Below are 69,038 nucleotides of genomic sequence, written 5' to 3'. Positions count from 1 at the left end.
AGATTAAAGTACTGATCTCTGCTGTCCGCCTGCCCCGCACACATGTCCACACACGCTGCTCTTTTTATCCATGGAAGGGCTTTTGCTAGTGATCCCCTTTGGTGTGTGCATTTTGTAACTTTAACTTTCATCCCTTATTTTTAGGTTGGTTTTTTGTTGCCCTGTTCTCCCTGCCAGAAGGCAGCTCGTGGTGGGGGTGACATCTTCCCCAGACAGGAAGCAACAGCTGGAGCAGTTCTTGAGCTAAGGTGACTTCCTCTGAGGGCTGGGTATAGGAATCTGAGAAAAATCCCAATTCTTTGGGTGGAGTAGGTTTAATCCAGGAAGCAGCATGGGAGAGAAGCACCAGCAAGCTGGGCAGTGGGTGAGGTTCATTCTGATGACTGGACCCTGACCTCTGCTAGGGAGTGATGCTTTTGGTGTACCCCTTCCTCAGTGACAGCAGCACGGGAGCTCCCCAGGGCTCCATGTGTCTCTTTGCACAAAGCTGCTGGCTTAGGACAAGATGGGGCATGGTGGCAAAGAGGGGTGAGGATTAGACCTGCTTTAAGGGATAGCAGCATCGTGCCAGGACTCAGCCTTTTGCTGAGGTGACTCTCCTACTGGGAAATTTGACCCCCTCTCCAAATCCATGCCAACACTCTCTGCTTGTGAATATACTTCTGTTGCAGTGACGTTTCCTGCTTTGATCACATTTGGTTCCTCAGTAGGACCCTCCATTTGGATCCTGCCACTTTATTTTTTTGCATTTGATCTGCTTTCATAGCATGAGTATTGTTTTCATTGTCACTTCTGTGTAATTCCCCCAAGTACCATTGGACAAAAGGATTTTATATTCAAAAGAGGCGGCTGTTGTCGGGGTGCCCAAAATTAGAGGCCACTTCCAAAAATGAGGGCGAAAAGGACTGTTGTTACATCCAGGTCCTCTCATATTCCAGGGTTTTGCTTCAGTATTCCCAGCGTGAGTTGAGTTAATCTCATCCACGGGGCAACATCTAGATAGTCAAGTGCAGAGGAGGTTTATCTGAACGTAAAGTTTACGTAGCGTAGCCTGCAGGGCATGGGGAACCCAATCCGTGCTGTGTTAAGGAAAGCTGCAGGGTAATATTAAAGGAACTCTAATCACCCATGTAAAAACAAAGAGGAGTGAGCTAGTAAGAATTGAATCATTCCCCTCCCACAGAAAACCTCAGGAGAGGGGAAATGTTCCTTGTTCCCAACACATTGTTCCCTCCAGGGGAAGGTTTTACAGGCACATGGCTCTTTCAGGGCTGCTGGGATCCTTCCATCAAGCTGAATGAAGCAGCAGTAACTCCTGTGGGGTGTGTTGAAGAAATGCCACGTGCTTGCTAAGGACAGTACTGTGTTGGAGCACTGGCTCTGCTCCCCTCCCACCAGCTGATCAACCCCTAAACCTACCCAGTTCTAACATGTACTATTCACATGGAGGGACATCTGTGGGCTTGGAGAGAGTTGCTTCCCGCCTCTCTCAGAAAGCTTTGCCAAGGGCAGAGTGGAATTTCCTGTTGCAATTTTTAAAGGCTTTGCTTCCACTGGATCAAAATTATTTTACTGTACTGTGTGTAGCTCGGCGCCAGATTCTGATCTGCCTTTTAACCAGTGTAAACCTGGAGTAATGACCCTGAGATTGGTGAATTTACTACAGATTTACAACACCGTAACCGACGCAGAATCTTGCCCACGCAACAGGAATAATTTATAATCTGTGCTGTAGGCTGTGTCGTATGTTTCTCATCTCTTTCCGTCTCACTGCTCTTTACTACCAGGAGCTGTTGCTTATGGCTTTTGCTTAAAATAATTCAGTACAGTTTGGGAACATAAATAATGCAGCACATTCGAATGTGAAAATGCACAGGTGTGAAAATAGTTTGAGGGTGTTTTTTTAAAACAACACAAGACTGGCCAAAAATTGCGTGTGTTAAGGGTTTTACAAAACCTAGTAATAATAGGAATTCTCTCTTATTTACTTTCATAGCCCACTCCCATCAAGGTTCAAAGCAGTTGATTAGAGAACACAGACATTTGTTTGGATTTAAACGTTCTCTTTTAATATTTTCCAGGTTAGTTATCACAGCCTTGGGCTAGTGCCTGAGAACCAGAAAGGAAAACCTGCTGTAAATGAAAACGAAAGCTGTAAAAGTGCAAAACGTAACTAACCCACCCTAGTATGGTCCGTTTAAATGCTTAGATTTAGTGATTGAGGGAGCTGCTGCTAACACACGTAAGGAAATTTCTGATTGCTATTTGGGACCTGATAGTGCAGCCTTTACTCTCACAAGTAGTCCTTACTCATGCAGGTATCCCATGACTTTAGTAGGCCTACTTGTATGAGGAGGGACTACTTACAATCCTGCTTCTTTTGACTTTAGTGATGCAGGACTAGGCCACTTGTGAATATGGGTTGCAGAGTTCGCAAGGGCCCTGATCTAGCAAACACTTGTGCATGAGCATAACTTTTGAGGGGGGAAAATTGCACAAGATCACGCCTCTCTTGGGGGCCTTTGTGCACCTCCTTGGTCAGCCACAATGTACAAGGAAATGTCATGCTGATATGTAACTGCTGTGTGTCTCTCTTGTTCCTGCTTTGTAGTTGGAGGAGTGACAATGGCCCAGGAGACTAATCAAACACAGGTGCCTATGCTGTGTACCACAGGCTGTGGATTCTACGGCAGCCCCCGGACCAATGGGATGTGTTCAGTTTGCTATAAGGAGTATCTACAGAGGCAACAGAGCAGCGGCCGGATAAGCCCCCCAGGTAGAGGAAAGTCCATTGATTGGAAATCTGGGTGCGTGATATTTTATGAAGCCAGGACAGAATGGATGAAATGTAGAGCTGCCTCTCAGCCGATCTGAGAGATCTCTGCCTGAGCATATAAACCAGGCTCTCACAATCCCTGCACTACCTTAATTGTATGCACCCTGATCCAAATTGTTTGTTAGACATGGCTCCCATTCATCACACTCCAGTATGTTGCATGTCCTGACAGTGAGACTCCATGCTGTTCTGCTGCTCCCTCAGCTCCCCAGTTACCACCAGAGACATCAGGCCAGATTCATCCCTGGTGCAAACCCACTGAAGTCAGTGAAATGGCACCAGGGATTAAATTGGCCACTTGGGTTGTCTAGTTTTCTCATCTCAATAGTGCTGACAATCAGAGCAGTGAAATTAAGGATCTGATCCTTGCTACTGAACACATTAGACATGTGACTGAACAGAGAGGCAGCTGTGAAGACAAACTCTGTTCTTCCCATCATTAGCAGGATTCACTCCTGCTGTGGGTTTATGCAGACACTGAGTGTACAGGTACTTAGATAGCAACGTGAGAGATGCCTGATAAATCCCTTGTATAATTTTTATCCCCAGCATAGCAATGCTGTACTTGATTTCACTGTGGGGGATGGTACGCTAAGGAGGTTGTTATTCCTTAAGGAGGATTAGAGAATTCACTAAAGAGTTTGGTTTAGATCCTCAGCCGGTGTAAATCGGTGTGTTTCTGTTTGACAGCAGCTGGGAATCTGGTCCTTTGGCTTTAAGCAGTGGCAAAATAACATTTGGGTTCAAGATAACGTAGGCGCCTGCAGCGTCCCTTTAAGGGCCCTTTCAAAGGGCATGTCTGTCTCGAGGTGGAGAATGGGGCAGGTTGGTTTCTCAGTACCAAGAAACTGAGAGGGGAACTCTCAAAGAAGCCTGATCCTGCAGGGAGCTGAGCAGCCTTCCATTGAAGCCAATGGGAGTTGAGGGTAGGTTCCTTTGGGGGTAGGTTCTCCTCATCATCCATCAAAGCCTCAGGAGCAGCTGAAACCTCAGTGGATGATCCCTTTGGCTCTTGTGGCAAAAACAGCTTGAGTTGGTGAGAAGGGTTTTGTGATCCTGGGTCTGAAGGACACCAAGTGAATCAGGAATTCATTCCTGAGCCTTGCTTGCTGTCCCTTGGCTATTGGTTAACGTCTGTGGAGCTTGCTGATATTTCTGATTGTTCACTGAGAATGTGGGGTTTTGTCTTAGCAGCAAATGGTCCCAGCAACAGCCCTGTGGCTTCAGATTCCATCCCAGGGCAGGGCACAGAGGGAGACCTGACGCCTGAAGATGTGAAAACCAGGTAGGGGCAAGAAACTCTATGCGGATCTACCAGCAATAGCTGTGGGACCAGGAGAGAGGTTTTTATTCTCTCCCTTACAGCTGATTAGCTTTTCTAAAACAGTCTGGGTCTAAAGAGATCACTGACTGTTCACCTCCCAGACACCAGGGCCAGCATCCAAGCTTCTAATGCCCCAAAGGTGACTAGCTGACATATGGGGCCAGGTATGAAAGGCACCTGTGAGTATCCTTCCACCTCCATGCAGGTGCTGCTTGGAGCTTTGCTGAGGTTAACCCTGTCTGATCCTTTTCCTCTCCACCTGCTTCATTTCAGAGGAGCATCCTGTCTGTACAGACAAGCCACAGGGCCTGACTCTTTACACCAGCCTGAGAGGAGAATAATTCCATTGAAGTCAGTGGAACTATAGGTGTAAAAATGCTGTGAATGAGAGGAACACAATACTTCGGGAGGTCCACAATAGACCTCCCTATGTGTGGCTAATGTACCGGTGCAGCACCTGGATACAGGAGTGATGTGTGTTCTAGAAAACCCCTGGAGGGCTGGAATGAGACATAGGAGAATCAGACCTATTGTCTCCAGTTCATTACTGTAAAGTTCAGCAGAGTTCTGTCCTTAATTTGATTGAGGGAGCTGACTGCCTGGGTGTGTTCACTTCAGCGGCTGAATGCAGGGGAGGCCAGCCCAGCTCCTCATTTGGAAGGGGCTGTTGATGAAAGAGAGAAACCGGCCTTGCCTCTTTTCTAGAGGGAATGAAAAACCCACCAGATCAAATCCATCCCCACTGTAATTCCATTGATGGCTGTTAACCCAGGGTTGAATTCTGCTCATAGCTTTCAAGGGCTCCAGATAGTATTAAATTCAAAACCAATGATACAGATGTGTCTGAAACAGACTTTAATAAATGGAAGGAAAAACATCCAGGGCTTAGACTCTTCGAGGGAGAAGAATCAGGTGGATTTCTGACCCAGAATACTAAGTTGTAGTACATAGAAATACCATGCCCATTTCTACACACACGGCTCTGCCTGTGCACCCTAGGCAGAATCCCAAAACCCGCTGTATTCAAATCCCATTGGTCTGTCCCAGCTGCTTCATCTCTCACACCACCCCTGCTGTTCTCACTCAGCTTTGCCATAGCTGTACAATCCTCACCAGAAGCTGTTCCAGTCCTGGACCTCTCTCTGTGGACTGTGAATCCTGTCCATGGCCTTGGGATTAGGGGGGAGGAGGAAGGCTGAGATCATCACAAATTCATTCCATTTGAGTCCTAAGAGAAACTTGACCCAAAGTCTCCAGAGAAGAAAGGTTAAATGATTGACCTACCGTGCCGCTGCACTTTCTGTGAATGTAATGAAGTTAATTTTATGAGCTGAAGATGCCTCTCACATAACTGCTCATCAGAGGAAAATATTTCTGTTTGCCCTGTGGTTTGTTTGTTGTTGTGAATACTCCCAGCACTCAGACTCCTGTGACCCATCAGATGACGGCCATGAGCATATCCAGAGAGGAAACCAGCAGCGAGACGGTCGGATACATTAGCACAGAAGAAACCTCATCAGCATCTTCCTCATCAGGTAGTCAGCTGATTAAGACTTGGCACGAGTATAAATGACAATCCAATTTTAAGCAGCAAATAAAATAGTAGCCAGGAACACAGGGAGGAGTCATACGTGTACGATCTGTAGCTAAGATCTAGGGGAAACGGTTGGAAAGGCTTTTCCTCATTGCCTGAGGTCGAGGCCTAATAGATCACTCTGTGGGCTGAGAACTGACTAGCCACCAACCTTCAAATACCTGGCAGCCAGATAATCTTCCATGATTTCTGTCTTTTTAAATGTGAGAACACCTGGAAGCAACCCACTGCTGGGTGTGCCCCTCTCTGTGGTTGCATGCTGAGTTCTGTGCCATCTCTCTCGAGGAATGAGTGGCGATCGATCCAGTGCAGGTTAATGGCAGAGGACTAGGAAATAGGACTCCTGGGTTCTATTTCCGGCTATCCTGGTGACTCACTCTGTGACCACAGGCGAGTCACTGAGCAGTTGCGTTCCTCACTTAGCCATTTCACAGATCGGTAAGGTTCAAACCCACCTGCCTCACAGAGATGTTTGTAAAGTGGAGAAGTGCAAGAGTCAGTGCTAAGTAGGGAACGGCTTCTTTCTGGTCAGTTACAATTGGTTTGGAGCCCTAACAGCGCCACACACTGCCATGGAGACGCTCCCCTCCAGTCCGAAGCCACGGTTATTTAACCCACACCACCTGTTTGTTCCTGTGCAAACTTTTTTTAAAAAATGGAGTGTTGGTGGCCATTAAAGGAAGCAGATCCTGCTGCCGGATTCAACCATTGGCTCAATATAGTGACAGCTTTTCTTTTCTTTCGGGCACAGGGCAAGAACATGGGAAGAGTAGGTTAGGCTAGGGTGGGGGTGGGGGTGGTTTCTGGCAAGCGGTGCAAAGATGGAGGTAGCCTAGTCTGGTGGAAAAGGCAGTGGGCAGGGAGTTGGGAGACCTGGCTTCTCTTCCTGGCCACTGACTCATTGCGTGGTCATCACAGCAAGACATTGTTGGAGGTAGGTCTGCACTGCAGCGGGGGGGAGGGGTGTGTGGGATGCGCTGTGCCTCATTCATGCAGACGTACCTGCACTAACTGCGCTCTAGCTAGCTTGATAAAAACAGCCTTGAGGATGTGGCAGCATGGGCTGCACAAGTCCTCCTTACCCTCCGGGGTGTGTGCTCGCTTGTCCTGCCTGCACTGAAGCTCACTCCACTGCATCCTCCTGGCTGTTTTCAGTGAGCTAACAAGGTTACGGCTAGCATGGGTACATCTGCACGATCCACAGATCGCACCCCTGGCTACGGTGTAGATGTAGCCTTTGTCTTCAAGGGCTAGACTTTCTAAGGTGTTTAGTCACCTAAAGATGCAGATAGGTGCCTAGTGGGAGTTTCCAAAGTGCCTAGGCTGGTTAGGCGCCGAACTCCCATGGATCTCAACGGGAGACTGGTGCCAGCCTGCTTAGGTGCTTTTGGAAGTCCAACATGGCACCTAAATACCTTTGAAAACCTGGCCCTTAGAGCCTCAGGGTTCCCACAGGTAGAGTAGGGATAGTGGTGCTTACTTACCTGCATAAAGCATTTTATTTCACTAGGAGGGTGGTGAAGCACTGGAATGGGTTCTCTAGGGAGATGGTGGAATCTCCTTCCTTAGAGGCTTTTAAGCCCCATCTGGACAAAACCCTGGCTGGGATGATTTAGTTGGGGTTGGTCCTGCTTTGAGCAAGGGGTTGGATTAGATACCTCCTGAGGTCCCTTCCAACCCTGATATTCTATGAGTCTATGAGACCTACAGATGAAACATGCTGTGTAAGTGTGAACATTCATTATTTATTTAGCTAAGCTAAAGCCCTGAACTGGGACTTGGGAGATCTGGATCTCAGACAAGTCATGTGATCTCTTTACCTCGATTCTCCATCCGTAAAATGGAGATAATGTCTCTCACCTTTCTCTGTTGTCTAGATGATAAGCTCTTTGGGGCAGGTATTTTCTCTCGCTGTATGTATGTACAGCTCCTAGTCCCAATCTCCATTAGGGCCTCTAGGTGCTAGTGTAACAAAAACAATACATAGAAATGTTCCCTGGTGTGGAAGGGAGGTAAGGAAATTCTCCCCTCCTCTCTTTGTTCCAGAGACCCTCCTTGAAATATCCCAGAACTCTGCTGAGGGTGAGAAGACTTCAGAAAAACCCAAACCGAAAAAGAATCGCTGTTTCACTTGCCGGAAGAAGATCGGGCTAACTGGTAAGACGCAATGGGGAAAGTGGCCTCTGGCCAAGAACGGTACCTGCCTGCTTTAGGGAAAGCAGATTTTTGAATCCCTGAGGTGGTATCTATTTTCAGACATTATTGTAGAGTTTCATAAGCATACATCCATATCTCCTGGTTCTGTGATCCTCTCTGATTTCACAAGATAAGCAGAGTTGGGGTGAGTCAGTGTTTGGAGGTGAAATTTCCAAGGGATGTGTTGGCATCACAAGAAATGTGGGTGAATTGGTCGGTGGGATGCTGTCCTTTGAACAATACTGAACCCATAGCCTTAGCTTTCCCAAGCAGTGGCAGAGTGCAAGTGACACAATTCTCGTCTGTTTCCTTGCTGCTCTGAGCAGTCCAATAGCAAACTGAGCCGCGCCTCTCAGTTTCGCTCAGCTGCTGCTCGGCAAAGCCTCCTGCAGAAGAAAAGGCAAAGGAGCTGGCTGTCTGCAGAGTTCGGAAGACAGCTGGTGATTGTGGGTGCCTCAGTAGTTGGGTCCCCAATTTGAGACATCTTAAAAGGGTCTGGTCTTCAGAAAGTACCCACCCTCTGAAAATCAGGCCCTTTTAAGATCTCGCAAGTTGAAGGTACCTGAAATCTTAAGTCACTCTTGAAAATCTTGGTCTCTTTATTCACTGGAAAGCTAAAGTGATGCGCTAGACCCTGGCATACCAGAGAAGGAGGCGAGTACGTGTGTGGATTTTTTTAAGCCCTTTGTACTTTCTGCCTAATGCTGAGAGGCCACTGAGGAAATGTGAGCCTCTTGCAGATGTCACTACGGACAGATAAGGCCCGGGCACAAGCTGAGCTCAGTTAAGCCTGGGTAATCTAAGAATGTATCTACACATTCATTTTGCAGTAGGGATGTTTGGAATTCGTTCACTGGCAGTCCAGGTCTGGAACAGTCTTCCAAGGGGAATGATGGGGGCAAAAAAATCTTAACTGGCTTCAAGACTGAGCTTGCTAAGTCTCTGGAGGGGATAGTATGATGAGACTGCCTACAATGGCATGTAGCCGATCAGCAACTGCTAGCAGCAAATCTCTCCACTTGAAGGTTTAAACAAGGACGTCAGTAACTCACCTAGATGTGAGGACGTCAGTAAGTCACCCAGAGGTCAGGGGTCTATTACAGGAGTGGGTGGGTGAGGTTCCTGCAGCCTGCGATGTGCAGGAGATGATCATGATGGTCCTTCTGGCCGTAAAGTCTAGGAGTCTGAGGTCCAGTGAGAGACATTGTCAGAGGGGCAGGAGAAGGGAGGGCTTGCCCTGCTGGTACTGGTTCTTCACTCCCCAGGGCTGTCAATCCTGCACTGTTTCCTAGCACTCTGTTCACTTATATATATACAGCTGTTCCTTGGAAAGAGGGAACTTGACTTGCCAGCTGGCTGGGCCCTCTACCCTTCAGCCCAGGTATAGTCAGTCTTTTGTTGCAGACAAGGGTCCTATCTACCAGTGACTCCCGACATACCCCAGGGACTGTCTGCTACTCTGGGTTTCTATAGTGCTTAGTTCAATGGGGCTCCCTTTTTGGTTGGTCCTTAGCCACTACCATAATAACCATGATCAGCGTAACATGGGACCGGCGCTCTAGGCTGGGTTTTTCAAAAGCACTCGGTGTTGGCCTCGCTCTGTGGAAGTCAGCGGTCAAATCCCTACTGAGAGTAACAGGGGCAAAGTTAGGCCAGGAATGAGCACTTGAGAATTTGCCCCCCAAACCTCTGCCTGCCTCTGAAAATCAGTCGGACTCTGACTGTTCGATGAAAGCAAGATCAAGCTATTTGTTATGACCCCTTGGAGCTTAATGGTGAAAAAGTAACAGGGTTGTTCTAGGTAAGCAGCATTAATCAGGTCCTGTAAGATGTTACAGGCAAGAGAATGCACTAAGCAATTAACTTGGCTGAGTTTCCTTATCAAAAACAGTATTCCCCTCAAATTACTCCACCATTTAATCTTTCCCTGGAAAAAGTGAACCCCCGAGCTGCGGAGGTCACGCTGTTTGAGCAGAGCTCTCTCCTCTTTAACCTAGTTATAGATTGTGATTAGCAACATGAAATTTACACATGAGCCTTTGCTTTAACCGGCATTAAGGTCCCATGCGCGAGATAAGCCCGAGGTCTTTCTGCAGTGCCTGGCACAACGAAGCCCTCATCTCGATTTGCAGCCTTTGAGCGCTATCATATAAATCTTATTAGCATGTCCACTTCCGGGTACTCAGAGGAGGGGAAATATACTCTTTGTGCAGGCTCTCCAGAGTGGGATGCCCTCCTGGAAGGGAAGCTGCTTTCTTAACTAGTATGTTTAAAGGTCGAACCCCCCGCCCCACACACACACCCACACACCACCACCACCACCACCCCCGTCTTATGGGAATATTGGGTAGCTCACAGAATTCCTGTGAATCAGGAGAAGCCAGGTCAGTACCTGTGTCCTTGGATTCTCAGGTGGGGATAAATTCATACATCACACCGGCATCTTGGAAATTGTTCCATAGCATGTCGCTTCCAGAAAGGTGCTCCAGGCTGCAGCATTGTCCGGTGGTTAAAGTGCTGGCCTCAAGCTAGGAGACCGGGGTTTTGCTCGGCTGCTGAACTGGAGCAGATTACTTCCCTGCTCTGTGCCTGGACTCCCCAGTCTAGAACACTGGGATCATGGTACCGGTTAAAACACCTTTGAAAAACATTGTCTGAGAGCTAAACTAAATGATTAAATGACAGACTTCCGAGGCTTAGGTAGCTGAGTAGTTCATGTGTGTAGTTGATTCCATCCAAAGGCACCAGAGGTATTAGCCATAAAACCCAGTTCTCTGGAAAATTTCCCAGGGGACCAATGATCAGATTTGGACATGGTTGTAGCTAGCACGGTTCTGTGGATAAAGCAGACCTAAAATGTCCAAGGAGTAACCAGTCTGTTACCTAGTATCTAGCGAAATCCATCAAAATACAGCACAACCTCAATTATCTGAGCTTCAGCAAACTGGTGTCTGAAACAGGGTCATTTCCCCATAGTCCATTATCTTTGGTTATTCAAATGCTTTCAGTGCTGCTGCTGCCTTCGGCCTGCCCTTTGAATGGGTTGTGCTGTAAATCTAACGTGGCACACTGTACTTTGAGCCACTCCTCCTGCCATCAGGGCACAAAAGAGCTGACTCCTGGTCAGCAGAAATTTGAGAACAGGAAGCCTGATCTTTACTGGAAGCCTGTTGACGTGCTGTGACCTCCAACCTTGGCTTCTGATTGGTTCACTAGCCCTCCTCATCTCCAGAGAATGTGGGAGCGCAGGGGCAGTAGGCCCTGTTAAAAACCTTTTCCCACCGTTCAGGACAGCTGGCCCAGTCACAGGAAACCAAATGACGTGATGGCCGAGTCACTGCCCCGTGGCAGCATCTGAGCTGCCCTGGATAACCAGGGGGATCCACGGGGGACTCGCAGGCAGCTAGGTGCCTACTCTGACCTTTTTTTAGGCATAAATGGGGTGTCACTGTGTGCTAAGAGCCAACCCTCTCGCCCTATTTGTGTCACCTCCCTGCCCTGATGGTTAATGATTAGCTCTGCTTTGTCTCTCTGGAATTCACCTATCCAGGTTTTGACTGCCGCTGCGGGAACCTGTTCTGTGCCATCCACCGGTACTCTGACATGCACAGCTGCCCGTATGACTACAAAGCGGAGGCAGCTGAGAAGATCCGCAAGGAGAACCCCATTATTGTGGCAGAGAAGATCCAGAAGTTGTGAAGGAAGCTGAGCATTGAGTACTGGAGCCTTGTGGTGTGGCACTCCTCCCACCCCCGCTCCCTTCCCCCCAAGGTGTCTGGGATCCTGCCAGGAGGTGAGGAGACTCAGCAGCCCCCTGGGGCTCCTTTCCCCCCACTTCTTTTCCTCTAACCGTCGCTCAGTTGACCTGTTTTTAACCCGTCTTCAACAAGAAAAGGGATCTGCACATACCCCGCCTGCCCCCGATGTTAAGAGCTTTGGACTTGTCTTCCAGCAGGGCTGCGCACACAGCTCACTCAGCGTGGAGTTCAGCAGCCCTTCCGTTCTGTCCACAGCCCTGTGCTTTGCAAACGGGAGCCTGCTGTGAGTGTGGTGAGTCACTGCAGCACCTCACTCTCCACCCGGGTGACGCAAGGAAGCTCAGCAGCAGCAAACGTCATCTCCTCTCCCGCTGAGGCCTTTGGTCTCAGACACAGGGAAAGGATTCTGTCCCCATTACAGCTCTGAATTTTCTCCCTTCCTCTTAAGCAGCTGTTGGTGTCGCGGCAGAATATTAAGCAGTGACGGTTGGTACAGCATTATGAGCTCGCGGACGCTGCAGCCAAATGTGAGAGTCACACTCGTGAGCTAGGAACGTTAAGGAAAGACCCACAAATGCCTCTTTCCTTTCCCCAGGCTTTGTGGGATGCTGGGCTCAGCTGCGGGGGCTGCATTCAATGCTCCAGCTAGATGCACAGCACTAGCCTTGTGTTTCAGACTCGCCCATGCGCAGTTGTTGGCTGCTTACTGAGCAAGGCCAATTGTAGCCCCACTGAAGCCCACGCGCCAATTACCCCATTCACCCTTCCCACCCTTTACCTTCTGCCTTATTGTGTGATTCTCTCTTATCAGGGTTGTGCGCAAAACTCAGACCAGCAATCCTCCTTCTCCTCCCTTTGCTGCACGCATGCAAATCTCAGAGAGCTCTGTCCTCCCTCAAGGCCTCGCTGATATTCAGTGAGACTCTCTCTCGAGTGGGTGGATCTGGTGGGAAATCCCACTGAGCCGCCAACCTCTCCCAGCTCACTGCTTGTTTTCCAGGGTGCAGTGGTAGTGGCGGATCCTCGGCTGTTGTGAATCAGGGCCTCTCCATTGCCTTATAGCAGCTGAATATGCCTGCTTAGGAACTTCTACCGTTCTGAGCCATACGGGTCCTCCCAGGTGTGGTTCCAAAGGGGCTGAGTTTGGACACCTCTGCGTCCCAGATTGAGGTGCCAATCCTGGATTCGAGGAGGGAAAGGGAATGTTGGAAATTCACAGGATCTGGCCCTCGATTAGATTTGAAAAGAGGATTCGGGGGGGGGGGGGGGGGGGAGTTGTGAAATCCACTTCTGTGCGGCGCGCCACCCCCACACCTGTGCGCCACCGAAATCCCACTTCCTTTTCTGTGCTGAGCAGGACTTGGTATGTAGGCGCTGGGCTGGCTCCCTGCAGAGGAGTGAATTTCACCCGGGCCACGCAGCAGCTCTCACCCCAGGAATCAGTCTGCCACTGCTGCTTTGAGGGATCCCTTAGATGGGAGCATTAGGAGATGGCTCGTTTCTGGCCTGTCTACAGGACCCAACAAACTGAACGAGCCACGAATTCCAGAAGCAAAGGAAGTGAAATGAGCCCCCGGAGAACAAAGCAACTAAAATGCCTCTGCCCCACTTTTAAACTATCCCACATGATAAACTGTTTCCTTAAACATCGACTTTGTAGTAAAAGTGCAAAGAGCAGTTCAATTCCCTGGGCCAGACCTGAGCTGCTGTAAAGCAATACTGAAATCCACGCGGCCTGGCCCATTCACACCAGCGGGGGATAAAGATTTTTAATTTTTCTACCTGGATCCAGCCAAATCAGTCTCTCCCCTCCTCGTCCTAGCAGCATTCCCTGCAGAAGGTACCAAGGGGAAAGAATTCAAGGGCTAAATTCTGGGCTCAGTAACACTGGTGTAAATCCAGAGTAACTACAGTGGCGATAGAGAGCCTGATTCGCTAGTGCCACCCTCTCCAGTCTTACACTGGTGTGACTCCATTGATCTGCATGGAGCTAGTGCATAAAACTAGAGTAACGCATTGGTGAATCTGTTCCGCTCTATGCAAATCCGGAGTAGCTCCATTGACTTCAGTGCAGACACGCCAGTGTGAACTGGCTGTTTTGCCATGAAGTCAGCGGTGCTTCTTGGGATTGGTGCTCTAGGCAGGCCCAGCTGAGGATCCAGCCTGGAGCACCAATCCCAAGGAGCACCGCTGACTTCATGGCAAAGTCTTGTTTTGGTTTCAGCCGAGGCACTCTAGGTGTGTGCCAAGGTAACACAGCAGTTAATCAGGGCTAGGCTGTAAACACAGCACCTGTGTTGTCGTCGATGCAGAAAGCTGGAATATCTCCGCTGGAGTCATTCTGGATATACACGGATGCTTCTGAGACCAGCATCGGGTCTCCAGCAGTTTGGGGCCGTATAACCAGTGTTGGGGGTTGGTTTCCTTCTGCGCCATCCTTTTGTTAGCCTATGTGGGCTCGTTTGGTCTTGTGTTTAATTCAAGCCAGGAGCGTGAACACTAGTGGTTTCTTCCTCCCATCAGACACTTGCTGGCTCCCACTTGTCTTGAGCCAAGCAGAAACCCCACTTTCTTTATAGAGAGAGATTTTTATTGGTGAAAAGGGTCTGCTGCACCATGGCTGGCTTGGTCCCCTAACCTGGCCCCTTCCAGCATGGCCATGGGAGCCCTGGAACCATTCTCTGATCACACACTTTCAGTAGCGTTCACATTAAGCCTGGGAATTCTTTACCGGGGGGAAGGGTGGTTCATTGTGGACGGAAGCCCAAGCAGTGATAAACCAGCCCTCTGTTTCTCCACCACTTCCTCTATCTATGTCTTCTTCCTAGAAAGTATGATACCAGATATGTAAATATTAATATATTCTAGTTTGCTTGGATGGTGTCAACTGCTCTTTGTGTTGCTGTGGCTCGAGAGCTCTCTGGCCACCCGCCATTTGAGCTGATGTCTTGCGAGTGAACTACTGACTACCCCAGGAATAGCTGCGTGATAACGTGTTCGTTCCCTTTCCCCGTTCAAGTGCCACTGTATTGTTCATCTCCAGTCAGCGTTGGCAGAGCGCTTTGAGATCTCCAGATGACAAGCGCCGTAGAAGAGCCGGGTACTATGATGAGTGGCTGGGTGGGGTTTTCCCCAAAACACATTGCATCTGTTTCTTATCTCGCTCGCCCCAAGATAAATCAGGAGTAGCTCCGATGGAATCAGCGGGCCTGATTCTTTGCCTTCTTCCTTGGGTCATTTAGAGCTGTCTAAAGGGAATGTTAAAACGGTGGCGTTCTGAATTGCCTGTGAATTTCTGTCCATTCCCTTTGGGGCACCTGGCATTGGCCACAGTCAGAAGACCGGATACTGGGCTAGATGGACCTTTGATCTGACCCAGTATGGCCGTTCTTATGTGTTTTACACACCCACTGCACTGATGTAAATGAAGGTGCAAGGGGTTGGGGGGCCAGCGGCATTAGACTGATGTGAGTTAGTTCAGATCAGGCCCTATCACATTCCTGCTTTATTAATCTCTTTCAGATGATCTGCAGGTCTGACTTGTCACAGGCGGCGGCTGGGGTTGGCTGCACTAAAGCAGCGTCTCAAGTCAAAGGGGCTTTGCTGCTACCGAGTGGGGCGTGATGAGTCTTGCCTTGCTAGCTGGCTTTTAAAGTGCCTGAGTTGCTGTCCGTCCCTGGCACATGCGTCCGACAAAGTGGATTCACAGCTTCTGCTCCAATACGTCTGTCAGTCTATAAGGTGCCCCAGGACGCTTTGCCGCTTGTTCTGTCCCCATCGCTCCTGTCCTGCAGTGCAGTTCCTCTTGGGTTGAACGTTAGGCTGGGTATGTGCTGTAGTCGGAGGGGAGATTGCAGACTGTGTGTAGACACACCCATGCTAGTGTTCATCTAGCTAACGTGGGTGCTGGAGCAGTGAAGCCGCCATATCGTGGACTTCAGCCCAGGTGAGCTGTTGGAAGCCGTACCTAGGGTACCTGGTGGCCTTGTACAGGGCTCTGCTGGGGCTTTGCCGCTGTTTGTACCCGAGCTAGCTGGACTAAAGTGAGCTTGGGTGTGTCTGCCCATGCCGCGGTCACGCTCCGTGATTGCGATGCAGACACACCCTGAGAGTCAGCTGGAGCCCAGGAACACAAAGCTACAAGGGGTCAGTGAAACTCCCATGCCCACCCTCCCCGATTTGTCCTGCCCAACCCTAACCAAGGCCTTTCCAGACAAGTGCCAGGCTGTCACTCGCCTTGCCGCTTTTCGGGGATGGTGCTTGGAGGTGCCCATCCTTGGTACCTGATGGAAGCCATTGGAAGTATTGTGCATGACGACCCAAGGCAGCTGGTGCCCCTCTGCTGCCCCGGCACTGGGCAGGCTGGAGCTTCACAGCATGCTGCTGCCAGAGCCTGAGATCCATCTGCTGCTCCTCAGCTGTCAGCGAGGCTGCTATAACCTGTGACCCATAACTCCATGGGGGATGTGGAAGCAATGGCTGGGTCCCAGGGCAGGAAGGGGTTGGTGGCAATCACTTCACGTGGATGAAAAGGGCTGAAGGCCAAATCCTACCCTTGGACACAAGTGTTTGGCTCCTTTGGGAGCTTTGGCCCAGATCCTCAAAGGCATTTAGGCACCCAACTTCCATGGAAATCAGTGGGAGCTAGGAGCCACAGTACCTCTGGCAGGTTTCAGAGTAGCAGCCATGTTAGTCTGTATTCGCAAAAAGAAAAGGAGGACTTGTGGCACCTTAGAGACTAACCAATTTATTTGAGCATAAGCTTTCGTGAGCTACAGCTCACTTCATCAGACCTGGGCCTGTGTGTGTCTGGTCACCAACCCAGGTGCTTCTGGAGCTGGGTCTAGGCCCAAGGCTTCACTCATACCTGCAGCTGGGGAGATGTTCGCTGCTGGGGAGCATGCGGGGGGGAAGCAAAGAAAGGGGGAGTGTCCCGAGTGCTGCTGTGCCTAGAGCTGTTACCTGCAGCTGTCCAGACCAGCATTTCCCTGACACGACGAGATCCCTGGTTGAACCCTGACCAGGCTGCTCAATGGCTCCTGTGTCCTGTCACTAAAGCTGATAACCTGGCTCCAAACTCCCGGCATTAGTAAATCACGTGTAATAGAGGCAAATTACAATACAGCCTCTGTGAGCCCGCAGCTAAAAGACATCCCAGGGAGATGGCTTTGGTGGCCTTCGCTCCAGTGATCTCAGGATACCGGCCACATTTTATTTTTGTGCCTCAGCCTGCGAATGTGAATCTCTGCTTCTGGACATGCTGAAAACTAAGCAAGCTCCAGCTGGAGTGTTGGCAGGGGCTGGAAGGCCACATCCTTGGCTGGTGGAAGTCAGTGGAGTGACACCAATTCATGCCAGCTAAAGATCAGGCCCACGCGTTCTCAAACACACGCTCTGTCGCTGATGGCTTTCACAGGCAAAAGAAGGGGAATTTCCCAGTGGTGGAAGAGCTGGTCAGGTGAAAAGAAGATCTCCCAAGGGGTGTGCCCCCGTGGGGTATGGGCCAGCTTTTCAGAAAACCCAGCAACCAGGGTTTCAGTGCATGTGGTTGGGGGCGGGGGGCAATTCTCCATTGTTCTTGGCGCTCTGCTGGGTGCTGAGAAGTTTAGTAAACCTACCAGTTGCGTTTCGGGTGTGTGAACCCTGCATTCAAATTTGATTGCAGCACGTGTGAACATGCCCACTGGAGCTGTGATCTAGCTAGCTTTAGGACAGGCTCTATGGGCCCTCCCAGGACCCTAGGTAAGTACTCAGACAGCTGGCCCATGCTGCTATGACTTCACTACTACCGGTCCTTGAGCAAAGCTCACTCAGGTGTGTCTACACATGCTGCAGTTACACCAATTACCGTGCAGTTATCCTCTTAGGTGCCTATGGGTTTGTCTCGATCAGGAAAAGTCACGTTTAGGTTAGGGTTAGTCAGTGAGTGTGTAAGGTAAAGGAGAACTAACCTTGATGCCTTAGTATCATAGGGTTAGAAGGGACCACAAGGGTCATCTAGTCTAACCCCTGCCAAGATGCAGGATTCTCCTAGTCTCAGTAAACCGGAAGTATAGAATCATAGAATATCAGGGTTGGAAGGGACCCCAGAAGGTCATCTAGTCCAACCCCCTGCTCAAAGCAGGACCAATTCCCAGTTAAATCATCCCAGCCAGGGCTTTGTCAAGCCTGACCTTAAAAACCTCAAAGGAAGGAGATTCTACCACCTCCCTAGGTAACGCATTCCAGTGTTTCACCACCCTCTTAGTGAAAAAGTTTTTCCTAATATCCAATCTAAACCTCCCCCACTGCAACTTGAGACCATTACTCCTCGTTCTGTCATCTGCTACCATTGAGAACAGTCTAGATCCATCCTCTTTGGAACCCCCTTTCAGGTAGTTGAAAGCAGCTATCAAATCCCCCCTCATTCTTCTCTTCTGCAGGCTAAACAATCCCAGCTCCCTCAGCCTCTCCTCATAACTCATGTGTTCCAGTCCCCTAATAATTTTTGTTGCCCTTCGCTGGACTCTCTCCAATTTCTCCACATCCTTCTTGAAGTGTGGGGCCCAAAACTGGACACAGTACTCCAGATGAGGCCTCACCAATGTCGAATAGAGGGGAACGATCACGTCCCTCGATCTGCTCGCTATGCCCCTACTTATACATCCCAAAATGCCATTGGCCTTCTTGGCAACAAGGGCACACTGCTGACTCATATCCAGCTTCTCGTCCACTGTCACCCCTAGGTCCTTTTCTGCAGAACTGCTGCCTAGCCATTCGGTCCCTAGTCTGTAGCTGTGCATTGGGTTCTTCCGTCCTAAGTGCAGGACCCTGCACTTATCCTTATTGAACCTCATCAGATTTCTTTTGGCCCAATCCTCCAATTTGTCTAGGTCTTTCTGTATCCTATCCCTCCCCTCCAGCGTATCTACCACTCCTCCCAGTTTAGTATCATCCGCAAATTTGCTGAGAGTGCAATCCACACCATCCTCCAGATCATTTATGAAGATATTGAACAAAACCGGCCCCAGGACCGACACTTGGGGTACTCCACTTGATACCGGCTGCCAACTAGACATGGAGCCATTGATCACTACCCAAGTAGAACCAAGCGCTCTTGGAAATCTGGCCTATGAAGCTCATCTAGTGAAAGGGGAAAGGCAGCAGTTCCCCTGACTTGATTTTAGCTAGATGCAAATTCCAGGTGGCGAGTCTATGAGCAGCCACCTCCCCTAACCGGCACATGCTACAGCATCCCACTGATGCACAGATTCCTGCGGTTGCTGAGATTTCTCTCCTAATGGTTGGCCCTTTATTTCTAAATGTTCTTAGTTTAGTCTATATGCTGCCTGGACCCAGATAAGTTCACGTACCTTTACGGTGAGATGTGAGAGTTTCTTCATCTTGTGTATATTTCTCTTGCTTTCAATAAGTTGAAAACTATGATCAAAAGATCGTAATGAGACTTAATGAAAGATTGAACTATCACCTCAATGTTTTAATTTAACTCCCGAGAGACCACTTGTTTCTTCGTAAGGCTTTAAAGCAAGAGGGATGTCTTTATGCTCTACCGCCGCTCCTGGTTGTGGGTTTGATGCAGGAGTCTCGGGGCGAGGTTCTCTGGCCTGGCTGTGCGGGGTATCGGACTGGGGGGTCGTAAGGGTCCCTTCTAGCCTTAACATCTACGAATTAAGCAAATCTTAAGAGAGTCGCTTCATCTTATCCCCTAGTGAAAGTGGACGCCAGAGGTAACAGGATAGGGGCTCAATCCTGGGAAGTGCTGAACTCTTGGGAGCTCAGCACCTCATGGGATCAGGCCCAGTGTTTGTACTTTCTGGGTCCCCATTATATACTCTGGGACTGAGAGCCCTGGGGTCTGGGTTGCATCCCATGTCTGCCACTGACTCACTATGTGACCTATGGGCAAATCACTGAACCTTTCTGCCTTGGCCTCTCCAGCTGTAAAAAGGGGTTAGCTATGGAGTGGGGCAGAGTTAATTGATTGACAGTGAAGGGCCAGGAGCCAGGCATGGGATGAAAAGATCCAGCATGCCCCCACCTTCGCTAAAGCAAGGGGGATCCTCCCATGCTTAGGGGCAGTGAATTCCCATCAGCGACACTGCAGTTTAAAGGGGAGCGGATAAGAGGTCTGGATCGCGTGTTGTTCCGACCTCTGCCCTGCTCCAGACCATTGACTTCAGCCTGCCATTTGGCCAGGTGTCCTTCATGCAGGCCCTCACTCAGTGGAGCTGTCTGGGACAGGGATGGGGAAGGTCTCTGGGGTGGGCCGGATAGCATGTGATTTGGGAAGGCCAAACAGGAAACTGCCAAGAACCAATGGAAAGGCTGCATCACTAGCTAGCCCCAGAGCGCGGCTGGGGAAGAGCTAAAGCGGAGCAGAAACAGGAGGAGAGGAGCAGCTTTGGCATCTTCTCTGATCATCGGTTGCCTGCTATTTTCCAGGCTGAACGTTGGAGGAGTCCTCGCTTTGTAGTAGTGGCCCTTGTGCTAAGGCTGCCTAACATCTACCATTATACACATTTTTCCAACCGCTATTGGAAGCACTTTAGCACCAGCGTGATTGGCCGCAGGACTTTGAAATTCCTGGGTGGCGATGTGTGGTTCTTTCACCCCTGAGGGCTGCTCACCTCCTCCCCATACTGTGCTGCCCAATGCAGCAGTCTGGGAGCTGACCTGGTCTGTGAAGACGGAGGCAAAAAAAGCACTGAGTACTTCAGCTTTTTCCACATCATCTGTCACTAGGTTGCCTCCACCATTCAGTAAGGGGCCCACACTTTCCCTGACCTTCTTCTTGTTGCTAATATACCTGTAGAAATCCTTCTTGTTACCCTTCACATCCCTCTCTAGTTGCAACTCCAATTGTGCCTTGGTCTTCCTGATTACACCCCTGCATGCTCGAGCAATATTTTTATACTCCTCCCTAGTCATCTGTCCAGATTTCCACTTCTTGGACGCTTCCTTTTTGACATGCTCACAGCAAGTCATAGGTTCCCTGCTCTAACCACTACCTGACACTCCCAGTGGTGGAAATAGAACCCTGGAGTCCTGTCTGCCAGTGTCCCTGTCTCCATCGCTCTCCTCTATTTGTCCCCCGCACTCTGGTTTATTTCTACTCCTTACTAGACTCTAATCCCCTGTCAGAGTTAATTCTCATTCTGCCCTCCACTCGAGAGAAGCTCATTCTAAGTGGAAAGGACACAAAGGTGGGGTGGGGGTGGAGATTGTGAATCCTTCAAGAGGCTTACCCGGCACAGGTGCAGGAGGCCTGTGTCTCAGCTGGAGACGCAAGGTTAGAAGGGGGTTGGTTTTCTGCTCCTGGTTCATGAAAATGAATTTAGCTGGAGACAAGGGAAGGGGCGTGAGTCATAAACTGTAAGGCCAAAAGAGGCAGTGCAGTGGCCTGAGACCTTGATTCTATTCCTGGCTGTGCCAATGGCATGCTGGGTGACCTTGGGCAAGTCACTTGGCCGCTCTGTGCCTCAGTTTCCCCATCTGTAAAATGGGGATAATGACACTGCTCTGTGAAGGGCTTTGAGATTTATGGGTGAAAAGTGCCAGGTATTTCTAGTCTGACCTCCTACATGTGAATGTCATCCAGTTACCTCTGCCTTGAGCCCAATAACGTGTGTTTGGCCAAGTGTCTCTCCCAGCAAGGCAGCCGGTCGGGGACTTGAAGAGAGCAAGACATGGAGAATCTTGGGAGTTTGTTCCCGTGGTTACTCCCCTCATGGTGACAAACGGGGGCCTGATTTCTAATCTGAATGTGTCTGACTTCAGCATCCAGCCATCGGTCCTTGGTCTGCCTCTCTGCTAGATTCACGAGCCCTTTGGGGCACAGGATTGTCTCCTAAACCCTCACATTGTGTTGCTCCAGAGCAGCGGCAGGAGTGATCAGTTAAAAGGCCTCGGAGCCTGGTTTTCTTTTCCTGGCTGCAGAAATCTGGCTAATGAGCCCCCCCTCCTTGGACAGCCCCAGGGTGTAACTCATTTTTCTGGGCATGGCTAGATACCATCCACAAATGACAAACGTGTTTCAACCAGTGTGGCTGAAGGGGGCCGGCTAACCAGGCGCTGACGGATGTGAGGGAGGAATGATTTTAGGGTGTTCGGAGGACATATCATTAGAGGCAATGGGATGAAAGGAAAAGGTAGGTGACATAGCAGGAAAAACTTCCTCCTGGTGCAGATCGGAGGGGGTGGGGGGAGTTGTCTCCCAGAGGAAGTGGTGGGAGCCCCAGGGCTTGAGTCAAACTAGAGTAAAAAATGCCCAGGGTGATACGCTGCAGGGAATGATCCTGCACTGGCCTTGGGAGCTGGACTAACAGCTCAGACCCAGCTGCAGTTGCTGCACTATGCAAAACAGTGTAGCCTAGGGGATAAAGCACTGACCTGGGACAGAAGAAACTGGGTTTTATTCCTGGCTCTGCCAGGGTGACCGTAGGCAAATAATTTCCCCACTCTGTGCCTCGGTTTCCGCATCTGATACTGACCTCCTTGGTAAAATGCTTTGAGATCTATGGCTTAAAAGCCCTATATATCAGTTAGGCATGATTATTATTGTTGTTGTTATCGTGCTTATTCTTAGCCCAGGAAGTGCCTTGAGCTAGACTGGGCTCAACACAATCTCCAGGCCGATTCCTGAACATGCTTTGCGGCAGGTCCAGCCAGCCACCGCCCTGTGGGGATGGGATCAGAGCTGGGGCGGGGGAAGTCACCTTTCCCTTGAGCTCCAGCTGGAAGGGATCTCCTGCCATCTGTGGCGCTGGGAGATTGGCTGAGGGATTAGGATGGGGTCATCTGACTCAGGCTGTGTGTCGCGTCTTCATGGCAGAGCCCAGGGCCAGGTTCCCAAGGGCTCAGCACCCACCTTTGGGGCCAGGTTTTTGAGCGAGCCGTGCACCCGGCAGCTCCTGTGGGCGTCACTTAGGGCCTCCTCTTTGAAGAGCCTGGCCCAGATAAATAGCTTAGGTCAGAGATGCCCAATAACCGCAAATAATAGCACTTGGACGTGTCAGCTCTTCCTTTGGCGCCCAAAGGCTGAGGGGGCCCTGCAGCCTCGGCTGTGTGCGTTCGGGTACCGCAGAGCGGGCGGTTGTGGGGCTCGTACAGGACGGGGGCATCAGCAGGGCTTCAAGGGCACCGGGTCACAAGGACCCCGGGAAATAACGTTTCTACAATTGGAGCTGGGTCACTGAGGGGTGCACACATCAGCCCAACCTGCAGGAAACCCCCCCTCTGATTGGCTGCCTTCACTACCGCCCCACCCCCTGGGGGAGAGCAGCCAATCAGAGGCAGGCGGTGCAGTCGCGAGCCCCCATCGTTCTCACAGGAGAGCCCAGCAGCGCAAAGTGGGTCGGCTCCCCCTTCCCCTCCTGGGAGCAATGGGGACCGGGTGGCTCCTCTCCTTGCAGCACCCGCCTGGGAAGGGCTGGGGGGTGGAGTCCCAGCAGCTGCCGGAGAAGCAGAGGTGCGGGGGGCACAGAACTGATGGGGGGCAGGCAGATGCAATGTCACTTCCCTTGCCGTAGACAATGATTCCCTCCACCCTCTGGACTATTTTTGGACCCCTTTAAGCCACGGGCGTCAGGACTCCTGGGTTCTGGTCCTAGCTCCACCATTGACTCGTGAGGTGACTTTATGTAAGTCACATCCCCTCTCCAGGCCCGGGTTGCCCCACGTCGAATGGGGCTAACGCTATGACCCAGCCCTGGGGCTGATTCGTTCCTGTTGGGGCGACTCTCTGAGCGCTTGTGGAAGGATGGTGCTGGAGACGGGCCAAGGGCTGTTGTTACTCCCTGAACCCCATCAGCGCAGGTGGCGTTTTACAGCCTCGGGCTCCTTCCCTCCTGGGGGACGGGGCTGTCTCCTCGTTCTGGAGCAGGGGAGGGATCCCAGCAGGGGAGGGATCCCAGAGACTAGACTCCAAAGCCCCTCCAGCCCCTTGTGTTGTACTCACCACCTGCTCACACCCTTTGCTGGTGCAAGGCTCTCGTCCTCTGAGGGCTCTGCCTTCTGCTCTCCTGGCAGCCAACCCGCCAGGCCTGACCAGGAACATGTCTGGGAGATGCCAACTGGGGTGTCGGCAAGGGCTGTGCCACCGGGGAACAATACGGGAGAGGAAATTGGACCTACCTATCCCCTCTCCCCACTGACCCTGCTTGGTACAGTTTGCAGCGGTAAGGGGGTGCACGGTCTTGTAGCACAGTCTGGGTGGCTGGAGAAGGGGCAGAACTGCTCTGACTAGCATGGCCCCACTCTCCGCTCTGAGTCACGGCTCTGCCAGGAGGGGTGTGCTCTGCCAGCTGAGTAAGGGGGAACCAGAGGCCGGTTCTCAGCCTGTCTTCACCCACCAGCCTCCCATCCAGCTTGGGTGGGGGTGAGGGAGAGCACGCTGAGATGCCTATGAGCCTCTGCAGCACTCCAAAGTTGGCCTCTCTGCCCTGGGTGGAAGTGAACGAATGTGCCGGAACTGGCTTGCTCCACGGGCCCCGATCCTGTACAGTGCTGCTCGCAGCAGGGAGCAGAAGGTGCTCAGGCCCTTAAGACTGTGGCCAAGCTGAGTAACACCACCCCACCACCGTCATGCACCCCCTCTAGGGTGGAGCGTGCCTGCCGGTGGACAACACTGCAAAATCTGAACCTGGAACCAACAGCTACCCTGGGGGGAGGGGTAGCTCAGTGGTTTGAGCATTGGCCTGCTAAACCCAGGATTGTGAGTTCAATCCTTGAGGGGGCCATTTAGGGATCTGGGGCAAAAATTGGGGATTGGTCCTGCTTTGAGCAGGGGGTTGGACTAGATGACCTCCTGAGGTCCCTTCCAACCTTGATACCTTTCATAATCTTTCATAACCACACAGACCAGGGAGCGTCTGTGTTTCATAAAGTCCCAGCCAGCCCAATGCAAGGGGGTGTTGGGAGACTCCATGAATGAATATTTACCAAGCACTTTGGCTGAGAGACTCCATGGCAAGGTGACGCCTTGTTTGTATTGATCCAAGGCTCCTCTGCTGTTTGCCAGGGTGTTTCCCCAGGCCAGGAGATCCCAACCCATTGTCAAAGTCTGGCGGGCTCCATGCTCCACCTCTAGGCGAGCCGCTTCCAGACTGGAGCTGCCAGGCCAGTTAATCCCCCCTGGGTCAGCTGGGGCCACAGGTCTGATGTGACACATCTGCCTCGCTTAGACTGGCTGTGGGGCGCCCTGCATTGTCCTTATTGTCACCACCTTCATGGGGAAGAGGAGCTCTTCGGCCCAGTCTGTGCAGTCATTTGACCCCCCCAACTGGTCATGGGGCTGGCTCCGGGTGTGGTGTGTGCCCCCCCCAGATAGTAATGGGGGAAGCTGGCAGGGGGTCAGCTGGGGGAGGGAGGGAAGCTGACGGGCATTTTATACCCAGACTGAATTCACTACCCGAGGTAAATCAGACTCAGGCTTATAAACGGGGTTGAGGCTCCGAGTGAACAGAACAGAGAAGGGTGTAGACACGTCACTGAGCTGGGACCAGCAGGTGTGGGGGGTTTGCAAGCCTGGGCCAGCCCTAGAGGAGGAGGACAATAACCAGTTCTGCAGGCTTGTAGCTCTCCTTTCATCTGGGAGCATCAAAGCCCTTTGCAAACACTCAGCAGCGTCTGGGAGGCTGGTTAATTTCCAGGTGGATGCCACCCAAGAAGGAGGTTGTTCCCTGGGGCTTCCACTAGGGCGGGCTATGCTGGAAAAAGGGGTTTGGAACGATGCAGGGTGGCGCAGGGCACTGCCCCACCTCCTGACATGACGCCCTCCCTGACAGCTCCCTCAGCAGGCCAGCAGTGGGGAGGTGGGTCGAATCAGGTCAGGATTAAGGCTGAGGAGCAGTCAGAATGGGGGTGGTGGGTGAAGAGCCAGGAGGACAGAAGGGGGCTTGATGGGCGCACAGGGAGAACTTGGTCTTTTGGGCACACAGGGAAAGTGTGGGAAGGTGTTTGGAGGACTATCACACTCAGGTGGTTTACCCTGCATCCCCACTGCACACTGTGGGGTTACCAGCCCTAGTGAAAGCAGCACCCAGGTGTTAGTCTATCCCCTCCGCTGGGCCAGCTAGCCTGGGTTGAAAGCACCACTCCACTCAGGTCAGAGAGTTTTGTGTGTGGACGGGAGCCGGGTTAAGGGCAGAGCCTTGCAGTGAAGATGCTCCCTTTTAAGGCTCACATATCTTGGCTGCACTTTGAGGCTCCAGGCTGGAGGCTGATTTCAGCCTTCTGAAGCCTGTGAATGATTTTTGCGCTCTGTGCCCAAGACCCACCCTGTGTGCTCCTCACACCCGCAGGCCCAGCACCCCAGTCCCCTCGTCCCCTGTGCAATGCCCACTGGGTAACGGGCTCTGCCAGCGCTCACGATGTGGCTGCTGGGCGTGAAAGGCTGCCGCTGGAGGTGGTGGAAAGGGTGATTTTCAGGAAGGTCTGGACTCTGGTGCCCAGTCCGGTTGTCATGACAGCTGGAGCACTCCAAATATCCAACCCCTTGTTTTATAATGGGACATAGAAATGCTGCGAATCTGCATATTCAGGGCCCGGGTCTCAGTTCCTCCCTCACTGCATGTATGGCAGGGACAGAAGGGTGGGGGAAAGGCAAACATGACCTTACACCACCTTTGCACTCCCTGTATTCTGGGACCTGTTTGGCTTCTGGTGTAATTAGAGTAGCCCTCAGGCTGCTCTAACTTGTGCTCTACTGCTTATGGGCCACAGGGAGCCAAGAATAGCCACAGTGCAGAGCACTCTAGCCATGTCCCTGATATGCCCCTATGCTGGGGACTGGAGGCAGGGCTGGTTTAGTGTCCTGGGACCATATTCACCTACTTTAAGGCTCCTTTATACTGCCAGACTGGCACTCAGGGGCCTTGGCATAACTGAGAATCAGGTTCTGAATATTTTAAACACCCGCACTTCCCGGTGTCAACATCTGAACCAGACGCTCGATGGTTTATTACGTGCAGTAACTTTTTTAAATGGTTCAGACACGTTGGGTTGTAGTAAGAGCTGGTCTGCAGGGGGAAGGTTCAGCAGTTAAACTACAGGGATGAATGTAAACTGATTTAGACTGGGGCAAACCCACAGTGGGGATGCCCCTATTTCAGTCTGAGTGGCTTATATAAGATTGAGCTTCTTATTAAATATTCGCAAAAAGAACAGGAGGACTTGTGGCACCTTAGAGACTAACAAATTTATCTGAGCATAAGCTTTCGTGAGCTACAGCTCACTTCATCGGATGCATTCAGACAGGAATTCTGATGAAGTGAGCTGTAGCTCACGAAAGCTCATGCTCAAATAAACTGGTTAGTCTCTAAGGTGCCACAAGTCCTCCTTTTCTTTTTGCGAATACAGACTAACACGGCTGCTACTCTGAAACCTGTCATTATTAAATATTATTGCCATTATTATTTGTAGGACCAGTGATGGAGCAGAATCCCACTGCGCTGGGTGCTGTACAAACACAGAACAAAGGGACAGTCCCTGCCCCCAAGGAGCTTACAATCTAAGTATAAGACAAGAGATAACTGCAGGCATGGGAGTTCAAGGACAATATTGCTTAGCATGATAGGCTGTGGTCTCAGCAGCATTGTCAAGTTTTCTGTACCAAGCTCTTATACAGGTTTTCATCAGTCGAGCTCAAAGCGCTTTAAAAACTAGGTCAGTATCATGACCCCCATTATACAGATGGGGAAACTGAGGCACAGAGAAGGGCAGTGACTTGCGCAAGGTCACCCAGCAGCAGAGCCGGGAATAGAACATAGGTCTCCTGCGTCCCAGTCTCTGTCCACCAGGCCACTGGGCCTCCCCAGTAAGCCGCCGTCAAACTGAAGTAAGAGCGTCCATACAGGGCTCTGCACCGATATCACTACATTGGTTGTAAAACCCACTCTCGTGTAGCCACGTCCGAAGAATCCTAGCCGCATGCCCATGCAATGTGAGGCTATTTGATCCCAGGAAACGATGGGCCCCCATCCTGTTTGCACAGACCCCTGTGATGACATACCCTCAGTTTACAGCTCTGTTACTTTTACCAATGAGGCTTCCTCTCTGGGAGTTTTATCTTATTCCCTGCTCTGAAAACAGCCATCCAGGTGCAGAGCTGAGCGTACTCAACATCCCTGCTAAAATAACGGGACCTTTGCCGTCCGCTGCTGCTGTGCCATCCATGTGGCGCCCGCGTGGATCATGCTAAGGTCCCTGGAGCCTCTTTGGAGCCTGCAGATTAAAACGCCAAGATAGACTGACACGTTTAGTACAACTGGATCACTCCTGCTTGAGAGGCGAAGGCTGGGTAGGGCGCTAGCCTAGGAGGTGGGAGATCTGGGGTCAAGCTGCTGCTCTGCCACGGATTCTTTGCATGGCCCTTGGACACGTCACATCGTCTCCCTGCGTCTCAGCTCCTCCCAGCTGTACAATGCGGATTGTTGCCCTGCCTGGTGTATGGTAAAGACTGTGAGGTGCTCAGATATTAGGGTAACGTGGGGGCCAGTTAAACACCAGAGGTTACAACCTGTTATTGATCCGGTGTGTTATGAGATAGGGTACTGGACTGGGAGCAGGTGCGGCAGGTTTGTATAATTTTTGGTAGTGCCCAGAACAGGTCCAAGTCCTGCCCCCACCCCCGCATATTGTTGCACATAACAAAATTAATGGGGTGGAGCCGAGGGGTTTGGAGCATGGGAGGGGGGTCAGGGCTGGGTCAGAGGGTGCGTGTGGGGGGGGGCGGTGAAGGCTCTGGCTGGGGATGAGGGGTTTGGGGTGTGGGAGGGGCTCAGGACTAAGGCAGCGGGTTGGGGTGTGGGTTGGGACCGGGGATGAGGGGTTCACAGTACAGGAGGGGGTCAGGGCTGGGGTAGAGGGGGATGCTCGGGGCAGCAGGTGGGGCTGGGGGAGAGACCTGGCCCTGAACATTGGTGGGTCCAGGCCCCCATGCCCTGAATTTGTTGGAGCAAGGGCACCATGGGCCCATATAACTCGCCGCCCCTGATCGGGAGAGCTGTTATTGGTGTGACGGTAGTGCTTAGAGACCCGGTTGTACAGGGTGCCGTACATCCAGGTAACAAGAGACAGTACCTGTCCCCAAGAGCTCACCCCCGAAATAGACACAACATACAGGAGAGGCAGAGAAGTGACTGGTCCAAGGTTGCCCAGCAGAACCAGGAAGAGAACCCTGACTCCCGTCTGCATTGCCACCTGGATTCTAGCTCTGGCTCTGACACTCACCCGGGTGCCTCAGTTTCCCATTCTGTAAAGCGCTTTGAGATCCACCGTTGAAAAACTCAGGGAAGTTGCTCAGAGTTGTTGTTTGATCCCTGGTTCAGCAGGGACCCTTGGCTGGATAATGCCAGCCACGGCACAGGGGATGCAGCCGGTGCGCTCGGAATGGGACAGGTCCCCTGGCTTGCACACTCTGACCCCTCCCTGGTCACCTCCTGGGTTGAGTGGCCTCTTCTCGCTAATCCAAGGAGTTTTTAATGCAGCTTGAGAGAAACTCCGGCCTCTGTCCCCCATGTTCCTGTGCAAGAAGCCCCAACCTCCTGCCCAGCCTGCAAATAAGGAAGTGGGGATAGTGTCGCTACAGTATGTATGAAGTATGAATACCTCACCCCCCCGTTTTGCACAGCTTCCAGAGTAACTGGGCGCGGGGGGGGGGGGATTCAAGCATAAAGCAGGCACCTAGCCTACCGGGAGATGGGGGGTTCGCTGCCGCAAATGAAGCAAACTCGGGCTTGCAAAGGGTGGGGTGAATAGTTCACCCAATTAAGCATGGAAATAGCAGCCATGCAAACCCTGCCGGGCGGGGGGGGAGGCGAGAGTAATTGCTGCAGCCTATGAATTATGCATCCGACATGCACGAAGCACTGAAGCATGCAGCCCTGGTGCACACATTGCAGGGAGGGATCATTGCAGCCTGTGGAGCACGGGGGTGGGGGGTGGTTGCAGCCCGGGGAGCAGGCAGCCCCTCCAGGCGGGGGTGGTTGCAGCCCGGGGAGCAGGCAGCCCCTCCAGGCGGGGGGAGGGGGGGTGGTTGCAGCCCGGGGAGCAGGCAGCCCCACCAGGCGGGGGAAGGGGGGGTGGTTGCAGCCCGGGGAGCAGGCAGCCCCACCAGGCGGGGGAAGAGGGGGTGGTTGCAGCCCGGGGAGCAGGCAGCCCCTCCAGGCGGGGGAGGGGGGGTGGTTGCAGCCCGGGGAGCAGGCAGCCCCTCCAGGCGGGGGAAGGGGGGGTGGTTGCAGCCCGGGGAGCAGGCAGCCCCTCCAGAGTGGGGAGGGGGGGTTGCAGCCCGGGGAGCAGGCAGCCCCTCCAGAGTGGGGAGTGGGGGGTTGCAGCCCGGGGAGCAGGCAGCCCCTCCAGGCGGGGGAAGGGGGGGCTTGCAGCCCGGGGAGCAGGCAGCCCCTCCAGGCGGGGGGGCGGGTGGTTGCAGCCCGGGGAGCAGGCAGCCCCTCCAGGCGGGGGAAGGGGGGGTGGTTGCAGCCCGGGGAGCAGGCAGCCCCACCAGGCGGGGGAAGGGGGGTGGTTGCAGCCCGGGGAGCAGGCAGCCCCCTTCCCTCCATGTCTTTGCACCAGGCTCCTGCTCCTCCTTCCCCGGGGGCCGTGCAGGGAGCAGGACTCAGGAGGAGGCGTCACTTCCAGTGCGGGCTGCGCTGCTGTCACATCCGCCGCCGGCCGCTCGGAGCGAGGGGACGAGGCGCTGGCTGCGCCGGCCAAGGAGCCTGGAGCGCCCGGGAGCCGCGCCGCGCGCCGGGCCCAGCCTGCAGGGCCCCCGGGGGGATGCGGGGGGCCGCGCCCGGCTCCAGTTGCTCAGCGCGCCAGCGGGCCCGGGCCCGGTTCGGAGCGGGGCTCGGAGCGGGCAGCAGCGGCCCGGTTCGGAGCGGGGCCCGGGACCGGCTCTGAGCCCGGATGCTCCCTGCTCCGGAGCTTGCAGCGGATAAGGGAGCAAAGGTGCCCTGCCTAGCAGCCCCCAGCCCGATCCCCTGCAGCCCCCAGCCCGATCCCCTGCAGCCCCCAGCCCGATCCTCTGCAGTCCCCAGCCTGTCCCGGTGCAGCCCCCAGCCCGATCCCCTGCAGCCCCCAGCCCGTCCCGGTGCAGCCCCCAGCCCGTCCCGGTGCAGCCCCCAGCCCGATCCCCTGTAGTCCCCAGCCCGATCCCCTGCAGCCCCCAGCCCGATCCCCTGCAGCCCCCAGCCCGTCCCGGTGCAGCCCCCAGCCCGTCCCGGTGCAGCCCCCAGCCCGATCCCCTGCAGCCCCCAGCCCGATCCCCTGCAGCCCCCAGCCTGTCCCGGTGCAGCCCCCAGCCCGATCCCCTGCAGCCCCCAGCCCGTCCCGGTGCAGCCCCCAGCCCGATCCCCTGCAGCCCCCAGCCCGATCCTCTGCAGCCCCCAGCCCGTCCCGGTGCAGCCCCCAGCCCGATCCCCTGCAGCCCCCAGCCCGATCCTCTGTAGTCCCCAGCCTGTCCCGGTGCAGCCCCCAGCCCGATCCCCTGCAGCCCCCAGCCCGTCCGGTGCAGCCCCCAGCCCATCTGGGAGCTGATTCAATCCCCCTGTATCGCTTCCCCCAGCTGCAATCACCTTCCCCCGCCCCCCAGTCCCATTAGAAGCTGATTTTCCCTGCGCCCCTTCTTTCCCTCTGCCCCAACTGCAGCCGTCCCCCCGCACCCCCCGCCCCGGCTGCTGGTGTCTTCCTCCCTCGGCTCCTTCAATATCTCCAGCTCCGAACTTGCCCTGCTCAGCGGGGCCCAAGGCGCCTGCAGGATGTGGGGGTGATTATGGGGGTGATTATCCCATTGTTCTAGCGTGCTGGGGCCCTTTCCCAGCATTGACTTCTGCAAGGGCAGGGTTGCAGCCTACTTGTGTAAATCCAAACGCTGCCCCCCCCCAACCCCCCAGTTAAGTTTGGAGTTAGATCCTTGGAGAGAGGGGCTAGTTTTGGGCTAGTTTTGGTTTCTTTTAAGCAGTCGCAAGCCCCGGCGGTTGGTCCCTTCTTCTGCCCCCCCAAATACTGTCTTCATACCGGGTGCTGGGAATAGAGATAAGTGTGTGTTTGTCGCATGGATACTTACGTGTATTTTGTAGCTCTGTCATGGTGCTGTGTTTGCAGTATAGATAAGTGTGTGTGTGTGGTGCCGATAAGTGTGCGTCTGGGCTGCACGAGTCTTGTGTGGGCCGGGGTGTGACACGAGTCTTGTGTGGGCCGGGGAGTGACTGTGTCTGTAAGAATCGGGGTTGGAAGGGACCTCGGGAGGTCACCTAGTCCCACCCCCTGCTCAAAGCAGGACCCACCCCAACTAAATCATCCCAGCCAGGGCTTTGTCAAGCTGTGGTATCGAAAAAGGTGTGTCTTCAGTGTAGACGGGGGGGGGGGGTGTGTGTGTTTTCTAATCCGCGTGTCTGTAGAGTCGACAGGGGTGGGCGTGAGCCTGTGCTGCAAACGTGTGCGTGTGTTTCTACCCCGCATGTGTCTATAGCGCGCACAGGTGTGTGCCTGTAATATGGGTCATTGGGTGTGTGAGCGTGCCCTCTGGTGTGTCCGTGAAAAGCGAGCAAACATTCGCCTTTGTGTGTGCGTCTCTGTGTGTGCCTGTCATGCAGGCAGCGGGGTCGTGCGGCCGCACGTGTGTCTAATGGCACACGTGTAGGGGGCATCTGCCATGTCTGCGTGGCAGACACCTGTCCAGTGTGGACAGGTGTGTTTCTCTGTGTGGTGTGTCTCTGATGTACCATTAGAGGGGAGCAGCTGTTCTGCTGAGTAGCTGCACAAAGCACAAATATCCCAGCCGGAGGGAAGAATGAAATGGAAGGAAGTGCGCCTCTGATCCTGGGACCTATTCTTTTTTTCGGGGGGGGGCTGAATAGATTATTTTCCATCTCCCTCCTGCCCCCCATCAGCTTGTGTTGGGAGGCAGGGGGAAGTCACAATCCTGCTTTTTCCTACACTGGCCTAAATCCCGAGGACCTCCATTGATTTGAGCACAGCTACTCAGGATTTACACTGGGGTGAGATCAGAATTTGGCCCTTAATGTAAAACAAGCCCCAGATTGGGGGGGGGAGGGAGGGTGTGTGTGTAATCCAGTTATTCTGGGAGTGGGGGGGATCCAGTTATTCGGGATAGAAATATTTCCATATAAGCCTTCTATTTCACAGGCCTCTCTTTCCTTCCACCCTTTCCTCTTCTTTCCCCGCCTGCGGAAGCAGCTGGAGTAGAATTCCTCGGGGTCTAGGCTAGTTTAACATTCCTCAGACGGGAGGCTCTGCCCAAACTTGCAGAAACCGCTTTGGTGTGTGTGTTAAATTCTGTCTCCTGGCTGTGAGCATATGCTGCAGAATTGCTGCCCCGTGCGTGGGGCGTTGTGTAATTTCTGGAGTGGATGTGGTGCTGTGTGACGATGCATAGGATGATAGCACACGCAACATGCTAGCCCCATGTCCGTCGTCTGAGCTCTGCGTGTGGGGGAGGGGGGGCAGGGAATCTGTCAACCGGATTGCAGGATCATGGCCATGGTGGGCATTGTGTCTTGTGTGTGGGGTTTGAGGCGCAGGAGGTGTGTCGCGTGTGTTGGTGATCCGTGTGCGTTGGTCAGAGTGTGGCTTTGGTAGGTGAGTGGTATGAGCTGCATGTGGTTTTCGGTGTGTTGTGCGGCTGTGCTGTGTGGGGGTTTTGGTGGCAGGCGTATGTTGGGTGGGTGAATTATGTGTCAGCAGAGTATGGCATGGGGGTGGTTTTTTTGTGGCTTTTAGTGATGGATGTGTGTTGTGTGGGCATACTGTGTGTGATTTATAGTGAGTGTTGTATGTTGCGTGGGTGGTTTGTGTGTGGTTTTCGATGAGGTGAATGTACTGTGTGGGTGTTCGTTTGTGTGGTTTTTGATGAGAGTATGTGTTGTGTGGGTGTGTATTGTGTGTTGTGTTTTGTGGGATTTGGAGTGAGGATGGTATATTTTGTGTGTGTCTATTGTGTATTTTCCAGCAAGGGGGTTGTATTGTGTAGGTATAAAGTGTGTATTTTCGGTGAGGTGGTGGGTGTTATGTGTTTTTCAAAGAAGAGTGCGTATTGTGTGTGTTTTTCTGGGGAGGGGTGTTTATTGTTTGGTTATGCTGTGTGTGTTTTCCTGGGGCGGGGTGTGTGAATTGTGTGGTTGTGTGCTGAGTAGCTTTCGGAGCGTGGGTTGGGATGCTCTTTTTTGCCAGGTTGCACTACCCGTGGTTTCTCATCAACCCCTTGTCCATCCCCCTTCGGTCCTAGGGCGTTGCCGACCGGTGCGGACGGACAGAGGGTGGCCGACCTTACCTTGACCGGCGCCGGGGTGCGCAGCAGACACCTGGCCCGTTGGTCGTGATGGCCGCCATGGCGAGGGCAGGCTGAGGAGACGGGCGGTGACCAGGCCGGATCTGCTGGTTTTTTAAAAAAATTCCTTTTGATTTTGTTCGTTAAATCGAAAAATAAACTGAACTCCGCGCTCGGTGCTTTCTCCGCCGCCATGAACGGACTGTCGGTGAGTGAGCTGTGCTGTCTCTTCTGCTGCCCGCCCTGCCCCAGCCGGATAGCGGCCAAACTGGCCTTCCTCCCCCCGGAGCCTACTTACGCCATGGTCCCCGAGCCAGAGCCCGTGGGCAGCACCAGCTCTCTGAGAGGAGGCACCGCGGGGCGATGGAAGCTGCATTTGACGGACCGGGCGGATTTCCAGTACGCCCAGCGGGAGCTGGACACCATTGAGGTGTTCCTAACCAAGAGTGGCCGGGGGAACCGGGTCAGCTGCATGTATATCCGGTGTGTGCCTGGCGCTAGGTGAGTGGCAAGCTGCGGACGTGTCTGGGAGCTGAACCCGCTTTGCAGAGCAGGGGGTAGGATTCCCGACTCAGTTGGGCCAAGGGTCTGATCCCCTCCTGCAGGTCCTCTGTCCGTGACACCTTGTAGGGAGCGTGCCATCCTGCGCCAATGCAGCTCCTACATGGTGCCACTTCCTGGCCTGCAGCGACCCGGTGCCAGATCGGGCACCTTCCCAAGCGAGATGCCCAGTCACAGAGATTTGGAGACGCCCGGGCAAATGCTCACTGCGGGTTGGCTGTCAAAACCTGTTTTGCTCATACCTAGAATTGGGGATGGAATCAAACAAAAAGATCAAAGGGGAGGGAGGTAGTAAAGTCACAGTGCTTGGGGCATGGAATCCTGGGTTCCGTTCCCAGCCCTGCCGCTGACCCGGACACCTGGGTTCCGTTCCCAGCCCTGCTGCTGACCCGGACACCTGGGTTCCGTTCTCAGCCTTGCTACTGACCTTGAGCAAGTTGCTTCCCCTGATCTGTGACTCAGTTTCCCCCATCTGTAGAATGAGGGGAATGGCGCTATGCTGGGGGGTGGGTTGTGCCGCTTAATTAGCTGATAGTTGTGAAGTGCTGTGAGATCCACCAATGGATGCTGCTGGTGCAGGGCAGAGGGTTATGGAATAATAATGGCGAGGCTGAATGCAGGCGAATGGGTGAGGTGTGCTGCGCTGGGAGTGTCCAGGCTGCCTGTGGGGGCCCTGCCCCTTTGCCGGAGACATTCACAGCTCGTATGGGGGCCCTGGGGACTGCTCCCAGGCTCCCAAGGATGCGTTGCCAGGTGAGGCCTTGTTGCCCACCTCTGATTGGCCACTATTCCCTCACCTGAGCCTAGGGCCTGGGCTCCAGCTTGCTGGCACCTTGGTTCAGGTGGCAGAGCTGGGGGCAGTGAGGGGTGGGGTGAGTGGTAGCTTTATTTATGGACTGTGGACCAGCGCTGGCTCCTTTCTGTGTCTCTGCCCGCAACTGATCTTCAGCCCCACTCCCCTGCCCCACTCAGTGGGCTGGGCTCATTAGTCTCGTTAGCTGAGTCTGGGGTTTCTAGGCCCTGACTCGCACCTGGAACCCCAGCCGCTCTCCTGAGCTAGGAGTGCCAGTGGAATCACATCCCCTCCCCCGAGACCTCTGTGCCCCTCACACCCCCAACACCCCTCCCCAAGTCTCTGTGTCCCACATGCCATGATTTGTGAGACCCCACACTTGCTCAGGCATCTGCCCTGGTGTGTCTTCCTCCCCATTCTCACCCTGCTGCCAGAGGGCATCGGTCCATGAGCTGCTCAGGTTTCACAGTTCCTCCCAAGAGTGTGTGTCCCCAATCCAGCAGCCACGTCTCCCTCCCTTCCGTGCTGCCCCACTCCTTCCCGCTGCCTTCGGTGTGCGCGGGTTGGGCCTTGATAAACCAAAGCAGGGTCCCTCGCAGGTGCTGCGCTAGAATCACAGCTGTGGCAGGACGGGCATCGAGAAGACCCTCTCTGCTGAGAAGACCCTCTCTGCTACCAGCGGGGAGCATATAAGGAGGCCAATGAGCCCCACAGAATGTCAGTTTCAATTAACCCTTTCCCTTCCCTCTCCAGGCCCACCCTCACCCCACGGACACTACATAGCCTTTCCCTAGCCCTGGCGAAGGGCTGGGGTTGCCTTCTCCTCAGGGCAGGCGTCTGTTCGGTACCTCTCCATCCGCTGGATATGCGGGGGTGGGTCTCAGCCCAGTGGCTGGTTGGTGTCCATGACGGAAGAGCCATGATTGGATCACCTGGCCAACTGTGCCGCAGTTTGGCCAAGGACCGACCAGGCTGTGATCCCAGTGCTAGCCCTTGCAACTCAGTCCGGGCCCATGGCTGGGGTGGGCTGTGGATGTACTGTGCAGAGGGGCCGTTGCTCTCCAGCGCCGCTGACCTCAAAGAATCAATCCTGAAGCACTTGCATGAGAGGAAAGTGATCAGGAACAGCCAGCATGGATTCACCAAGGGAAGGTCATGCCTGACTAATCTAATCGCCTTTTATGATGAGATTACTGGTTCTGTGGATGAAGGGAAAGCAGTGGATGTATTGTTTCTTGACTTTAGCAAAGCTTTTGACACGGTCTCCCACAGTATTCTTGTCAGCAAGTTAAGGAAGTATGGGCTGGATGAATGCACTATAAGGTGGGTAGAAAGCTGGCTAAATTGTCGGGCTCAACGGGTAGTGATCAATGGCTCCATGTCTAGTTGGCAGCCGGTGTCAAGTGGAGTGCCCCAGGGGTCGGTCCTGGGGCGGGTTTTGTTCAATATCTTCATAAATGATCTGGAGGATGGTGTGGATTGCACTCTCAGCAAATTTGTGGATGATACTAAACTAGGAGGAGTGGTAGATACGCTGGAGGGGAGGGATAGGATACAGAAGGACCTAGACAAATTGGAGGATTGGGCCAAAAGAAATCTGATGAGGTTCAATAAGGATAAGTGCAAGGTCCTGCACTTAGGATGGAAGAATCCAATGCACCGCTACAGACTAGGGGCCGAATGGCTAGGCAGCAGTTCTGCGGAAAAGGACCTAGGGGTGACAGTGGACGAGAAGCTGGATATGAGTCAGCAGTGTGCCCTTGTTGCCAAGAAGGCCAATGGCATTTTGGGATGTATAAGTAGGGGTATAGCAAGCAGATTGAGGGACGTGATCGTTCCCCTCTATTCGACATTGGTGAGGCCTCATCTGGAGTACTGTGTCCAGTTTTGGGCCCCACACTACAAGAAGGATGTGGATAAATTGGAGAGAGTCCAGTGAAGGGCAACAAAAATGATTAGGGGTCTAGAACACATGACTTATGAGGAGAGGCTGAGGGAGCTGGGATTGTTTAGTCTGCAGAAGAGAAGAATGAGGGGGGATTTGATAGCTGCTTTCAACTACCTGAAAGGGGGTTCTAAAGAGGATGGCTCTAGACTGTTCACAATGGTAGCAGATGACAGAACGAGGAGTAATGGTCTCAAGTTGCAGTGGGGGAGGTTTAGATTGGATATTAGGAAAAACTTTTTCACTATGAGGGTGGTGAAACACTGGAATGCATTACCTAGGGAGGTGGTAGAATCTCCTTTCTTAGAGGTTTTTAAGGTCAGGCTTGACAAAGCCCTGGCTGGGATGATTTAACTGGGAATTGGTCCTGCTTCGAGCAGGGGGTTGGTCTAGATGACCTTCTGGGGTCCCTTCCAACCCTGATATTCTATGATTCTATGATAGTCCACGGGTGCTTCCCAACCTGTTCTGTCTCGGGGTCCCGCTCCCACTAAGCCAGGATTCCCTTCCCACGTAGCAATGCAGGGTGGGCAGGGGTATTGTGACCCTCAAGATGAGAACTCACGACTCAGGGCAACTGGTGGTTTCCATCTCCAGGTGCCCAGCCTGAGACGGCTGGGGAATGCTGGGCACCCAGGACCCCAGCTGGCGTCATTGAGCTCTGCGGCTGCTCACCACCTCTGAAAAGGACACCCATGGGCTGATGTCCTGGCCCTGCGGAAGCCAGTGGGAGTTTTGCCATCGACTTCAATTGAGCCGGGATATAGATTCATAGAGTTAAAGCCAGAAGGGACCATTAGAACATCTTGTCTGACCTCATGTGTATCACAGGCTAGAGAATTGCACCCAGTTACCCAAGTATTGAGCCAAATCACTCGTGTTTGGCTAAAGCAGTGGTTTTCAACCTGGGATCCATGGGACCCTGGGGATCCACAGACTATGGGGGTCTGCACCTCCATTCAAAATATTTTAGGGGCCCGCAACTGAAAAAAAGTTTAAAACCCCTGGGCTAAAGCTAGTCTTGCAGAATTCTAGATTTGGGTCTAGGGTCTAGATTTGAAGACAGCCAGAGGTGAGACTCCCTCCTCCTGATAGCTTGTTCCAGTGGTTGATCACTAGGCTTCCCTAGGTGTTTGAAGTTGTGATAATAGAAGCCAACAGAGTCAGGGGCTGCTTTGGCAAATTTGGGTCTAAAATGTTAGAGATTTTATTTCTAAATAGGAAAAAAACCAAAACAACAAAGACAGAAGAGATTTAAAGTCACAAATATGATATATTTATTTCCTACTTCACCCCTTCTATTTGATCTGCGATCATAGATTCAAGGCCAGTTGGGACCACTTTGGATTATCTACTCTGACCTCCTGCGTAACAGAGGCCAGGGAACTGCCCCAAAATAATTCCTAGAGCAGGTCTTGTAGAAAAAGATCCAATCTTGGTTTGAAAACTCAGTGATGGAAAATCCACCATGACTCTTGGTAAATTGTTCCAATTGTTAATTACGCTCACCGTTAAAAATGTATGCCTTATTTCCAGTTTGAGTTTGTCTAGCTTCAACTTCCATCCATTGGATCGGGTTGGACCTTTCTCTGTAGATTGAAGAGCCCATTATTAAATATTTGTTCCCTGTGAATAACATCTTAACACGTAGAGACCTAGATCTTTGCTCTCAACCCGCCTTGCAGGGCAGAATAATCCCGAGATGGATGGAGGGCGTCTCAAATACTTAACTTACCTTCTACATGCCCGGGCTAGCAACTATTTGTCATGGGCAAGTGAAATATCACTAGTTCCCCATCTGCCCCCCATGATTCTGTGCTTTTTAGGTTCTTATTCCTTGCCCATCACTTGCCTTTCTGATCATCTTGGAGAGCGTTTATTGTGTGTCTTACAAAGTGGCACCCAGAGACACAGTTGTGCCGGGTGCTGTTGATTTTGTGCCGGGGCAGGTACATTTTGCTAGGCTGCTTGGGGCTGATATTGTGCCACTCTTATCCAAGGCTCCATGCTCCCCCCTGTAGGCTGGGGTGGAACTTGTCTGGCCCACTCCTAAACCTCCAAAAAGTGGTGGCGGCTCCCAACACCCGGCAGTGACAGCTGGGGAAGGGCAGACCAGGGAGCAGCACCGAGGCCTCCTCACGTTGTGTGTGCCCTGCCCTAGAGTCTGCTGTTCATCCTGCCTGCGGTTAGGGCTTGCAGGGGCACGGCTGAGTTTGGGAACTGGCAGCTGCTGCGTAAGCTCTCTGCACGGCCGGGGGCTTCGCAGCTGCCTTTGGAATTCTTGGGTCACTGCCTTTGTTCCTGGCAGCTGACATGTGGCGTGATGCCTGTTGCTTGGGCCACCGTGGGCATTGGGTCTCTCAAACTGGGTCGCTCTTTGGATCGGAGACCTCCAGAGGTCAGTGACTCAGCAGGGGGCACTCCCCTCCTTGGAGGCAGTGCTGCCTGATGCTGCGTGGGTGGAAGTGGGTCTTTCTGTCCATGTTAGACCTGGCTCCTGGCTAAGGTAGTGACCTTCTTCTGAAGCGAATCCTCCCTGCAGGGTTTTCCACACTTCCTGTCCTCAACGATTACATAAGCGTGCCAGCGCAGGGTTAAACAGCTGCTGTGTTCCCACTCCAGAGGTGGATGCCTCTTAGTGGTGGGTGAAAAGGTCCCTTATCGGTGTAGAGTTCCTGCTTGTCATGAAACTTAATGAAAGGGCGTTTGCGAAGGGCTTTGACAGCGTTAGCAGCGTGAGACCATGTCTACGCCAGTGTAGCATTGTCGTGCAGATGTTTCCTATAGCGGTGGAAGTTTAACCCACCTCTCCGAGCGGCAGTAGCTAGGTTGGTGGAAAAATTCTTCTTCAAGTAGTGTCCCTGTGGCTGCTCTGCTTAAGGTGCCCCTTGAGCCCTTGGTCGGAGAATTTCCCGCTAGCAGTGTCCGTTTGGGCGGCGCATGCGCCCTATGCCTCCTTATGCCAGACACCGAAGCCATATAGGGTCGAGCGGGCAAACCGCCCTCAGTTCCTTCTCTAGCGCCTTGGCCTGAGACGGAGCCCTGGTGTCCTCTTGGGTCTCTCCTCGGCCCCAAGGGTGTTCTCCGAGGTCCTGGCGGTAGTGGCTGCTGACCCCCGACAAGAGGCAATCCTGGATTATCTGCTGGATTTGAAGAAATTAGAGTTATCAGTTAACCCAGTTAAGGTCCACTTGTCTGCAATATCAGCCTTTCATCCGAATATAGAGGGATTTTCCATATTGGCTCATCCTGTATCTGGGTTTTTTATGGGTTTGGGGAATCTCTACCCCGAAAGTAGAGACCCGACCCCAACCTGGGACCTCAATCTGGTACTCAGTTACTTTATGAAACATTTGAATTTACGGCAACCTGTTCTCTACTCCATTTATCTATGAAGACAGCCTTTTTAGGAGCCATCACAACGCCAGTAGAGTTGGGGAGATTTGCACCTTGATGGCGGAACTCCCCTTTACAAGAATAACGTTTCTTTACACCCATGCCCTAAATTCTTACCTAAGGTTCTCTTGGAGTTCCACCTCAACCAATCTATTCATCTGCCATTGGTTTTCCCAGAGCCATAGACCTATGTAGGGGTTCTGTTTTCATACCCTGGATGTTTGAAGAGCACTGGCCTTCTACTTGGATGGGACCAAGTGATTTCAAAGGTCACCCAGGCTGTTCATCTCCTCCATGGATATAGCCAAGGGATCTACGATTGCTGCTCAGAGATTGTCGAGGTGGATAGCTGGATGTATTGTCACTTGTTATGAGACCGCAAGCGTTCATCTTCCTCAAGGGGTGACAGCACATTCTACCAAGTCACAAGAAACATCCACAGCATTGCTTAAGAACATCTGATGTCTGAGATGTGTAGGGCTACCGTGTGGGCATCAGTACCTACATTTTCAGAGCACTGCGCCGTGATCCAGGCCATCCGATCTGATGTGGCTCAGGGTACAGGAGTACTATTTTCAATTCTGGACTCAGTTCTGAAGCTCCCTCCTGCCTGTGGGGAAATTGCTCAGAAGTCCCCTGAAGTGGAGCACCCACAGGGACATTACTTGAAGAAGAGATGACTCACCTTGTGCAGTGACTACAGTTCTTTGAGATGCGTGTCCCTGTGGTGCTCCCCTGCTCGTTCTGCTTTGCCTCTGCTTCAGACGGTTCTCTGCAGAGATGTTTGGGTGGAGAAGGCACGGAGGACGGTTCGCCGACACACCCCTATATAGTCTCGGGGTCCGGCACGATGAGGCTAAGGGCCATGCGCTGGCTGAACGGGCATTGCTATTGGAAAATCTCCAATCAAGGGTGCGAGACGCACACGCACATCTGAAGTGGAGCACCCCTGTGGACACACATCTTGAGGAACTGCCATTACAGCTCACGGGGAGGAACTTCTTCTTCAGTTGCCCTAGGCTCATCTGTGCTGGGGGTTAGGTTGACTTAACTCCTGCACTCAGGGGTCTGAACTTTTTACACCCCCTTCCCTCAAGTGACATGGCCAGGTCAGTCTAAATTGTAAGTGTACATAGCAGGGCCAGCAGAGAATGCTGGATGATACAATAAGGGTTTTCTCAGCCGGAGTTTGGAAAGCCCATTGCACAAGTCAGGTATATAGGGTATCCAATAAAGTCTACACCCCACTTCCAACCATCATGCAACCTGTTTATACCACGTGTCACAGGAGAAACTACAGCAGAACCTCAGAGTTCCAAACACCTCGGGAATGGAGGTTGTTCGTAACTCTGAAGTGTTCGGAACTGAACCAAACGTTACGATTGTTCTTTCAGAAGTTTACAGCTGAACATTAACTCAGTACAGCGTTGAAACTTTACCCTGCAGAAGAAAAACGCTGCTTCCCTTTATTGTTTTAGTAGTTTACATTTAACACAGTACTGTCCTGTATTTGCCCTTTTTTCTTTCTTTTTTTTTTTTTTGGTCTTGGCTGCTGCCTGATTGCGTCCTTCCGGTTCCAAATGAGGTGCGTGGCTGACTGGTCTGTTTGTAACTCTGAGGTTCTACTGTATGCTAGAAATGGATTTAGACATTTTAAGGGGACTTATCCCTCCACCTGTAAATCCCAGCCCCTGAGGCCCTGCTCAGCACACAGAAACTACAGTGATTTTAGCTAAAGTAGATTCTGAATCTGGTAACAAACCAAATTAAGCTTTTCCCAGGAGGAGGCCCTCACGAACACGATTTAAGTGTGTCCGCACCACAGGGCTGTTTGATCTAAATTTATTTAGAAACCGATTGACTTAAATCAGCCCAGTTTCTGTGTGTCTAGACTAAAAGCCCTTTGCTACCATGACCAAGATTTTTAAAAGCAGCTCAGCTTCCCATTTAGGCGTTAGGACCTGACTTTAAATGCTGTTTCCCATCCTCCCCCGTTCCCCTCTGAATCTTGGTCCTTGTGTCTAACTACAGCGCAGCTCAGAATGGGCCAGTCACACCCTTCCCCCCCTCACACACACCCCCACATCCCCTCACGCCCCAAAATAACCTCACATAGTTTGTCTGTGCATAAGCATTGTGGCTTTCATGTGCACGATTTTAGGCCCTTCTGAAGCGAGAAATGAGAGCTGTATTTTCACGTAGTATAAAACACCTGCTGAAGCAACATTGCCTAGTGGGTAGAGCACTATATTGGGTCTCAGGAGACCTGGGTGTTTCTGGCTCTGCCACTGACCTGTGGATGACCTTGGGCGAGTCCCTTCCCCTCCCACCTGTCTGCCTCCTCTGTTTAGGCTGCAAGTTTTTGGCACAGGGGCTGTCTCTTACTATGTGTCTGTTCTGTGCCTAGTATGATAGAGTCCTGATCTCAATTGGGGACCCCTAAGGGCTCCTTTAGTACAACTCATCAATAGTGACAGCAGTCAGACCTTAAACTGGAACTGGTGTAGGCCCAAGTTTACCCATCATGGGCATCTGGCCAGCGTAAATTGGGTATAGCAGTGGAATAATTTTGGGTATGGCTGCTCCAGAGGAATGAATAAGCTTTGGGGCAGGTTGGTTAATAATCCCTAGTTTGTACGCAGCACTTTCCCTCAGGAGATGTCAAAGCACTTTACAAAGGAGGTCAGTGTCATTCGTCCCATTTTACAGATGGGTAAACTGAGGCACAGAGAGAGGAAAGTGACTTACCCAAGGACTCCTGTCAGGCGTAGTGGCAAAGCTGGGAGTTGAACCCAAGGCTTGATCCAGAGTGCAGGTGAGGAGGGCAAAGGGCAGCGATAAGTGCAGTGTATTACATGTCTGTCCCCGCACCTTGCATGTGGGGCGATGTGTATCTGCATTGGCGTGGTGGCCTGCAGGGTCTGCAGGGCCGGTGCGGCGAGCTGGAGCCTGCCCCTTGGCACCTGACGTTGGCTCTGGGAAAGTCAAGGGCTCTCCCTGCCGCCCAGCGGAAGATGCTGCCCACAGCTGTCGCTGAGAGGAGCAGACGGCATCGTGGCCGAGGCACCTGGAGCACAGCTGAATTCGGCTGGGCCAGCCTAAGTTGCTGGTGGGGGGCGCGGGGGAGGAACCAACCCAGGTGATAGGGAGTGAGGCCTGAACCAGGGCAGGGGGCATGGGTGAGAGAGCCTGGAATCCAAGGGTCACCCAGACAGACCATACCAAAGGTCACCGAGCCAGATTGTACCAAGGGTCAGCCAGATCACACCAAGGGTTCCCCACCCAGACCATACCCAGCTGGACTGTACCAAGGGCCAGCCAGACCAGCCAGATCACACCAAGGGTCCCCCAGCCAGATCATACCCAGCTGGACTGTACCAAGGGCCAGCCAGACCAGCCAGATCACACCAAGGGTTCCCCACCCAGACTATACCCAGCTGGACCGTACCAAGGGCCAGCCAGACCAGCCAGATCACACCAAGGGTCCCCCAGCCAGATCATACCCAGCTGGACTGTACCAAGGGCCAGCCAGACCAGCCAGATCACACCAAGGGTTCCCCACCCAGACTATACCCAGCTGGACCGTACCAAGGGCCAGCCAGACCAGCCAGATCACACCAAGGGTCCCCCAGCCAGACCATACCCAGCTGGACTGTACCAAGGGCCAGCCAGACTAGCCAGATCACACCAAGGGTCCCCCACCCAGACCATACCCAGCTGGACCGTACCAAGGGACAGCCAGACTAGCCAGATCACACCAAGGGTCCCCCAGCCAGACCAGCCAGATCACACCAAGGGTCCCCCAGCCAGACCATACCAAGGTTCAGCCAGATCACACCAAGGGTCCCCCCAGCTGGACTGTACCAAAGGTCAGCTGTACCATACCACGGGTCAGCCAGACTGTACCAATGGCCAGACAGCTCATACCGAGGGTCAGCCAGAGCAGCTGGCCCATACCAAGACAGCAGCTGGGGGAGCGGGATGGGGGGACAAGAATTGAAGAGCTGAGCAAAGCAGAAATGGGAGGTTTTCGCGTAGTCCATTTCTGACCGTTAGAAGCCGTGGCCGAGGTCTGGGGTTGGAGGCTGCTCTGGGGGCCGCACTCCCAGCCAGGCCACCTGCTGCCCAGCCCCCTTCCCGTCCCATCCTCCGGCACGGTTGGCGCCGATGGGCAGTTCAGGCTCTCCGTGGCCGGCATGAGGTCACACTGCCGTCTGTCGGAGACACCAGCTCTGGCGGGGGGTCGTCCCGCCTTGCATCCAGGCTCACATGCCCCGGATTTTGGGATGTGTCTGCTGGGACCCTGGTGCCGTACGTCTGTCCTGTGGGGCTGTCCTCCTGCAGGCAGCGCTGGGACCTGGCGACCGAGCAGGCCGGGCGAGGGGGACTGGGGTTGGCAAAGAGGAACTGACTGCCCATGAGTGGGATTTCTGCCTCCAAACGTGCCAGCCGAACCAGGAGTGCCATGAAGAGCTGATCTAAGCACAGACCTGCCCCCGCTGTTCTTTGCAGGCGCCTGGATTTAGCACATGATGAGGACAGGCTGGGATTGCAGGGGATTTCTTTGCCTCTAAGCTGACGAAGTGTGTTAGCACCTGGTCTGGCTGCAGATGCCGCCAGCCAAGCCTCTCTGCCTTGTCAATTTTGGCGGCCTCATATACGCCGGCCCCGTCTGGCTGAAGGCGCGTGTGCCAGCTGCTCGGTCTCTGATCTCTCTGGCGGCTGGGATCCAAGGAGCATGTGGCTCCCTGCCCCTCCCTTCCCCCTGGGCTGCGGACTGCTCAGAAGCTGGTTTTCCCTGGTGCACTTTGAAGATCTGCTCTCCCCTCAGAGTAAGGCCGAGTCACATCCCCTGGCCTCGCTCTGAGCAGCATTCACACTTTGATGCTCACAACACGCCGAAGAGGGAGGAGTGCCCCCCATCTTACGAAGGCCCCCACACCCCGCAGCACAGCATGCCTGAGCACGTAACTGAGGTTAGCTCTGCCCCAGGGGAAAGAGAGACAAGATGGGCACAGTAATGCTTCTTACTGGACCAGCTTCGTTGGTGAGAGAGGCAAGCTTTCCAGCCACACAGAGCTTTTCTTCAGGTCTGGGAAAGGTCCTCCCAGCAAAATGCAAGGTGGAACAGTTTGTTTAGCATGAGTAGCAGCATATATTGTAAGTAAGGGGCCATTCAAGGCAGAGTTGTCCATTAACACCTCCACAGTCATAGGACAAAAAGAGGGGGTCAGTGGTTACGGATTGTTGTAACAGCCATAAAGCAGGTGTCTCCGTGCAGTTTGTGATTTTTAGTGTCTAGCAAAGTTATGAATTTAAGCTCCCAGGCTCGTCTTTTGAAAGCGTTGTGCAGGTTTCCTTTGAGGACGAGGACTGACAAGTCAGGTGTGGAGTGATCGCTTTGTGAAAAGTGTCCACCCACAGGGTGATAGGGTGTGTTTGGCTTTTATCATTTCCCTGTGTAAGTTCATTCGAGAGCGTAGTGATTGTCTGGTTTCACCCACACAGCTGTTATTGTGGCATTTAATGTGCTGGATGAGGCCCACCACGGGCTGTGATAGGCACGTGGAGGACCCATGGATCTGGAAAGGTGTGTTGGGATGGGGGTGTTGATTGTTGTAGCGGTGGAGATGTGTATGCAGGTTTTGAATCTGTTGTTCTGGCAGGGTCTGGGGCCGCTTTGCGCTGGTGTGGCCTGGTCTGTGGAGAGTTTGCTTCTGATGAGCTTGGAGAGGTTGAGGGTTGAAGGCCAGAAATGGGGGTTCAGGAATGATTTCTTTCGGGATGGGCTCCCCATTGAGTATGGGTTGTAGTTGTTAGATGATACCCCGCATGGATTCCGGTATGAGGAGGTGGGTGACAACTAGGGGTGTGCTGTTGGAGGGGGTTTTATTTCTGTCCTGAAGCAGGTTCTCGTGGGGTTTTGGGTGGCCCGTTCCATGACGCAATCTACTTCTCTGGTGGCATGTCCTAGTTTGGTGAAGGCGGGTTTAAATGTGTTAAGGTGTGTATCCCGGACCTTCCCCTCGGAGCACATTCTGTGGTGCCTGAGTGCCAGGCTGTAGAGAACGGATTTCTTGGCGTGTTTGGGGCGGTTATTGGATCTGTGAAGGTGGGTGGGGAGATCCTGGGGTTTCTTGTATATGGTTGTCTTGTAGGGTTCCATTGTGGAAGCGGATCATAGTGTCCAGGAAGTTGACGCTAACGTGGGAGGGTTCCAGTAAAAGCTGGTCCCTCCTCCCGCATCTTGTCTCGCTGGTCTCCTGGGACCCACGCGGCTACAGCTACACTGCAAACAACCGGTGGGAAGAGTCACCCACTCCCCTCCCTCTAATGTGGTGTTTCTTAGCCCACACCATGGTGCCAGGCCGGTGTGAACTCAGAGGGGAGAGTGTCAGGCTCATCACCACTGCCCGCAGGTCTTCAGAGCCCACACCAGGCATGCCCCAGAGGCCGGCCTGTGGGGCAGTAACAACGATTCCTGCTGCTGTTGCTTCTGCTGCCGGCGGGCGGCAGAGCGGGGAAGGGGGGGCAGCGGCTGCTTGAGAGACTTCGCTGTTCACTTCAGTGGAAGGTCGTTGCTCTCTGTGGGCGCTTGGTGGGCCCAGCCCCCTGCCCTCACTGGGTCTGCGCCGTCTGAGGCGTGCAGCCTCCGGCCTCTTGCCCCTCCCAACTAGGAGCACGCGGGCCGGGGGGGCGGGGGGGCTAGAAGAACGTCAGTTAGACTGAGCTGGGGGGTGCTCAAGTTGGGGAGGGGGCTGGTGCTGGGGAGGGGTTGGGTTCCGTTCTGCTGGAGTTACCTTTCCATCTCCCGTCTCCTCCCATCCTGTTCTCCTCTGGAATGACATTGGCACCGGCCCTCCCCTGTACCTCCCCCTCCTTTGCCCCCCCCCAGGCTTCTCCGTGCCCCCTGATCTCCCCTGCATCCTCTTCCCTCCCAAATTCCCCTCCCCCATTCCCCCTCCTGTGGCTCCCCCAGCCCTTGGCTAGCGAGGTGCTCCCAGCGGCTCCCCAGTCCTGTGCTGGGTCCCTGTGGGGGCAGGACAGTTGGCAGGAGGCTGCAGTGCTCAGCAATGGCCCAGGGCCTCCGGCTGCCCCTCTCTGTGCATTAACCCGTAGCTCTGCCCCGGCAGGTTCACGGTGCTCTTCTCCCATGGCAACGCTGTGGACCTGGGCCAGATGAGCAGCTTCTACATCGGCCTGGGCACCCGCATCAATTGCAACATCTTCTCCTACGACTACTCGGGCTACGGCATGAGCACGGGGAAGCCCTCGGAGAAGAATCTCTACGCTGACATCGATGCGGCCTGGCAGGCCCTGAGAACGAGGTGAGCTCTGCCTGGGGCCGGCTAGCCTCCCCAATGGCCTCACAGGCCCAAGGCTGCTTGGGATGGGGAGTAAAGGGAAGTGGGTACAGGAAGATCTGGCCTTCCCGGAGTCCTGCTCAGGCAGTCAGTGCCTGGGGACCCCAGGCCTGGCATAGAGGGGCTACAGGCTGCGATTGAGGGGCATCACAGAGCTGTGGATAGGAAGGACCCCCACAGCCGAGATAGCAGGGGGCTGCAGGTCAGGACTGGAGGGCATCGGCAGAGTTGGGGGGGATCCCAGGGCTGGCATAGCCTGGGAGCTGTGGGTCAGGTTTGAGGGGCATGAGTGGAGCTCAGGGCCAGAAGAGCATGGGAGGGGGAGGGCTGCAGGTTAAGGTTGAGAGAGGCACCATGGCCCAGTGGATAGGCCTTTGGAGATCTGAGTCCCACTCTGTGACTTTGGGCATGTCTCCCCTCCATGCCTCAGTTTCCCCATATGTAGAACAGGGAGAATGATACTGACTTGCCTCATAGAAGATGTGATGAGGGGTTTTGCTTATTGTGTGTCAAGTTGTTTGAGAGCCTCATGTGCTAGAGCAGGGCCAAGGGTTATTTATGATCTGGATGACTGTCACCTGGTGGGACAGATTGCTCCTTCGGGACAGCTGTAGGGTGAGATTTCTGGGGCTTATCGGAGGGCAGCTTTCCTTGCGGTTGCAGAGCCCCTCTGCAGGGAGCCAGGGAGCACAGACGTGGCACAGAAATAATGGGGGCGATAGGAGGGAACCCACCACACCTTTGTGAACCTGGAAGAAGGTTCAGGTTTTAAAGCCTGAGAGTTGGGCTAAAAGTGGGGGAGTATTTTGGGGCAGATGGGCAGATTTCTCAGCTATCTACAGAGGAGAGACAGCCTTGTGGCTTAAACCTCAGAGAGCTAGGACTCCTGGGTTCTCTTTCTGTCTCTGCCACCGACTCAATGGATCATGTCACTTCCACCTTTCAGTGCCTCAGTTTCCCCATCTGTTCAACAGGGAGGACCCAGGCTTGGGTGGATAGATGTGCATAGGGAGCCATGTTCCAGGTGAAGGGAGGCGCCCAGGGACTCCTGACTCCCAACTCTGGAGCGCTCCACTGGGATGAACCGTCCGGTGTTGCTGGGAGATCTCATGTTTCTGTGGAGTCCCACCAGGCTCCATCCTCTCGCCCTGCGACATGAAGCTGTTGGGGGATCTGGCAAGGCAATGCTGGCTGCAGCACGTGGCCGCCACCCGGCTCTGTCCCTCCACCAACAAGGAGCCCCGTCCCCCAGTTCTCTCGTCAGCCTAGATCCACACCAGCGTGAAGGCAAGTGGCTGAGGCTGAGGCCAGACAATACAGGGTGAGGAGAGCTCTCCTAATCCCAGCATCCCCCGACCCAGGCCACGGCGGGAGACCACTGGTAGCACGTGTGTGACTCTCCCTCTCCGGGCCCGAGCCACAGATACTGCAAGGAGAGCCGGGGAAATATTTCCACTGAAACTTTTTCCAGCGAAAGAGGCAGATTCAGATTGACCAAAACGTTTTGCGAATTCACCGTAATTTCTGCAAATGGTTTGTAGCAAAAAGGTCAGAATCAAAACGTCAAAATCAGTGGCGCCCTGAGGAGGCCCAGCTGGCTCAGAACACAGCAATTTGGTGGCTCAGCATTTTAGGTGGCTGGGAACCCGTCACCCACAGTGAGATGCAGGCAGCCCAGCTCGAGGTCACCACAGAGAGTGCCGGGGGGGCGGGGAGGGCCAGGAAAGCCCTGTGGCCTGCACTGTGGAAAACAGGAAACCTCACCGGGCGAGACAGCCACTCGGAAGGGGCTCGCAGGGGAGGCCGCTGGTGGGGTGGGGGCAGGGCTGAGCTAATGCACGGGACGGTGCGTGTGGGCAGGCTCCGGGGGAACCGTAGGGACGGAGCCTTCCCCTTGGGGTGGCCAGTGTGACCATGGTCCAGGGCTGGGTGCTGCCAGCATGCAGGGGGCTGGTGGGTCCCAGCTCAGCTCCCAGGGGACACGGCCAGTGGAGATGGTTGCTTTCACTGGCCACCACCTCAGTAGCCTCAGCGACGAGGCCAAGGGCTGCCCGGGCCCCAGAGGCTGAACCCCTCCTTTTTGGGCAGGTGGTGGTTAGGGATGGGGGACAGGTGGCAGAAGGAAGCATCCTGGAGAACCAACCATGATGCATGAGCCCCGCTGACTCAGCGCGAAGGGACGGGCCCGGATGCTTTCTCCTGCCACGCGTCGATCGGTGCCAAGGGGGCCTTTGTGGATTGGATGCCGGGGGCTGGCGGGTGCGTGGCTGGGAGTCTCAGAGGCTGTCCTGGAAGTGCCCAGCAAGGGGCTGTGGGGAGGTTTGTGCCCTTTTTGATATGGTAGGAAGAGGGTCTGGAAGGTTTGGTTTGTTCCACCTAGTTTTGTGTCTGGCGGGGGCGGCAGGTCTGGTTTAGCTGGAGCACTTCTTGGGTGACACTGGGATGTGCAGCAGGAGCTTTGAACTGGATGACAGGATCACTGAATCTTCTTTCCAGGGAGTGTTTCTCCTACAGGGAATAAGGCAATAAGGGAAGTGGTGTGAACAGCCTGAGTAGAAATCCCTTGACCAGGACTCCCCTGGGGGGCATGGTCTGCCCGTGTCTAACCCTGTCGACTCTGCTGTTGCTCAGCGTCTAACCGGGGCCAGGACGCCTGAGTTCCCAATGTGACAAACCACACCAGGAAACAAATAAAGCTTCAGGCCTTTTCTGCATGTCATTAGAGAGCACCACATTCCCCTCCCCCCACGCAGGTTCCCTTTATTACTAGTTGTATTAGAGCCAAGCTAAACCTGGGCCCATTGTCCCAGGTGCTGCGCAGACACAGAGTGAGACAGTCCCAGTCCCAGAGCACAGCCTAGCTAGACAACAGAGACAAAGGGCAGGCAGGGAAACTGAGGCACAGGATAGGGACTTGCCCAAGGCCATTCAGTGGCAGCACTAGGAACAGAACCCAGCTCTTCTGAGTCCCACTCTGCTGCGCTACCCACTCGGCTGCACTCCCGCTACTGAGCAGGGAGGCGGGTTCCTCCTGTGGTCTTCGGAGGAGGCCACTTGTCCCTCCTCTGACTGCCTAGTGCCTGTTCGGAGAGCCGCCGGCCCTGTCATCCGGGCAGTCACAGGCAGGGGCCGGCGTCTCTGCAGAGGGGGAAGCAGGAGGGAGAGGCCGGAGGCCGCGATTTATGTGGTGGTGCTAGACAGTCCCAGCCCACCCAGCTGCTTCGCTCTGGGGTGACTCATCGCCCGGTGCTGTGGGGAGCCTTCCGGTTTGGGTGACGTGGGCTGGGCTCTGTTAAAAGAGAGAAGCCACAGGGTGGGGCTGAGCACTCAGCAAAAGAATCCGCCTTCCCTCTCCAGGTTCAAGCTGAGCCCAAGGCAGAAATGACTAGTCTAGACAAGGCTCCCAGCCCTGAGTCCCCACTGGAGAGGGAAGGCTCATTGGCCAGTCCCTCAGTACCAGTATCCCTCTCCAGAGCAGGTGTATGTCTTCACTGGCACCGAGAAAACTGACTGGCAATTCAGTTGTATTTCACCCAGAGGGAAGGATCCAAACCGGGGGAAAGACCAAGCCCCCGCGGGGCTGACTGGGCCTTAGTAATTCAACCGGAGAGGTGTGTCCTTCCAGAGCTGGGGATGTGGGGGGAGGTAGTTTGCCCGGTTGTTGCCCAGGCTGTGGGTAAACAGAAGCCTCTATCCCCACGACTGCCAACGCGGCATGCGGCATCTTCCCCCAGCACCGAACGCCTTGGGGAAATGTACACTGGAGCCGCTGACGTTGCTAATTGCTCAGCGTCTGCCTGGGTCCTGCGCGCGGCCCTGCCTCCGCCCGCGGCGCTGTGCAGAAGTAGGTCACAGCCAGGTGGATAAGCGATCCTCGCCCTACAGGGCTCGTGATCCAGAGAATCCCTGTGGCCTGGAGCAGGCCAGGGGGATGGCGTGTAGCTGCGGCCGTCTGCTGGGGAGGCTGTGCTGGGCCCGGGCCTGCTCGATGCCTTACTTAAATTGATCCTGGGTGGGTGACAATGAGACATGGAGCCCCCCAGACCCGACGGCTGCTCCCAGCCGTCAGTGGCCCCTGCACCCCACAGTCCCTCTGCTGGCTCCTGGCTGGGCCGCCCTCCTGCCCAGGGCCCTCCCTGCCTTGCTTCTGCCTCTGCTTCTGCTCCCAGCACTTCCCTCCACCACCACCCCCTGCCCTCAGCAGCTCCCCGGGCCCGGGCCCCCCGCTGGAGCAGCCGTCCCCTCCTCTGCCTCCCCCAGGTTTCCCTGCCCTACATCAGCCCCACAGGCCTGCACGGGACTCAGTCATGTTCCCTGTGGGGAACGGATCAGGACCCAGGGCAGCCCAGCCCTGAGGATCTTAGCGTGCCCAGGACCAAGGGGGGGGGCACCTCAGGCTGGTCCGATTGAATCTGGGCTGGGGGGCAGCCAGCCACCTGTGGAAGGGGCGAGACCCGAAACCCAGAGGGGATAAGCCAGTCACCATGGCAACCTCTGCAGTGCATGTAGGTTGGCCCGGGGATGGGTGTTTGTTTCAGCTGATAGCGTTGGGGGGAGAGGCTAGGAGAAGGGGGGCCCTGCCCTTCGTGCACTGAGCTCCGTGGCAGCGGCCAGGAGGAGTAGGATCAGGCCCAAGGGCGGGGGGCCCCACGTCCCCCGTCCCCCCCCCAGGAGGTAAATCAGTGCCACAAGCCCGAGTCGGTGTTTTCGCTGCTGTGCAGGGTTCAGCTCCCTGCTGCGGCTCTCGGGGGGAAGCCCAGAGCCCCCCTGCAACGGCTCCTTGGGAAGGATGGGAACAGGCTGCTGCGTGGCTGGGACTCAGCAGTCCGGGGTGCATGGCCCAGCTCTGCCTGTGTGAGCGTGGGTGGGTCACTCGGTCTCTGTGGTTGGGGGTGGTTAACCTGCCTTTTGCCCAGGTGGCCTGCAGGGAGACAGCCGGCTTGGGCTGCCCTTTGCATTGCCCTGTACTGGGGTCCCCAATGGGCTGGGGGGAATCCCACCACCTAGTGTCCTCTGCCCAGGGACCCTCACTCTCAGAGAGTCATAGGAGCCAGGCCTGTCGGACCTTCCAGCCCATCTCCTGGCCTGGGCGGGACAGTTCCTTGTTCGCCATCAACCTGTTGTGTTGGGATTTCCCTTTGGGGCTGCAGGGAGATGTCTCCCCCAGCTGGACAGCACCTGGGAATTAACCCCCCAGATTCCCTTCCTGCCCAGGTATGGGATCAGCCCGGAGAACATCATCCTGTACGGGCAGAGCATCGGCACGGTGCCCACCGTGGACCTGGCCTCCCGCTACGAGTGTGCCGCCGTGGTGCTGCACTCGCCCCTCACCTCGGGCATGAGAGTCGCCTTCCCCGACACTAAGAAGACGTACTGCTTTGACGCCTTCCCCAAGTGAGTGTTTCCCCCACACTGACCCCCCCCCCCAGCTGGGGAGATTGCTCAGCTCAGGCTGCCAGGGGACGATGGCCCAGTGTCCACATGGACTCCAACTGCAACTCGCCCTTGCAGGGGTGGGGGGCAGCACATGAGATGGTGGGTAAAAGGTGAGCCTTGGGGCTGTTTTCTGTGCGGATGCCTTGGAAGGACATCTGATTATCCCCTGGGGAGGCGCCCGTCTCCGCCGGGGTGCATGGATGTCCATTGGTGCCAGATGGCAGGATGCAGACAAACTGTTAAAGTGCCTGGGTCTGAAAATTGGGGCCCCTCTGGCTGCCAGCTGCCCTTCTGGAAATCCAGCCACCCCTGTAAGGGGACGGGGAGGCACCAGTTTAATCCCACCCTCCCACATTCTCGTGCTGCCGCCTCGCCTGCTGGGCCCCAAAGCCAGCCTGGGGACCAAAGGCAGATTCTCCTCCAGAAGTGGCCACGCATCCCCCAAAACAGCGAGATTACAGGGTGCCTGCATGGTGCTGCTTTGTACCCACAGCACCCCGCTTGCATTGGAACCTCAGCCTGGGGCCTTCGAAGTGCCTTGCAGACGTTAGTTGCCCAAATGGGCATGGGAGGCTTTTCCTGTTTGCGCAGCATCAGCAGAATGGGTTGTTAAGTTCCCGTCGGCGTCCCTGTGTAATCACAGTGACAGCCGTAGCTCTGGTTTGCCCTGCAGACCTCTACGTCTACACTGCAGTAAAACACCCGGAGCTGGTCTTGGTCCACTGATTCGGGCTGTGGGTCTATAAAATTGCAGAATAGATGTTTGGGCTGGAGTCTGAGCTCTGAGACCCCTTCAGCCTGAGCCAGAATATTTCCTGCAATTTGATGGCCCTGCGAGCCCGAGTCAGCTGACCCGGGCCAGCCACAGGTGTTCTGTAGCCGTGTACACATGCTGTCAGTTACAGGCAGCATTGATCACAGAATCATAGAAATGTCTGGCTGGAAGGGACCCGGGGAGGTTGTCTAGTCCAGCCCCCAGCGCTGAGCCAGGACTAAGTAAACCTAGACAGGTTTTTGTCCAACCTGTTCTTAAAACCCTCCAGGAACAGGGATGTACCGAAAGGAAAATCCCCAGGGAACTGTGCCAAGAGATATGGTGGATCCTCCATCACTTGGAATCTCTGACTGGCGATCAGTCGGCTCTTTCTAAAGGATGCGCTCAGGCTCCCTGAGTTCTGAGCTCATTGCAAGAAGCACTGGGGGAAATCCTCTGGCCCAGGGCCAGATGCGTGCAGGAGGTCGGAGCAGATGACCACACCGGTCTCTTCTGGCCTTGAAATCTAGGAGTTGACAGGGCTGGCTGGAAGAAGCCCCCTGTTTTTACTTGTGGTCGGAGCACGGCGGAGCCAGAGTCCCTGGGGTCCCTGGGGTCTGTCTTCGCAGCAGAAGAGGTGCGTTCTGAACTCAGGTTAGCGAACCAGGTGAAAACCCTAGTGAGGGCTTTGGACTGGGCTGAGCAGATGCAGATGGAGCCTGGACTGGATCTTGAGCTGCCATCTGAGCTGCCATGTGGTATTTCAACCCGAGTTCAGAACACGCCTCTTTGGGTCTGAGGGCCAATCCATGTGGAGGCCCTGCCCCCGATCTTGTGGCACCCCTAGCAAGCCCATTATTGTGGGCAAACACTGGTCTATGGGGTGTTAGACAAAGGACACACAGCCCCTGTCGTGAGGGGTTTGCAGTCTAGCTAGGGGAGGGTGGGGGTTTGCTGCAAGTCCTTACCATAATTCCTCAGGCCCTCCACCCCCAACAGATTGTGCACGGGGCTGTGAGCTAGTTGGTTGCTTCCCCTCCTCCACCCCAGAGGCAGCTGCATTTCAGTGGTGGGGCCTGGGCTGCAGCGTGTTCTGGGGCGCCCCTCGTGGCTGGAGGTGCTCGATGCAGGGCAGGGTTTGCTCAGGGGTTGTTTGCTTCTCTCCTCCCGGCAGCATCGAGAAGGTGTCCAAGATCACTTCGCCCGTCCTCATCATCCATGGCACCGAAGATGAGGTCATCGACTTCTCTCACGGCCTGGCGCTGTATGAGCGCTGCCCCAAGGCCGTGGAGCCCCTGTGGGTGGAGGGGGCAGGCCACAATGACATTGAACTGTACAGCCAGTACCTCGAGCGCCTGCGGAAGTTCATCTCCCAGGAGCTGACCAGCCAACGCAACTGAGCCCCAGCTGCCACCCCTGACTCTGACCCAGAGGCAGGATCGGGCCGCGCTGCCCCCTGGAGGTGTAACAACTTGGGCAGCCTCAGCTCCAGCCCACACGGAGGCTGGCGAGCTGGCGGGACGTGGCCAGTCCTCAAGTCATTGGTGTTTCCAGGCACTGTGCTCCCGGCTCGGCCCACCCTCCGCCTCCCCGCCAGACACTACAGACGGGACATGCAGGATGGCTCCCATTTCAGCCTGGGCAGCCCCAGCCCATGCGGTGGGGAAAAGACCGGCTCCAGCTTCCCGACTCCTGCTCCAAGTGCTGAGGCCACTTTCGATCCATCTCTGGAGCTTGCTGTGGGTTCTGTCCCCCCATCCCCACTGCAGACAGCTCTCTTAGTTCCTTTCCCATCATGCAGCTGTTCTGCCATGAGCAATGAGATGTTTTGGAGTCCTGGCCCTGCCGCAGGTTTGAGGGGGTTAATTATCCCTGAAGAGCCCCATGCCTTTTCCTATCTGGGATCTGATCACTGCATGAGACACCCCCCACCCCTCCTTCTGCCTTACCCAGATCAGTAGCATCAGAATGGAGGAGCAGGGCTCTCTGGCCCTGAGCAAAGCTTCCCTTGGATCGAACACCAGTGAGGACCAGGAGGGCAGAGATGGAGGAGACCGAGTGGCATTTGAGCTCCTTGCTGGGAAGGAACGGCCCCGACGTGCAACCACTGCTCTCTGAAAAGGGTCGGGCAAAGATGGTTAAGAGACATGCGCTGTCCCCGATCTTCGGCATCCGTCCTGTTTTCTCTTTCCGCAAGACTCCCCTGTATTTGGGGCACCCCCTTTCTTTACTCCAAATATCTAGAGACAGATCCCTCGAGTCACGCTGGAAGGAGGGAATCGAAGAATAAAGATTTAAGATGTAAAATTTTACAACACTTCTCACCAGGTGCCCATCTGGGGCTTTTTTACACCTCTGGGCGTCCCAGATCGGGTGGTTCTAGAGTCCAGCACAAGGGACAATTTATGACACTTTACACAGTGTGATGTGTCATGCCAGCAGCCTGATTTCCCCCTTCCGCCCAAGTAGCACACAGCTGCAGGCCCGTGAGCCCAGCATGAGTTCACCAGCAAGGGCAGTCACCCTGTGCCCCCTCCCCCCCACTATCATGCCCCCCCGTCTAAGGTGGATGAAAACCACTGGGGAACCCTTCTCTTTGCCAGCTCCATTCTGGGATGTGCTGCTAGGGCAAGGGGGCACAGGAGATTTATGCCACTTCCATTGCCCTCTGGATTCTGGGGACTGAACCTGCCCCCGGGCTAAGTCAGAGCAGCCCCGGGCTGCTTGAAGTCTCTGGCTTTCTGTGCTCCTATTTCTGGCTCCCCTCCCCACAGTATCCGAGCCCCTCATGATTGCTAATGTATTTATCTTAACCTCCCTGGGAGGCAGGGCAGGGCTCATATCCCCATTTCACAGAGGGGAAACTGAGGCACCAAGCGACTGGGTCAGGCTGATTTTAGTGGGAGTTAGGCAAAGGTCCCCCAGTGAGTGTGTAGCCAAGCAGGGAAATGAATCAGCCACTGGACCAGCTGTCCTCTCCCCAGAAGGGTGGGCCAGTGCAGAATCTCTGATGCCATGTGCTCTGTGCTGGGCCTGTGCTAGGGAATTCATCTCCACTGCCTTGCAACATAACGGCCCCTCTGTGACCCCAGAGCAGCGTATGGGGACCAGCAGAGGCTGGGCGGGGAGGGGGCAGACTAGCCCGAGGGGTGTAAATTACCCCAGTTTAGAATGCGACCCCCTGACCTAGTCTCCCCTTCCCCCCATTTATTAGGGTCCACAACAGAATCTCTGCCCCGGGTGAGTTCCTGACGTGCTGGGCGGGAGGTTTGGAGCCTCTCCAGAGCTCTGGCTGTGCTGGCATTTTCCCCCCATTGCTGGGCACGAGGCTGGTGCAAAGCCACCAGTGTTACGGGCAGCTGGGGCCCCTTGCCACATTCCTGCAGGTGAGCAACAGCACACGAGGAGCCAAGACAGACCAGGCCTCAGCCCCCTTGACCCCCCTCCCGATTCTGACCTGCATGTGCATCCCCTTCCCTGCAGGGCTGAGTTTTAACCCCAAATGCCACCAGGCCTGGGCAGAAAACGTGTGGGATAAACGTGGCTCTCGGGAGAACGAGTGGGAGCTAAGCTGGGAGGGCTGGTGTCCCTCAGTCCTGATCTGCACCCTGCTCTCCTACACCTGGGGTCTCCCCTGCCCCAGCTCTACCAGTCCCAACCCACAGCCCCCTGCCATTGCAGTCCCGGGCTCCCCCTACCAGCTTTGCTGATGACCAGCAACCTTGACCTGGCTGCAGGGCGGGGGGCGCGTGGGTCAGTGCAACAGGAGTGGGAGCTTGTAAAGGGGACCCAGTGCAGAGGAGTGGGGCTGGGAGAGTCGGGGGAAGGGAAGGAGACAAGCCCCACTAGCAGCCAACGAAAGCCTTGTGCCCCAGGTGCCCTGATGCCTGGCTCTGCCCGGTGGCTCTGAGTCCCGGCTCTGAGTCCCGGCGACACTGCTACTGGAGTGACATGTCCCCCGTGCACACGGGCATTCACCCCACCCCAGGGTCACACCTGCCCCCCCCATGTGCATACTCCCCATGCACCCTCCCCACGTGCACTCGTATACCTCCCCGTGGTCACACTCACCCATGCGCACACTTACATTTGCACATCCACACACAGAAGTACACACCCACCTACGCACTCCCACGTGCACTCCCAGCCATAAATATAAGAGCCCGCATCCCCCCCACAGACGTACTCACACCCACATCCATGTACGCCCACACCCAGCAGCACCCATGCATGCTCCTCCTGAGGGATGGGCTGGGAGCCCCAAGCCCTGAGACTGGTCAAAGCAACAGCAAATAGAGAGTGAGCAAGGCCTTTTCCAGCTGCCGCAGCCCGATTGCTAGGCCAAGGGCTGCTGAGTTAACCCCATACCCGGGGGCGAAGGAACCTGATGTGTGTGTGTGGGTGGTGGTGGGGGGGGGTTTCTGAAATGGACCCACCCGGCTCTCTGGGACCACCTACGACCCCCTTCCTGGCTGGCCCGCGTGGAGCCCCTGCCTGGCTGCAGCCCCCACTCCCAGGAGCAATTAGCGGCTGTGCCAGGGAAGCTGTGAACGAATTGTCTCTTCGAGTCGGGCTGTGGGTGAAACAGGGACAATCAGTGACTCCGCCCGGCCTGGCCCCTCTACACACCCCTGGCCCCTTTGCTTATGGCGGCCGTGCCAGCCAATGGGGGGGCTCACCATGCCCACCCTCCACCCCTCAGGACGGCCTGATGTGGGGGGGAGCACCAGAGACCTGGCACTGGGGTGTTGGGCACTCACCCACTGGCAGGGCTGGAGCTCGGGGGGGGTGTGGGTGGGCATTCGGTTTGGGGCCTGGCATGAGGAATGATCCGACTCCCTGCCTCGCTGACAAGGGTGCCCATGTGTCCCTAGCAGGGCAGGAGCATGGCCCATGTGGGGTGTGCTAGGGGGTCCCTTCTGACTCAAACCTGCTCACATCACAGCTGTCCATTGCCCCCCCACCACCACGCTGGGCGGGTCAGCCCCTGCTGGTGCCCTCAGTGCCCCCCCTCGCCAGGGACGTTCTGGAGGGGCCCGGGGCTGGACTGGGGCAGATCACACACCGGGGGGGGGGGGGGCCACTTTGCAGAAGGGCCCAAGCTTGAGCTCCAGAAGAGCTAATCAGACCCGCTCGGGGGTGCTGCTCTACCCCATCCCCCCCACGACAAGCCCCAACTGGGCTCCGTCTGTCCCAGGCACGCTCTGGCTGCTAGCCCTGCGGCCCGTTTGCCAGGCCTTCTCCGAGCAGCCCTGTCCCAGCACTGCCTGCCCCCCTCCCCCAGGCTGGTCTCAGAGTCCTGGTCCCCCCCCAGGCTGTGATTCCCTGTTGCCCTGCACGTCCCCTCCCAGGCCCGTGGCCTCCCGCAGCGTCAGGTGACACGTGCTAATCCCCTTCGGGGCCTGGCGGGGCTCGGGGGCAGTCATGTGCGTGGGCCACGCCGCGGGTCTGCTGCCCCGGTCTCTGCTGGGTGGACTCAAAGGAGCTCATTGTTCGGCCCGGGAGCAGAAACTGAGGTGGCAACAGCAGCAGGAGGCCGAAAACTCCGACCCGGGGCCTCCATCCCAGCCCCACTCGCCCCATGGACAAGGCAGCCGCCCTGGCTGGCCATTCGGCTCTGGGCGGCTGCCATGGAGGGGCCGGCAGGGGCGCTGCCATTCAGGACAGGCTGCCCCATTCTCCTGCCTGGCCCCGCAACCCGGCTGCCCCGGCCTGGCCCCCTTCAATGCTCTGCTCGCTCTCCTGCGCCTCTCTCAGCCTTCTGGGCTCCTACGATGACCCGGGACTCTCGCCCTGCCCTGCTCCCCATGGTATCCACCCTCGGCGTCTCTCCCCAGCCGCCTGGATGCTCCGGCAGGTGGAGATGGAGCCTGCCATCGGGAGCTCCCTACATGTGGATGGGCTAGCAATACATCACACCCTCTGTCATAGCAGAGCCATGGACTGGTTAGAGCTGCGGGCTGAGGGGTCCAGACTCCTGGGTTCCCTTCCCAGCTCTGGGAGGGGAGTAGGGTCTAGTAGATAGAGCAGGGGTGTGTGTGTGTGGGTGTGTGTGTGGTTGGGGGGGTGCTAGAAGTCAGGGCTCCTGGGTTTTGTTATCAGCTCTTGGGGGGGCGTGGGGGTCTAGTGGTTAGAGCAGGGGTGTGTGTGTCTGTGTGTACAGGAGCGGGGGGCTTGGAATTAGGACTCCGAGGGTCTAGCCTTGTAAATGTAACACGGTGCTACCTCCTCAGCTGCTCTTTCTCCGCCCCTCGGAGTTTTCCTCCAGTCCCTCTCCCCAGATTCACACGGCTCCTGCCTGCAGAGCGCCCACGGGGTCTGATGCACACAGACACCTGTGTCATTTAGGGACATCCTTGGACTTGAACTCAAACGTCCCTGATCCTATAGAAGCTCAGCCTCTGGCCCTGATTCCCCCTTGCTGCCCTCTGTCTGCAGCCACCACCCTCCCTGGCTCCAATGAGCCAGACCTAATCCTAACACAGAAACATTCTGTTTGCGCCAAATGTATTTTTATCCTCTTACTGCTGCCTGTTTCCTGTTTATAAAGACCCCTGAAGCACTGACGCGAGCCCGGCGGCCTGGAGGCTGGGCTCCAGAATTGTGTGCAGCAGGGCCGAGGCTTGGAGGTTTTATTTACTGTGTCTCAGGAGAGGGATGGTCCAGCCCACCAAAACTGATCCCCAAAATAGAAAGAAAGGAGGTGGTCTAACCCTACAGCGAAGAAGCTACTGTTTAGTAATCGAGTGCTTGGCACTTCATACATGTTACGGGGACCCCCGGGGTCTGGGTGTGGCACAGTGAAGGACAATCCCTGCCCTGACGGGTTAATGACCTATGGAGACCCAGGGCACACAGAGAAACAGAGAGGTGAAGCCACTTGCCCAAAGCCCCACTACGGATTAATGGTGAAACTGGGATTAGCATCTCCTGATTCCCATCCTAGTACCCTGTCCGCTAACCCATGAGCCTTTCTGTGCGTAATCCTGGGATGGGGGCGATAAGATGATTGATGAATTGGGTATTTGAGCTGAGCTGATTGCTGGACTATGACAAATGGTTTATATGAGATGATTGATATTTCAATTCTATAGCTAGATTAGAATACATTAGCTGTGAATATAGGGATTAGATGAATGAATTAGATGAAATGCGAGATTAAGTGATAGCTAGCTAGATGAGAGTTTAGACTGAATGACAGACAGAAGAGGGACAGATTAGATTAGCTAGATTAGATAAAGCGGCTGATGGATGACAGTAGAATAGATCAGAGCTGCAGATTAGATGACTGATAGATGAAAGACAGATTGATAGATTAGATAGAAGAGAGATTATATTGGAGTAGATGGCAGAGAGATAGATTAGAAGGATATTGGCTATAGCAGAGGTGGCCAAACTGTGGCTTGCAAGCCACATGCGGCTCTTTTACAGTTAAAGTGCCCCCCCTTGCCCTCCCCTCTTCTCGACCTGCCAGACTGGAGTGGGGGGAGCTCAGGACCTCTGCCTTGCAGTGGGTTGGTGGGGCTAGGGGCTTCTGCCCAGAAGGGAGGGGAGTCTTGGGGCTTCAGCCCCACAAGGTGGGCCTGCTAGAGCAGGAGCAGGGCTGGAGCCCCAAGCCCTGGCAGGCACCTCCCCAGGTGCTGAAGCCCTGACTCCCGGCAGGCGTGCCCCGGCTCTCAAACTTCTGGCGATTGTCGTATGTGGCTCGGCGGGTCAGTACGTTTGGCCACCCCGGGCTATAGTACAGTACTGTAATTCGTAGATTCAACTAAATTATTGATAGATGAAAGTAATATTTAATATATTCGATGATACATAAACAGATTCAATACAGTGCTAAATTAGATGACTGAGAGACAATGATATCAGATGATAGATTCAATTAGATTATTATCTTTAGACATTTCTGACATGGCTGCTGTGATCCCTGACCGAAAAGTTGTGCTGGCAGGAGCCCCTAATCGAGGGACGGGTTCAACTAGCACAAAACGTTACGGGGGGGCTTGGTTTGTTGGTGGGATGGAGGCTGGAATAAACTACACAGCTTTGTCTGTAGACGACGCAGCAGCAATGGGAACAGTTAACTGGCACATTGTACCGGGATCGCTGGATCGGTGAAGTGCTCCTAGTGTAGACACAGCCGCGGGCTGTGAGTTTCCCGACGAGGCAGAAATAATACTAGACGGGCAACATACAAGCAAAATATCACCAGCGAAAGAGAAAGTGGTCCAGCAAGCTGCGAGCAGGAGCTCCGTGCTTCTGTGTCTTCTCTGCCTGGCCCCGAGGTTATAGGGTTTAGGCCCCCTGTTGTCCCGCCGCGTCATGACGAGGTGACGTTGTGCCATGACCCTGCAGTGCCGCTCCTGAAGGAGGCCCAGGCCCGAGCAGTGAGCACTGAGCACCCACCTTGGGAGCCAGATTTCCAGAGTTCAGCACCTCAGGTGGGCTCGTCCCGTCCAGATTCCTGAGCAGCCTTTGAAATCGCTGCGGAGAAGGCGGGTCCCTAGCACACAACTCCCCCCCCAGGGTTTTGTTCCATGCCGAGCCCGGTGCATGGTGGGAGCAGGCTTTGCTGGGTTCTGCACGCAGCTCAGCTGGGATTGGTGGAGCTCAGTGGGCCTGATTCTCCAGCCTGGGCAGCCCCTGACACCAGTGCAAAGTGAGTGTCAAATGCCACTGCCCCAGATGATGGTGATGCAGGAACGCTCTGCCCTGCGGTACATGGTGACACAAGCTGGCAGCGGTGAATGGGACCCATGGTCCATGCCCCTCTCTCTGGTATCTCTGAAACCTGGGAGGTAACAGGCACCCACACTTCCCTCCACAGCTGAAAAGCCCAGGAGGACTTTAAATCAGGATCCTGCCTAGAGTCTGGGAACTTTTGGGCCAGGTTCTGCACCGTATTTAGGCGCCTAACTCCCATTGCAGTGGGATTTCGAGGGGAGTCGATACCAGTGAGGAACTGGACCTTACCAGCCTGCCTCCAACTCCACACGGTGTTTATTGGTAAAGAGATGGAGTCTTCTGGTTAGGTCTGGACACGGGTGCTTCCTCCCCCATCTCAGTCCCCTGTGGTCCCATCCGGCCTCTGCTCTGCCTTAACTCAGCTAGCACGAGGGGGTTGTAACTTGCATGGCCTGGCTCATGTCTTCTCATGGTGAGCAGTGACGGCCCCAGTGCATGCGTTGGGGAGCGCAGAGGCAGGATTTGGGATCGCCGTAGCACGGCCCTTCCACCAACCACCTGATGTTGCAGGCCCAAGGAAGCCAGAGCCGCTGCCTGCAGGCAGTCGGGAATCTCGCACCCAGCTCCCCTAGCCTCCTGGTGCTCCGCTCATCCCCCACATGGCTGGGAGGAGCTGTCTCTCTGGAAAGCAGCCAGGCCTAAGCCATCAAGGGCCTGGTTTCAGACAGGTTGAGCAGCCTCAGCTCCCACTGGAGGGCGCTCAGCACCTCTGAAATGCCAGCCCATAAAGGATTAGAGGTTGGTGGCACATGGGAGAAGATGGGAAGCCAGCAGTGAATGGAGCTTGAATGGAGCTTGGCCTGGAAGCTCCCCCTCCAACCCGTTCCATTGAGCAGGGGTAGCGGCCACACTCCACTCCGGCGGAAGTGGTCTCCAGGGACGGCCTGTAGCTCAGCAGGGTGCAGGGGCCCAGCCTGGAGGAGAGAGAACATCGGGTCCAAGAACAAGGGGGAGCTCAATGACATGGCAAGGTGGCAAACTGAAACAGATCAAAGGAAAGGCTTTTACACATAATCTGTGGGATTTACTGCCACAAGCTGTCGTTGGGGCCAAGAATTTAGCAGGATTCAAAAAGGGATGGGACATTTCTGGGGAGAACGAGACCGTCCGGAGCCAGAAGAGTAAATATTAAAAAATAAGCAGAATCTTTGGCAGGGAGATAAATCGAGATGCTTCAGGGCTTGGGCGGACCTGTAACTATTGGGTCAGGAGGAAACATTCCCTGTGGGCTTCTTAACCCATCCACTCCAGGGTTTCTTCCAGCTGCCTTGGAAGCGCTGGTGTGGGCCAGTGTTGGAGGTGGGATACGGGGATAGATGGGCCCTTGGTCCAATCCAGATTCGTCCGGATGACTGTGCTGAGATCTGCAGCAATTAGGAAAAGCCGCAAGCTCTCAGTTAGCCCCACACAAGATGAGAGCTGACCAGCCAGCTGCCTCATGTCCCATCATAGCTACTGAGAGCAGCAGGACCAGGGATGCTGATCACCCCAACTTAGAGTCCTGAGCTGGGGGAGATGGGCCTTTTCCATCCAGGGCCCTGACTCTGGTATTCTCTCCTTGTGGTTAGGGGTCTGGGGCGCCTGGCGGTGACCCAAGGGGCTGCTTGCTTTGCTTGTGCAGCAGGCCAGTGGAGGCTGAATACATCTCATTCTCCCTGCCACTGCCACCCCCTGGGCGCCTCGCTCCCCCAGCCTGACTCAGTTTCCCCATCCAGACCAGGGTCCCATTTACCCTGCCTCTGCCCACTGCTGGCGCGGATGGTTTATGTGCGGGCCATTCACAGCTCAGAGTGTGGACATGCATGGCGTAGGCCTGGCCAGATGACGGGCAGCAATCATCTCCTAGCCACATGGAATGCTCCCCAGGAGGCAAATGGACTGGTGCAGGCTGGGGTGGTGGTTCTGGAGGCGTGCAGTGTGCTTCGCCACGGCCAGTAAATGATCCAGCAATGGGGGGTTAATTCCTGGTTAGGTTAGCACAGCGCATAAATGAGCCCTTTGATGGCTTGGGTCTGCATGTCACAGTCATGAGACCCCGTTCACAGGCCGAGCCTGGTCATGGGACCCAGGAAAGTGAATTACGGCCTCTTAAGGAGCTTTCTTTCTTTCCCCGCTTGGTTTTCACGTGCTTGTCATATGAACAAAGAAGGTATAAAAGGGCCGGGGTGGGGAGGGATTCCAGCAGGGACTCAGGCTGCGGAGAGGAGACCCAGCCAAGGGGAGGAGGGGGACACCAAGGTGCTGGGCTCTGCAAAGTGCCAAGGGAAGATGGAGAGAAAAGAGAAAATCCGCCGGGCATGCTGGCGGATGAAGCTGGCGTGAGTCTGGCCCACCCCTGGGCTGTGGGTGAGGCCGTGGAGTCCAGGTTTGCATGTGGCTCAGTAAGTCCTGGGAGCGCCTGGGTGGACAGTGAACAGGGCCGCGGTGTTGGTTGGTTTTCCCAAGCTAGATGGCAGGGGGGTCGGCGTGGGAAGGCCAGGGCTGGGTGGAATATAATTCAGGGTGAGTGCAGCCCCACCATTACTCCCCAGCCCCAGTGCGACACTCTCTGATTGTGTCACACAGATGGGTCAAGAGAAGCAATGTTGGCGTCGGGGGAGGAGGGAGGGGCTTTCGTAAACGGCTCGTCTGTTTGTCCTCCTGGGCATGCACCTGGGCGCCCAAGGCACACGGCAGTGTTTTTATCCTCTGATTGGCACTTCCCCGTGCGAATGGGAACCCAAAGGGCACGAGGTGGAGGAGCCACCCGGCCGATCGGAATTCCCCCAGCTCTACCGGCCCCAGCATACCTCTGCCACCAGCCGCCATCCCACCGCCGCCCTCCCTGCTGATGTACGGGGGGCCTGTCCCAGGAGAGAAGCCACTGGCTGAGGGCGGGGCTGTCTGGGATTGAACCAAGCAATGGCTAGTAGCCCAGAGCTGACTCCTGGCTCTGCAGCCACACGGCCAGGGAGAGCAGCGGGTGGAAGAGGGCAGCAGCTGACTGATCCGGGGCGGAGAGTGGAGCAGCCAGCTGGCCCTCGGCTACGAAGAGGAAGCCCTGTATATGCTGCAGAGATGCTCCAGCCGGGTCAGTACTGTCGCCTGGCCCATTGGGGTGGGAGTTATCTCCCGACGGGCTGAGGGCGTGGTAGAGAGGGGGCAGAGGCAGCCCATAAAGGTTTAGAGGTTGGTGGCACACGGGAGAAGATGAGAAGCCAGCAGTGCGCGGAGCTTGGCCTGGAAGCTCCCCCTCCAACCCGTTCCACTGAGCAGGGGTAGCGGCCACACTCCACCCCGGCGGAAGTGGTCTCCAGGGACGGCCCGTGGCTCAGCAGGGTGCAGGGGCCCAGCCTGGAGGAGAGAGCGCATCGGGTCCAAGAACAAAGGGAAGCTCAATGACATGGCAAGGTGGCAAACTGAAACAGATCAAAGGAAAGGCTTTTACACATAATCTGTGGGACTCACTGCCACAAGCTGTCTCTGTGCTCGCCGGCTCAGCCGGGAGGGGATCACCTGCCCCGGGGCCCACGAGCTCTGCCCGTCCCTGTGTGGGGGATGGGGTGGTCCTGTGAAGGCAGGCGGAGGGTCCCCCAGGGCTCGCTGGACACGCAGCAACAGCTGGCTGCCCGTGAAGCCTGTGAGATGGGGCTGAGACTGGAAATAACTCGACATCTGCCCCCTCCTCAGCAGGTACCCCGCCTTCTGCCTCCCCACCAAGGCCTGGAGACTAGGGCAAAGGGAGCTGCTGGAATCCCCCCAGCCCAGCTCATGGCGTGTCTCAGGGACGCGGCCCCCACACAGCCCCGCCGCCTGCGGGAGGCTCCAGGCAGACGTGCGCTGCATGGAAGGGGTGACTGAGGGCAAGAGACCAGGCCGCGCCCTTTCCCCACCGCTGAGCCAGGCAGCAAGAGCTCCAGCTCCCCACCCTGCTGCCACTGGCTCCTGTACCCCAGGATCCTGGCGTAGCACCGAGGCGGACACGCTGCTCAGGCCCCGGCAGATGGCCTCGCCAGGAGAGCAGGGAGCCAGTCCCAGCTCTGCCGCTGACTTGCTGTGAAGCAGCTCCCTGCTCCATGCCTCAGTTTCCCCCATCTGGAACAGAGTTAGTGATCTTTAATGGTACCTCACTGGCGCTGTGAGGTCCACAGAGGAAAGACCCTCTGGAAGGGCCAGCTAGTCACATAGGCTAGAAGGGAATGGTGTGGTTACATTCCCCAGATTGGTAATAAGGCTGATAAGAGGCTCTGTAGCACCTTCCACTTGTAGGTCACGGGTTCAAATCCAGCTCAGGTGAGATGCTGTTGTTGCCAGCTGCTGGCTATTGCCGTGTGAAAGGCAGTGGGAAGCGTTCCAGTCCCTCTGTTAGGGAGCTGCTGTTCATATCTCAACCTTTCCTTTCCTGGCAGCGTTGGCCAAGGAATAAATGAGTCATAGAGGCCAAATTCCTTTGTCTCACCCGTGGAGGGGGGGCCTGGCAGGGCTGGGAAGCCTGCATACCCCGGTGCAGTCCCTCTGCCCCTGAGGTTATGGGGCGGCCTGCTGGGGAGGGGGATTTAATTCTTCAGCTCAAGATGGAGATCAGGGCTGGCCAAAACCAGGTACATATTATTCCATGGACAGTTCTGAAAGAGGTGGACCATTGTTTCCATTTGAAACGCTTTGTGAAATTTCCCGCTTTTTTGACAAACCGAAATGACACGAAATGAAATGAACATTTTTATTTTGTTTTATTTTATTTTGACAATCAAACACAGGTTGATTTTTTGTGGGGGGGTGGGGGAGAAAGGGGGGAACTCCCAAAAAATACAAAAAGAGAAAACTAGGAAAAGGAAAAGTTTCTTTTGCCTTTCAAAAACCAAAAAAGAAATGAACATTTCCAGTTTGCACTGAGACGAAACAATGCAATGTATTTTAGCCAAACAATGGAAAATTGACAAGGAAACCAAAAAAACTGCAGTCATTTTTGTTTCCTTCTCAAAACGTTTTCTTTTAAAATCAAAATAACTCTTCTGTGACAGAATTTTGCCTGGCGCCGCCGTAGCGGCTCAGAGCTCTAGATGCAACGACAGCCCTTCTCTTGCTGTTTCTCTCTGCAAACCGGACTCAGGGTCCTCAATCCCAGCCTGGCACATGTTGCCAGCACTAAATTCACTCCATGGGTTAAAAAAGTGAATAGACAAAACTCTGCTGCTCCGTGGTTCCTTCTAGGTACCCCTAGGCAGACCCGGGTTCGATTCCTGATTCTGCCACAGCTTTGCTGGGTGAGCTGGGGCAAGTCGCTTTGCCTGCCTGTGCCTCAGTTTCCTCAGTTGTGCAATGAACCTGGCCTTCGTAAAGTGCTTTGAGATCTATGGATGAAACGTGTTAAGAGCTAGAGATGGGCAGTTAGTTACGCTTGAAGGGTGCAGGGGAACACTGAGGGGAGCCAGATAAGAGAAGAGTGGGGAGCAGAGCAGGGTTGCAGTGGGAGGGGGTGGAGAGAAAAGGCCGCACAGGAAATGCCAGGATTTGGATGGGGTGGGGGATGATTACTGAAGCCCAGCTCTGCCTCTGGGCCTTACCCCCTTGCTCACCATACAAGGTGGTGGATCTGCACAATCTGGAGTGGGTGTGAACTGGTTGGTCACCATAGAAACCAGATAAACTCCTGATCTGTGATGGGAGCACAGTGGCCTGGGGGAATTCCAATGAGTCTGGACAATTTCCATCCCCTCCTTTGCTCCCCCAGCCCCACTGCCAGGAGAGGGGCGGCTCTGGGTTGGTCTCGCAAGTCGGCAGCCTTGGGACTCTCACACCCAAGCCCAATCTTTGCAGAGACAGCATTTCCCCCCGCCCCCGGGAGCTCCGACAGTTTGGATCTGTGTCCGGACGGTGGCCAGAGACCCCCCTGCCTGTCACGAAGCACCGACAGAGCAGTAAGGACTAACAGGCATCACTGACAGGGTGACCTGATGTCCCGATATTAGCGACTTCAGTTTATTACACAACTATACCCTCCCTTCCGAAAAAACGTGTCCAGACTTTTCTCACACGCTCTCTGGTCACCCTAGATGTGTGGCGTCTGGGGCA

At 54.8% G+C, this 69,038-nt stretch overlaps 2 protein-coding genes across 6 annotated transcripts in view; both read left to right on the top strand.

Annotated features, from left to right (window-relative positions):
• Positions 1-14,586, top strand: part of LOC140903069 (AN1-type zinc finger protein 5-like) — a 16,440-nt gene extending 1,854 nt beyond the window's left edge. For 2 of the 3 annotated variants that reach the window (XM_073323766.1, XM_073323767.1), the window contains exons 2-7: positions 145-248; positions 2,612-2,776; positions 4,028-4,121; positions 5,577-5,695; positions 7,801-7,911; positions 11,501-14,586. In XM_073323766.1, coding sequence (XP_073179867.1) covers positions 2,626-2,776; positions 4,028-4,121; positions 5,577-5,695; positions 7,801-7,911; positions 11,501-11,649 — 624 coding nt within the window. In that variant the 5' untranslated portion in view covers positions 145-248; positions 2,612-2,625 and the 3' untranslated portion in view covers positions 11,650-14,586. The remainder of the gene's footprint in view (positions 1-144; positions 249-2,611; positions 2,777-4,027; positions 4,122-5,576; positions 5,696-7,800; positions 7,912-11,500) is intronic. The other variant, XM_073323769.1, reaches the window with a different exon arrangement.
• Positions 14,587-30,314: 15,728 nt separating this feature from the next.
• On the top strand, positions 30,315-56,557 carry ABHD17A (abhydrolase domain containing 17A, depalmitoylase). Of its 3 annotated transcripts, none has more exons than XM_073323761.1 (5): positions 30,315-30,653; positions 33,952-34,494; positions 47,822-48,016; positions 53,267-53,446; positions 55,417-56,557. In XM_073323761.1, exons 2-5 carry the CDS (start codon positions 34,187-34,189, stop codon positions 55,640-55,642), a joined length of 909 nt encoding a protein of 302 aa, XP_073179862.1. In that variant the 5' UTR covers positions 30,315-30,653; positions 33,952-34,186; the 3' UTR covers positions 55,643-56,557. The 3 variants fall into 3 exon arrangements, with proteins under 3 accessions (XP_073179862.1, XP_073179865.1, XP_073179863.1); XM_073323764.1 differs by lacking the exon at positions 30,315-30,653 and adding an exon at positions 30,667-31,470; XM_073323762.1 differs by lacking the exon at positions 30,315-30,653 and adding an exon at positions 30,667-31,482.
• The last annotated feature ends 12,481 nt before the right edge of the window (positions 56,558-69,038 follow it).

Source organism: Lepidochelys kempii, chromosome 25 (assembly GCF_965140265.1).
Source record: "Lepidochelys kempii isolate rLepKem1 chromosome 25, rLepKem1.hap2, whole genome shotgun sequence".
Classification (NCBI taxonomy): Eukaryota; Metazoa; Chordata; order Testudines; family Cheloniidae; genus Lepidochelys; species Lepidochelys kempii.
The sequence above is the reverse complement of the archived record's forward strand: the minus strand, read 5'-3'. Positions and strand labels throughout refer to the sequence as shown.

Coding starts and splice junctions, on each gene's coding strand:
- ABHD17A (XM_073323761.1), top strand. CDS start 34,187: ATGAACGGACTGTCGGTGAGTGAGCTGTGCTGTCTCTTCTGCTGCCCG. Junction 48,017..53,266: donor TGGCAGGCCCTGAGAACGAG/GTGAGCTCTGCC, acceptor CTTCCTGCCCAG/GTATGGGATCAGCCCGGAGA. Junction 53,447..55,416: donor TGCTTTGACGCCTTCCCCAA/GTGAGTGTTTCC, acceptor TCCTCCCGGCAG/CATCGAGAAGGTGTCCAAGA.